The sequence below is a fragment of the Crocodylus siamensis genome, chromosome 8, assembly GCF_052110815.1.
Source record: "Crocodylus siamensis isolate JL-2025a chromosome 8, ASM5211081v1, whole genome shotgun sequence".
Lineage (NCBI taxonomy): Eukaryota > Metazoa > Chordata > Crocodylia > Crocodylidae > Crocodylus > Crocodylus siamensis.
This window is the reverse complement of record NC_143402.1, coordinates 53,046,353-53,107,483: the sequence shown is the minus strand read 5'-3', so window position 1 is coordinate 53,107,483 and position 61,131 is coordinate 53,046,353. Positions and strand designations below refer to the sequence as shown.

Below are 61,131 nucleotides of genomic sequence, written 5' to 3'. Positions count from 1 at the left end.
CCAGGTTGCTAGGGAGGAATCTGTTGTTGCCATGGACACCATGGATGGGCCAGTTGCTATGGTGGGCTCCATGCTTGCTACAAAGAGGCCATTACTGTGGAGACTGGTGGGGCTACATGTTTGCCAGGGAGGAGGATGGGGTTGGCAGGGGGAATTCCATGGTTGCCCCAGAGAAGGTTGATGTTGCTAGGGAGAATTCCAAGGGGTTGCTAGTGTTGTAACACTAGTGGGATGTGGTTGCTATGCAGTGGGGTGGAGACGCATGAAATTCTGCAGTTAACCAGCGTGACGTGATTGTCATGGGATTCCATGGCTGCTGGAGAGGATATGATGCTGCACCTGCTAACCCTCCCTCCAGCTAGCTCTAGGGCTCCTCCCCTTCCTCCCTCTCCCAGCTCCGGACATGGGCATCCAGACCCAGGCATCCATTTAGGGGCAGCTTTTTCCACTCTTCCCACCCAAGGGCCTAAGGAGAACCTAGGGCAGGGCGCACTGGGTGCCTATACTCCTGGGTTTTCTGGGAGAGGAGTTGGAGGCTACAGGGTGTGGGAACAGGGTTCTGGGAGCCTGGAGACCTGGGTTCTATTGTCTGCAGTGCAGCTGCTGAGGGGAAAGGGCCCTGTGTGGGGAACCTTTAAGGGGATGAAATCTGATGCCTCCATTTAGGGGAGAAGCGAGTCAATGACGTCGTAGGCCTCAATGTAATATCACAGGGCCTGGGAATGGGAAACCCCCAACCTGGAATCTTACAGGTGAGTCACCATGGGGCCCTGGTGGGGGCTGTTAGTTGGAAGTGAAGGGCACCACAGGAAGTGGAGGGGAGTGCAGGTCAGGAGTGAGGGTCACAGTGGAGTTATGAGGGGTCTCCAGGTCCAGAGTGAAGGGGCACCACAGAGTTGGGGGGAGGTGTTATAGGTTGGGAGTGAAGGGCACTGCAGGGCTAGAGGTGAAACACAAAGGACAATGGGAGGGGAAGTGGGTCAGAAGTGAGGGGCACTGGGGGGGCTGCAGGTCAAGAGTTAGAGGCTTTAGGGAATGGGGGGCTTCAGGACTGGAGTAAGGGGCACCACAGAGTTGAGAGTGGGGGCTCCACGGGACTATGGGGGCAGGCTTCAGGTCAGGCATGAGGGGCTGCATAGGATTCTGGGTGGGCCTGTGGGTCAGGAGAGAATCATAATTTACCACCCCCCATTCACTTGTTACCTTTTCATGGGGCAGGAGGGGTGAATCTCATGCTGCAAGAGGGCAGGGGGTCCCCTAGGACACCAGAGTCCCCTGAGGGCCTTTGAACATAGATTTGAGCCCCCTTCCACACCCTCCAAAAAGTGCCCATGTCACTAGGTGGCAGGCCCAACACCATTTAACTCCCCTGGCCTGGGGGGGGCAGTGAGGAACTCCCCTGAGCCTTGCCCCCACGCCATCTCAGCCACAGGGACCCTATCCCCCCAGCCAGATTTGGGCCCAGCTGGTCTGGTACTAAGCTGAACTCAAGCCTGGTCCTGGTACCATAACAACTCAAGCCTGATGCCCCTGCCATTGCTCCTGTTTAAGGGAGGTACAGCCCAGTCAGATCAGTTGGTGTCCTCTCAGCTTGGTCTAATCAGACCAATTTGGCTCCCAATCCAGCCCAGTTTGATCAGTTCAGCCCCCAGCAACCCCCACCCCCATCAGATTTGGGTCTGAGTGGGGACACTAGACTAGACTGAACTTTGGCCTGGTCTTGTTGCCATGGAAACTCAAGCCTGTTGCCCCTAATATTGCTCCCATTGTGGAGAGAAAGGGGGAAGCAGGGGGTCACAGTCCAGTCAGACCAGTTTGGCCCCCTCCCAATTTGGCCCAGTCACATCAGTTTGGACCCTAGCCTGGCCCAGTTACATCAGTTACACCCCCCTCGCCACCCACTTGGCGCCTCAGCCTGGCCCAGTCAGACCTGTTCACCCACTCCCCCACCCCCACCCTGGCTGCTGGCACCACAAGGTCAAGTTTCTTTTCCTTGGAAGCCACCAACTTCCTCAATTCTGCACCCTCCCTCCCCCTCCTGCCCCCTTCCCCCTCCCAGCTCTTTCTTTCCTCCTTGGGACCACCATGGGCCTTGCCTTTGCAAGGAAATCATCCCTGCTCCCCTCCCACTCCTGGGCCCTGAAACCAACCCCATACCACCCGCACTCCAGCCTGGGCACAGGGACTAGCAACACTGAAGCTGTGGTGTCCCTCAGTCCCGACATGCAGTCCCTCTCCATGGTGCTTCTCACTCCCAGCCTACAGCCCCTTCCACAGGCCTACAGTGATCCTTACCCTTGACCCACAAGCCATATCCCCTCCCTTTAAAGATGGCCCTCACTCCTGATTGGCTGCCTTCCCCTGTGGTACCCCTCACTCCTGAGGCACAGCCCCCACTCCCAACCTATAGCACCCACCCTGCAATGCCCCTTACTCCCAACCTGCAGCTTCCCCCTGTGGTGCCCCTCACCTGCAGCCCACCCATCACCCCATGGTGCCTCTCACCCCCACCCTCCCTGTCACCCCATGCTGCCCTTCACTGTTGCCCTTCATGCCTGACCAACAGTTTCCCACATCAAGCTGAGTCAGGCTCTTGGCAACATCCTGCATGGGGCGGAGCTGGTGCACATTGCCCTTCTCCCCCTCCCCTGACCAGCTCAGAGGCTGCCTTGAGAGTTGTCTGTGCAGCTGCAGAATTGGCCTGTCATCTGTCCATCTGGGTCCATGGATGGTCCGTGGACCATGTCCCTGCTCCTGACAGCCGTCTGCCTGGCCTGGGGCCTGCTGCCCCCAGCAGGTACCTGCCTGGTTCCTGGGTTCTCTGTTTCTGTGTCTCCTGGATGCCTGGGTTTTGTATGTGTGTCCCTGCAGACACCTGGGTTCTCTGTGTCTCTGTCCACCTAGACTCGGGGTTCTTTGTATCTCTTCACCCTCTGGGTTCTCTGTCTCCATGTCCCCTGAAGTCTGGCTTCTCTGTGTCTATGTCCCCCAGATGCCTGGGTTCTCCTTGCCCCGCTCCCCCCCAGATGCCTGGGTTTCCCATGTGCCTCCCTCCCCCCGCCGGGGAACCTGGGTCCCATGCCTCTGTCTCTTCACACACCCCCCTCGCCCCAATTGTGTTCCCTCAGGTGCACAGGTCGGGTGGTGCTATGTAGACTTTGCAGATGGTGCCTGCCAAAACCTACTGGGCGAGGGAGTGGCTGAGGTCGACTGCTGCCTCAACCCGCACTATGGCTACCGGCCCCAGCCTGATGCACCCTGCCAGGCTTGTGGGTTAGTGACCCCTCCCCTGCTAGGAACCCTCACCCCCAGAGCCCACCTGGGACTCCACAAAGGACCCCCCAACCCCTGAGACCCCCAAGAGTCACCTTGACACCCAAAGAGACCCCTGGTCCTAGGCCCCTCTGAGCAATCCCCCTGACCCCAGAGGCCCCCCACCCCTGGCATTTCCCCTGGGGCCCCCCACAGAACCCATCCTTGAGGGCCACCCCACATAAGTCTCCCAGCTCCAGAGCCCTCAAGACTCCCCCCCCGCCAAGGGAACTTAATCCCCAAGTCCCTCCAAAGTGACACTCCCAGGATCCCCAGGGACCATACAGGACCCCCAGATCCCCCCTTGGGGTCCCCCCTGGACCCCCACAGTATGCTTTCCTGAGGGACCCCCATCCCTATGCCTCCCCCTGAGCCCCATGTCCCTGAGAACCCCCACAGCTCCTCCTATGTCACACCCTGAGGTATCTCCCTCAGGATACCAGAAACACCCCCCACAGAGCCATCCCTGTGGCCCTAGACCCTCCCAGAGCCCCCTCCAGCCTGGGACCCCCTGAGGGACCTCCCCAAGCCCCCCAGGGGCCCTCAATCCCCCATGAGATCCTTCCCCCAAGAGACCCCACCCAGAGCTTGCCCCACTCTGTGCTCCCCCCCTCAAAGGGCCTCCACCCCTGCGAGACCCCAGGGGGAGGCCCCCTGCCCTGAGGACCCTAACCCCCCCTGAGGGGTGTGTGGTGCCTGCAGGCCAGCGGTGTGGGGGGCCTGGTCACCGTGGGGTGCCTGCTCGGTATCATGTGGAGAAGGGGCCCAACGCCGCCAGCGCATGTGCCAGGGCCGGGAGGGCTGTGCCAAAGGGGTGCGGCGCCAGCGTGAGGTCCAGGCCTGCACCCCCAGCCCCTGCTGCCCTGGTGAGTTTCTGCACCCCACATGGTACCCCCTATAGCACCCCCTGCCTACACCCCCTGTAACACTCCCCTACCTTCACACCTATAGCACCACATAGCACCCCTATAGTATCCCCTCTACCTGCACTCACTATAGCACTCCTGCAATACCCCCTACCTGCACCCCTATAGCTTACACCCCCATAACACCCTCTGTAGCACCCCCTGTAACAGTCTCTGTAACCCCCCCTATAGCACCTCTGTACCACACCCTGTAGCACCCCTATAGCACCACACCTACCTGCACACCCTAGGGCACCCCCAGCCCCTGCTGCCCCAGGGATTCTGTGCACCTAGCATGGCACTCCCAACCCTAGCACCCCATATAGCACGTCTTCAGCCACTGCTGCCCCGGTGACTGTATACACCTCATATAGGACCTCCCCATAGCACCCCTACACCCCCCTTGCTGCCCCTAAATCATTGGGGAGGGGGGCAGAGGGAGTGGAAGTGGGTGTCTGGGCAGGGGGGGCTGGGAGGGTCTTAGAGGGCTGAGAGGTCCATGGGGAGTCTCAGGGCTGGGGGCATCTGTGGAGGTGGAGGGGGCCAGTTGGGGGCTGTGTCTCGGGGCTTTGCAGGACTGTAGGAGACCTTGGGCGGGGCGGTCTCGAGGCTGTGGGGGCGCATGGGAGTGGGAGGGGTCCAGGGCAGTCTCAGGGCTAGGATGGGGTGAGGGAGTCTGGGGAGGGTTGTCCCGGGGATTGTCATAACTGTGGGGTAGGGGAGACCATGGCAGGATTGGGGCTGTGGGTGGTTCATGGTGGGGGGAGGGTCTCAGGGCTTGGAGCAGGGGGCATAGGGGATCTGGGAGTATTTTTGAGGGGTATGTGTGGGGGTGGGAGGGAGTGTGGGGGGAGGCCCATGGGAATGGGGAAGGGGCATAGGGGGCCCTGTGGGAGGGTCTCAGGGCTGGGGGAGTGGTTTGTGAGGGTGGTGTCTGGTGCTGGGAGGGGCTGGGGTATCTGCAGGGGTGGGGGGCATTAAGCGGAGTTTGGGGGGTTGGGGTGTCCTTGTGGGGTCTCTGAGGGTGGGAGAGTCTTAAGGCTGTAAGGGTGTGGGAGGTTGAAGGGTTCTGTGAAGGTGGTCACTGGGGGTGGAGGGCCATGGGGAGGGTCCATAGTGTATGGAATAAAGGGGGGGCTGGTGAGGGGGTTTCTGTGGGGTCAGGGTATCTGTGGAGGGTCTGTTGGAAGCTTTTGTGGGGCTCTCAGGGCTGGGAGGGTCTGGATGAACCATGGGGGGTCTATGGGGATAGGGGCTTTGTGGGGGTGGTCTCAGGTCTGTGCACCAGCGCTAACCCCCAGCCATGGGCAGTGGTGGGGGGTTGGTCACCATGGTCGCCATGGGGCCCCTGTTCGGTGACGTGTGAGAGCGGGGAGCAGCGCCGCACCCGGACCTGCACGGAGCCCCCACCGGCCTGTGGTGGTGTCTGCCCCCCTGGGTCATCCAGTGAGAGCCGCCCCTGCCGTGACCCCCGGCCCTGCCCCAGTGAGTGACCTTTGTGGTGGGAGCTGGGGATGGAGGGATAGATGGGGGATTGGAGGGATGGATATACCCATGGATGGATGGATGCAAGATATGTTGGGGGCTAGGACCAGGTATGGGGCATGTGGGGCTGCCCCCTCCCCCCTGACCTCTCTTACCCCCCTAGCACATGGATCATGGGGCCCCTGGGGGCCGTGGGGCCCCTGTTCCACCACATGTGCCCCTGATGGCCCTGGCCCACGGCCCAGTCAGCGCCGCCAGCGCCTGTGCAACACCCCTGCACCCTCCCAGGATCCCCCTGGCCAGCCCTGCCCTGGCCCCAGCTCCCAGGATGAGTCCTGCACGAACCTGCCCTTCTGCCCAGGTATGGTGCCCCCAGCTCAGGGCAGGTACTGAATAGAACACCACTGGGGGAGGCTGGAAGGTGACCAGTTCTGAGGTGGAATGGGGAAATGTAACAATACCCAGGCAGGGCTGAGATGCAGCCAGCTCTGGGGTGGAGCAGTCAGGGAATGGCTGAGTATAATGCTGCATGGGGAGGCCTTGGAGGTGCCCAGCTCTGGGGTACAACAGTCATATATATAACAGCTCCCAGAGAGGCCAAGATGCAGCAGGCTCTGGGTGGGGGCAGCATGTGACACCTATGTCTCCACAGTGGATGGTGCGTGGGGTGCATGGGCGGCAGCTGCCCCATGCCCCGTGACCTGTGGGCTGGGGAAGGCGACACAACGCCGGGCATGTGACAGCCCCGCACCCCAGCACGGAGGGACCCCTTGCTCTGGCCCCAACACACAGACATACATCTGCAACACACGCCAGCCCTGTCCAGGTACCATATGTGAGCTGGTCCATGCGTATGAGCCTGAGAGACCTGGTGTGTGTGTTCCCTGGATGTCTGGGTTCTACATATGTGCGTGTGAGACCCAGACACCTTAGTCCCATGTGAAACCTGGACAACTGGACTGTGTGCATGCCCTGGATGTGAATTTCCTGTGTCTGTCCCTTAAATGCCTGGGGGAAGGGGAGGAACCTAGACACCTGGGTTCTTTATGGGGGGAGGGGTGGCACCAAATTAACTCCTCAGGTGCTGAAGGTGAGGCTCCCCTTACTGAACATCCATTGGGCCCACAGCAGAGGGTTGGGGTATGTGTGTGGGGAAGCCCCCTCTGCACCCATTAACTCCTCACTGCCTGCCCAGAGGGGCATGGGGGATCCCTCCCCCCACCCTGGCCCCCATTAACCCCATGCCACCTGCAGTGAACGGGCACTGGTCGGAATGGTCAGCTTGGACATCATGCTCCCGTCCGGGCTTCACAAGCCGCATCAACTGCGAGGAGATCATAGGGCAGCAAAAGCGCACACGAGCGTGCGAGGGGCGTGCGCACAATGGGCAGCGCTGCCCGGGCTCCACCACCCAGGAGATCCGCTTCTGCTACAATGTGCAGCACTGCCGCTGTGAGCTGGGAGCGGGGACGAGGCCTGGCAGGGGCAGCAGGCCTGAACCCAGGGGAGATGGGCCTGGTGGGGAAGGAGACTTGAAGCCAGCGTGGGGAGTTAGGGGTTGGGGCAACAGATGGGTCTGGGGGCAGCAGGACTGAGGCCGGGATGGATAGGCCCAAAGTGGGGTGGGCTTGGGGACATGGGGCCGGGTACCTAGCCCGCACTGACCCTGCCCTCCTCCCCAGTGCTGGGGGCCTGGTCCGATTGGAGCCCCTGGGGGCTCTGTCTCCCGCCCTGCGGCCCCTCCCCCACCCGCACCCGCCTGCGCCAGTGTCTTCCCATCCTGCCCAAATACCCGTGAGTGTGGGATGAAGCCAGGGGTGAGGCCTGAGGTGGAGGTGGAGCCGGAAGTGGAGCGGGGGTCTAAAAGGGGCGGGGCCTGGTGCCAGGGGTGGGGTCTGAGGTGGAAGGTGAGGTCTGGTGCCTGGGGGCGGGGCCTGACAGAGGGGTGGGCCCCATCCATGGGGGGCGGGGCCTGGCCTAGCACAGCCTGGGCCGGGCTGCAGAGTGTTCTGATCATGGCCCCGTGGCTCTTCGTCCCAGGTTGGTGACGCAGGGAGTGGGCGGGGCCGGCAACGTGAACATCACGTTCTGGGGTCAGGCGTTTGCGGCTTGCGATCCCCTGCAGGGACAGCGCCTGCAGCTGAAGGAGGCGGTGGCCTGCAAGCACGTGCCACCCTGCGACGAGGACGCCGGTGAGCGCCCGGATGCCTGGGTTCCCGGAGGGGCACGGACACCTGGGCTCTCGGAGGGGTTCTTTGGCGGGGTGTGGGGGCCTTTACCTTGGGCGCCAGGGTTCTCTGGAAAGGGGATGGGTCAGGGCGCTTGGGTTCCGCGGGTCTCACCTTCCCACCTTCCCCCGCCAGAGGAAGATGAGGGGATCCTGAAGCCGCGGACGCCCGGCGCCTACCACCCCAATGAGAGGGCCGAGGAGCTGGACTTGGGCGTAGGTAAGGGGCTGTGGGGCCTGATTTGGGGCTGGGGGTAACTGGGCCTTGTTTAACCCTTTCCTGCTCTGTCCTTGCAGTCGAACCATGAAGCCGGCTCTGAAGGCTCCCCCGCCCCAGGATTAGCACCAGAGGAGCCCTCGGCCTTGGGCCCGCTCCTAGCCCCGCCCCCCACCTCGCTGCAGCTCTCAAGCTTCCCCCGCATCACCCCAATAAAGATATCCTCGAACTCTGGTTGCAGTGGGGCTGTGCAGCAGGGAGCCAGGACGCCTGGGTCCTCCAGGTGGGGTGGAGGAGGGACAGACGGCTGGGTTCCCTGGGAATGGGAGTTAGGGACGAGAGCCCGGGTGCCTGGGTTCTCTCCCGGGGAGGGAGGGGAGGGGCTTTGGCGGGGGTGACGTCAATGCAGATCTGCGGCTCCGCCTGGGGACAGCAGGGGGCGCTGTCGGCCCCTAGACGCTCCGTCTGCTGCAGGGCTGCGGCTCGGGCTAGGGAGGGCTGCGGCTCTGGAGAGGGGCACCAAGGCGTGGGGGGAACCGGGTGAGGAGTGAGGGGCACCAAGGCGGAGTGGGGGCGGGGGTTCTTGGCCATGTCTACCCCCCCACCCTTCCTCCCCAGCCTCTTCTCTCCGGACGCCTGGGTCCCTCAGGATTTGGGGCTGCGGTCGGGCCCCCTCTGACACCTAGGGCCCCTTTACCGCTCCCCCATCCCTATTTGCCCCCTCTAGTTGCCCCCCGCCTTTTAATTGCCTCTTAAGGTGTCGCATCCCCAGCACCACGGACAGCGCCTCCCCTCTAGTTCGCACCACCGCGCAAACGCAGAGACATCGAGGCCCACGGAATGGAGCATTCCATTGCCCGCCCCTTTAGCTGCCATGGTACAGCCTCCGCCCGGTCTGAGCAGAGCGGGAAACGGGCGGGACCATGTTGGGTCCGGGGTGGTGGGAGGAGCTTTAGCGAAACCATTGGCGTTGGCGGCGAGGGGAGGCCTATATAAGAGCCGGGCGCAGCCCGCAGCAGCCCAAACCGAGCTGGGAGCGGGGACGAGGTGGGTTGGATCCAGCCAGGACCCCCGCCGGCTGGGGAGGAGGGAAGCATAGGGACTGTTCCTTGTAGAGCCTTCCCTTTCCTAGCCTCTAGAGCCGCCAAGGCTTCCAGCAGGCCCCATAAGACCTAAAAACCTTCCCTATAGCTCCCTAGTTCCTTTATAGGCCCCTAGAACTCTCTAGGGTCCCTGTAACTCCCTAGAGCCTCCTACAGCCCTTAGAGCTTCCAAAAGACCCTATAGAGCCCCTTTAGATCCCTCAGAACCCCTATAAACCACTAGAGATCTCCAGAGCCCCTATAGACCCCTGCAGTTCCATAGCCCCTCTCTAGATCCCTATAGGTTCCTGGACCTCCCTTGACCCCCTTTAGCCCCCGCAGCGCCAGCAGGATGAACTACCTGCGGCGCCGGTTGTCAGACAGCAACTTCATGGCAAACCTGCCCAACGGGTACATGACAGACCTGCAGCGCCCGACGCCGCCCCCACCCCCACCTGGCCCTGCTGTGCCCCCTGCCTCCCCTGGTGACCGGCCGTCCTCGGCCCCTGGGCCAGGTGGGGGAGGGGGTGGGGGCTTCTTCTCCTCACTGTCCAACGCCGTCAAGCAGACAACGGCAGCGGCAGCTGCCACCTTCAGTGAGCAGGTGGGTGGGGGCGGGGCTGGGGGTGGGGCCCGTGGGCGCCTCCTGTTGGTCATCGACGAGCCGGGGACAGACTGGTGAGTGCAGGGCCATGGGGGGTGGGGGCACTGGGGTCTGTCCATCCCTCCCATTCACCTGTTAAGCCACGCATCCATCTGACCATCCACCCCATAGGTCTGTTTATCTCTCCATCCCATCCATGGATTTATCCATCCCTCATTCCTGTCTGTCTGTTCAACTGTCCACACACCCATCCCTCATCCATCTCTCTGTTCCCTCTTCTGTGTGTCTGTCCATTGATCCTTCTGCTAAGTCACTGCTGCTAGTGACTGGGCCGTTCACCCACCTCCATCCATTCCCTCCCCATCACACCATCCTTCCCTCCATCCCCATACAACTCTCCAGCCACCCCCATATGTTCCTGTCCATGCATCCCTCTGTTTCTTTCATCTCTCCATCCATCCCCATATAACTCGCCATCCACTTTTCCACTCATCCGTTTTCAACCATAGCGATCTCTCTCCATCTGCCCATTCATTGGCTTCTTTTCTATCCATCCATCTCCTCCAATCCTACCTTCCCCCATACAACACCCTATCCCTCTCCCCCTCCTTCTCTCCCTCCCTCCATCCATCCATCCACAAGCACTCCTCCTAGCTACTTATCCACCTATTCATCCATTCAGAGATCAATTGCTCTATTTAGCTAGGTATCCATCTATCCACCACAGTCTCTCCATCTGTTCACCCCCATCCCCAGTTCCATCTGTCCCTGCTTCCTGCCTAGTCATGCCCCCCCCAGCCCTCATCCATCCCCCCCATCCATCCCCCATCTCCTCCATGGGGGGAGGCAGCTTTGGGGGGTGTCATGCTTGGAGCAGGGGAGAGGGCACTCAGATGCCTGTGTCCCCACCTGGCTGCAGAGGGTGTGGGGAACAGACTGTTGTGGGAGGGAGTGTGGGGGACCCCTCCCTCCCTCCTAAAATCTGCAGTCCAAGGGGATTATAGTGAGGTCTCAGCAGGGAGTGAGGGGCTGTGATGTCACTCACTGAGGTTCTAGGACACCTGGCTTCTCTGGGAGGCAAGTGGGAGTTGGGAGGTGAGAGCAGGGAGGGGCTAGGGCCTGGGTTTTCTCCTTACCAGCTGTCTGGGGGTGGCATGTTGCTGCTGCCTCTATATTTAGCTGCTCCATCAACAATGCAGGGAGCTGGAACCCCCTCTTCCTGCCCCCCAGCAGAGCCTGGGGAACACTGGGGGCTCTATGGGGAAGGGATGAGGGGGGCATGCTCAGGATGGAGGGCAGAGGGGCCAGGAGCTGGGGGGAACCCAGATATCTGGGCTCCCCCTCTGCAGGCCATACTCCCCCCTCTCCCCCCCCCAAAAAAAAGAACCCAGATGTCTGGCTCCACACTCCACCTGCTCTCACTCCACAGGACCCTCCATGGGGAGAGAACCCAGGTGTCTTGGCCCCCCCCACCTCCCCCCAGCTTTGTCCCAGGGTTGAGGGAGGGGCATGCTGGGGACACCCTTCACCTTCTTCCTTGCTCCCCACCCCAGGGTGAAGCTCTTCAAAGGCCGCAAGATCCATGGGGACATCGAGGTCCGGGTGGAGCAGGTGGGATTGGGGGGACTTTCCAAACCTGGCCCTCCACCCCTGGGAAACCTCCCCCATGCAGTTCAGGGGGGCTGGGGCTGAAATTGGGGCAGCTTGGGACATAGCCTGCCTGCTAGGAGGAAGGAGTGGTGTGGCGGGCCTGGGGGTGACAATTGTGGGGGATGGTTGGGGCAGTGGACAAGGGGAGGGAGCCTGGGGGCCTGAGCCTCGCTGGTTTGCAGGGGCTGGGAGGAGTCTGAGGGATAGCGAGAGGAGGGATGTGGGGGGCGCCTGGCTGGGGTTGGGGGGCCCAGAACTGGGCTGGAGGGGGCCAGGCGGCCCCAGTGTCTGTCTTCCTGCCCCCCTCCCCAGCCTCGTCTGTTTGCTCTCCCCCAGGCAGAGTTCTCAGAGCTCAGCCTTGTGGCTCAGGCCAACGGCGCTTTCTCAGTGGTCATTGAGGGGCTACGTGGTGGGACCAAGGTTGTCAGGTGAGCAGGAGTGTCCACCTCCCCTCCTTGCTGCCCAGAAAACTTAGGCATCCTGGCTCCCACTCCATATATGGGTAGGCCTCATGGTGGGGGTTGAGGGTGGCTCCCTGCTGTCTCCTGGATGCCTTGGTCCTCCAGGATCCCAGTGATGCCCTTGGGAGGGAGGAGTCTCTTGGTCCTTCCTGGTCACCTGGGCTTCCATAATTTTGGTGGTGGGGGTGGGGGACCTCCTCCAGGACTCCTGTGGTCTCATGGGGTGTGGAGGACGCTGTCCTGGATTCCTGGGTTCTCTAGGGTCCCAGAGGTGCCTTGAGGAAGTCCGTCTGCCCCTCGCTGGATGCTTGCGTTCTCATAGACTATATGTGTGGGGGGGGGGGGGGGCCAGGGATTCCCTTCCCCCTCCCGCTCCTAAACTCCTGGGATCTCCTATAGGGTGCAGGGGTAGGGGTAACTCTTGCAGACTCCTGGGTTCCTTATTGGGTGGGAGGATCCTTCTCAGGGACATCTGGATTCTTTATTGTGAGGCCATCGGGGGTGGGGGTGTACAGGGGTGGCAGCAGGGAAACGCATACACTCCTAGTTCCTCTAGGGTCCCAGTGATGCCCCAGTTGGGGGATGGGGGCCCCCCTTTCCCTTCTGGACTCATAGGTTCCCATATGGTGAGGGAGGGTCATTCTCTTGGACTCTTGGGTTCCATACTGGGGCTGGGGGTGCCATTCTCCCAGACTTCTGGGTTCCATACTGGTGGTGGAGGGAGGGGGGTGTTATTCTCCTGGACTCCTGAGTTCCCCTATGAAGGCAGGATGCTATCCCAGACACCTGGGTCCTCCAGGATCCCAGCGATGCCCCAATGTGGGGAGAGAGGAGGGGCTTTTCCCTCCCAGACTTCTGGGGAGGGAAAAGCCCCTCCCATATGGTGAGGGAGTCCTTCTCTTGGACTCCTGCGTTCCCACAGTGGTGATGCAGGGGATGCACACAGTCTTCCAGATTTCTGAATCCTCAAGGTCCCAGCGATGCCCCGAATTGGGGCAGAAGGTCCCCTCTACTCCTCCCAAACATCTGGGTTCCCATACAGTGGCTTGGGGGGGGGTCCTTCTCCCGGACTCCTGGGTTCTATATTGGGGGCAGGGGGTCATTCTCCTGGTTTCTCCTATCAGGGCAGGGCACTGTCCTGGACTCCTGGGTCCTCCAGGGTGCCAATGATGCCTTGATGGGGGACTTGGGGGGAGTCCTGTCCCCCTGTCCTGGGCTTCTGGGTCAGGGAAGGGTATGCCCTTGATTGGGAGCGAGTGGTGGGGGGAGTGTGTTTTTTCCACCCCCCCCCGCCCACCTCCTGCCACCTCTCCTAGATGCCTGGGTTCTCCCACAGGACATTGCGGCCCGACTTCGTGTTGGTGCGACAACATGCCTACAGCACAGCGCGTGGTGGTGACCATCGGGGGCTTGTCATTGGGCTGCAGTATGCTGGGGTCCCAGCCCTCAACTCCCTGCATGCTGTCTACAACTTCTGTGACAAGCCCTGGGTGGTGAGTGAGGAGAACCACTGGGAAGATGGTGAGGGCAGGGCACGGGTCAGGATGGAAGGGCAACATGGGGTCATGGTAGGGGGCTGCGGGTTGGAGTGAGGGGCACCAGGGAGTGATGGGAGAGCTGCAGGTTGGGAGTAAGAGGCACCATGGGGCCATAGGGGAGTTCTTGGGGAATTTCTAATTCCCTAATTCCCCCTCTCCCCCAGTTTGCCCAACTGGTTCGCCTGCGCCGGAAGCTGGGGGCTGATGAGTTCCCACTCATTGATCAGACCTTCTACCCCAACCACAAGCAGATGGTGAGTGCATGAGGGGTTACAAGGGGACTGTGGTCATGGTGGGGAAGGAAGGCTATGCTATACTGATGGGGGGGATGATACTGGCTCTGTCCCAGAGACTGGGTGTGCGAGGGGCCCTGTGTCACATGAGGGGGTGTGCAAGGGGGAGGGGAGTGATATGAGTTACACCTCTCACAAGTGGGTATGAGAGAGGGACTGTATGTGTGTGGGGTGGGGATTCAGTGTGGGCCTGGGCTCACAGCCAGCTGCATTGTACAAGTGCCAGAGCCTCACACAAGGATTCCCCCACACCCCTATCTTCCTTGCATGAGGTTTCCTCCCCTTACACAAGCACTCTCCCGACATTGGCCTTGCAAAAGGAGTCCTTACATCTCCACATGACTCGCATAAGGTCCCCACAGACAAGGGGCAATGGACCTGGGTCTCAGGGTTCATTTATTGGGTGCTTACCCAGTGGTAGGGCAGAGGTTAGGGATCACTGATGGGCAGGCAGGGTGCCATGGGCCTTCAGGAGCTCCCAGGTGCAGAGGGGCAGGCCAGGGGTGGGGCCTGGTGGGGACCGGGAGTGGGGTAGGCAAGCAAAGCGCTGGGCCTGGGTCCCCCACCAGCCGTGCCTGCTCAACCTGTCCGTCCACAGGCACTGGGAGTCGGAGGTCACGGCGCATGGCAGCGCCTGGCAGGGCAGTACCTGTGAGAGAGGCAAGATCAGCACAGGACAAACCCAAGGCCCCGTCCACTGGCCCAGAAGTTGTGCCTCTGTTCTTAAGCCCTCCCCTTCAAGGCTAGAACCTGTCCACCAGCTCAGAAATCCCACATACCTGCCCTGAGTCCTGACCCTAGGCCTAGGACCTGCCAGTCAGCTCTAAGCCGCACCCCAAAATCTTAAACTCCACCCCCAACTCTAAGTCCTGCCGCCAGCCTCAAGCCACACCCACCTTCCCCAAGTCCCACCTCCCAGGGCTAGGACCTGCAGGTCAGCCCCATCCCCCCAGCCTAGTCCCACCTCTAAATCCTAAACCCTGCCCTCACAATCCTAAATCCCGTCCCCAAAGCTTGGACCACCCCCCCATCCCAAGGCAGTGGGGACAGGAAGAACGGGGTGTGGCTAGACGGACACTCCTACCTGCCCCACCCATGAGAGGTCAGGCCCTGCTCTTTAAATGCTCTAAGAGTAAAGGGGGAGGGGCAGGCTTAATCTAGGCTCCACCCACAGCCCACAGGCCCTACCCACTCACCTGGCAGTGGCAGCCTTTCTCATAGGCATGGGTTAGGCCTCGGCGCTGCCCAAGGCTCAGCTTCGCCCATGGCTGGATGAAGGAGCATGATGTCACTGTGGCCTGGCCATCCTCAAAGGATGCTGGAAAGAGAGGTGGGGTTAGGGGTGGGGCCAGGAGGCCCATGGCTCTGCCCCCCCAGGCCACGCCAGTCCAGTTGGCCCCAGCGCCCAAGCCCTGCCCCTGAATGTCAATGCCTCAAGCCTGGCCCGAAGCCACATTGGTGCCTCCTAGCCCCTAAGATCCCGGGGTCCTTCCTGCATTCTATGGTGGTGGAGGAGAGAATGGGGCCTAGATGCCTGCGTCCTTTCTCCACTGTTTTCAGGCAGAGTGCAAATGTGGGTGTGCTGGGGCCCAGACCCTGGATTTTTTTTTCTCTATTGTATGCAGGGGGCAGTGGTGTGTGCTGGGGTCCCAGACACCTGGGTCCTTTCTCTGTAATCTAAGAGAGCGGGGAGCTGAAACACCTGGGTTCCTTTTCGATATGCATGGGAAGTTGGGGTCTGAGGCTGCTAGGGCCCTGGATGCCTGGGTCTTTTCTCCATTATATAGGGAGGGGGCAGTGAGGAGTTCTGGGGTCCCAAATGCCTGGACTCTCTTCTTTCTAGCCTGGAAGCAGGTGGGGAGCCTGGACACCTGGGTCCTTTCTTCATTATGTGGTGGGGAGGAGACAGTAGGTCTCAGATGTTTTGGGTCTTTTCTTCCTTATGTGGTAGAAGCAAAGGGGTACACTGGGGTCTTGGATGCCTGGGTTCTGTCTCCCTTGTGTGGGGGCAGGGGGCAGTGGACACAGGGGCAGGGGGATTGGTTCTTTCTCCGTTCTATGGGCAGGCAGTAGGGTATGTGGGGGGTGCCAGATACCTGGGGGGGGGGTTTCATTATGTGGAGGAGGGAGATGGTGGGGGGGACTCTGGGACCTGATGCCTGGGTTTTTTGCCCATATTCCAGGACAGGGTGGGGAGCCTGGACACCTGGTTTCCTCCCCTCTGTCTGGGGGTACTGGATCCCCAACACCAGGGTCCTTTCTACATTTTATGGGCAGGCAGCGGGGGTTGTGGGGGTCCCAGTTGCCTGGATCCTCACCGGCCACAACATACTCCTCCCCCCGCAAGGGGGCTGCATGCTGGTACCCGCACAGGCTCTCCAGGGTTGGGGTCTCCAGGTAGCGCAGGTCCTGTCCAGATACTGGGCCTTTGAACACCTGGGGAGAGAGGGCGTGAGAGCCTGAATGCCTGGGTTCTCTGGGAGAGGAGTGGGGTTGGGGGTTCCAGCAGGGTGGGGCAGTGGGGGAGGTTCAGGGGGGTCACAGGGGTCATCGGGACCTATTTCAGTAGTACTGTGTGAGTCATTGGGGTAACCATGGGGGTCATAGAGTCCCAGGGGTGACTGGGGGTCACAGTGAGGGGTCAGGGGGGTCACACGGGTCAATATGAGGGTAGCAGTGGTCAGATGGGTCACAGTGGAGTTGTAGGTATAAGCAGGGTTTCAGTGCAGGAGTCACAGTGTTGTGATGTATGTACAGAGGTCTTGGGGTGATGGTGGGATCACAGAGAATGTTATAAGGTCAAGATGGGGTGATCACAGTGGGGTTGCACTGAAGGTCATGGTGAGGTGTGGAAGTCACAGTGGGGTTGCAGTGGGTGTCATGGGGTCACTATGGGTGTCAGCAGGGGTCATGTGGTCACAATGGGGGGTCACGGTGGGGTCACACTGGGTTTTGGGGTCATGATGAGGGTCATGCGGTCACGGTTGCAATGGAGTCACAGTGGGGTCATGGGGGTCAGGTTCACAGCAGGGTCATAGTGGGGGGCCTTGGGGGTCATGGGGTTGTGTTGGTGTCACAGGGTCACAGCAGGGCCCTACCTTGCTGGTCTTGATCTCATAGCGGACATGGGAGGCGCTGGCATTGGAGGATGCCTGTGAGAGCCCTATGAACTGGGCCCGGAGAACTGCAGGAGGGAAAGGGATGTCAGAAACCCCCAGAAACCCTCCTATCCCCTGCATCTGCCAGGGGGAAGGAGCTCCCTACCCAACCTCTTGGTTTTCCTGGGTTTTCGGGTGGAAGGAAAATGTGGACCAGCCTCCTAGATGCCTGGGTTCTCCATCCGCTGTCTGGAGCGATGGGTTGTTAAGAGTTTGGCTAAGGAAATCCACTTAGACTGCTGTGACCACAGGGGCCTTCAAGATGCATAAAGCCATCCTCTCCCAAATGCCTGTTTTCTCATGCCCTGGGGCATGAGGCATCACCATCTCCTCCCCAGACACCTAGGCTCTCCCATGCTTTTTTTTTTTTTGGCATACATATATGTATACATATATGTATACATACTCTACCTCCAACACTCTGGCAAGTGGCCCCTGTGGTTCACTTGGCAGATTAAAGGACACTAAAAACGCATTACACAGTTCACACTGCTGTGTACCCCTGCACCCATCTCCATACCTCCATGTTCTCTCTCATGCTCTCTGGGATGTCCCTAGCCCCTTCCCAGAGGCCTGGATTCTCTCTCACCCTGGTGGTGGCGGGGGGTCCCTGTCACCTTCCTGGATGCATGGGTTCTTGTGATCTGGGCCAGGGCAATCCTCTCGACCTCTTGGGTCTTCAGGGCCCAGAGGGAGGCACAGAGCCTTCCCTTGCCTGAAGCCTGGGTTCTCCTCCTCCCAGGTGGGGGATCCCCCTCCCCTCCCCTCTCCTCCCCGCACGCCTGGGTTCTTCCCCTCTGGGGGGTTCTCCATCCCCCCTGAGCCTGAGTGCACTCACCGAGGTCGGCCTGGCAGTAGGCGCTCTGGGGGTGCTGAGGGGCGCAGCTGCAGGCGGAGGTGGGGCCGCCTTGGGCCAGGAGCAGCGCGAGCCCCGCCAGGAGCGGGACCCACCCGGTGGGGGCGTCGACAGCCATGGGGCAGGCGGGTCGGCAGCGACGGGCGCCGTGAAGCGGGGCTGCAGGTCCGGAGCGACGGGCACCGCGGGGCTCGCTGTGCCGGTCCGGCTGGTCGCTGCCGTATATAAGCCGCACCGCCGCCTTCTCTCCTTCCTGTCCCGCTCCCGCCGGGAGGGGCACGGGGGGTGATGCAAACTCGGAGCTGATGTCAGCGCCTGGTGCGGCGGGGGCTCCAGGTCGGGAGTGAGGGGCACCATGGCGTGACGCGGAGGAGGGGGGATGGGCTGTAGGTCGGGAGGGAGGGGCTGCAAACAGTCCCTTCTGCTCCTCTGCCTAGGGGCAGGAAGTCCATGGGCTGGGGTTTGGGGGAAGGTGCCTGGGCTCCCTCACACCAAAGCTGGGTGCATCCCAGCTCTCCCCAGACTTGTTACACTGGGCTGTTCCACACCAGAGCTGAGTGCTTCTCGCTGTTGCTCTGTGGCCTTAAACTGGCCTATGCCCCCTGCTCCACCCCAGAGCTGGCTGTGGTTCAGGGCCCTGCTACGTGGATAGAAACCAGCTCTAGATTCCTCATGCATTTTCGCTCTGTGTAGCTAGACCCCCCACACCTCACCATGAGCTGGACACCTGTTTTATGCCGGGATCTGGACATGTGGCTGCTCTAAACACATCATGATTAATCTGATAATAGCATGATGTGTAGCAGTGTTATACTCTGCAGTTCCCCCAGCCCAGAGCTGGGCTCAAATGCTGTAGTTCCATGGGACCTTAACCTGGGTGGTTTGCTGCTGTTCTACCACAGAGCTAGGTGGATCTCAGCCCTTCCCTGGCAGTGTTATACTCTTCTGTTCCCTAGCCCTTCATACCAGAGCTGCTGCATCCTGACTTCCCCCTGCAGTGTTATTCCTCACAGCTGGCTACATCTCAGCCCTGTTCTACTTGGCCATGTCTCCCTACCACTCTACAGAGGCAGATATCTCCTGGCTCCTGCGTCATCATTTTCCATAAACATTCATCATTACTACATTCTCTGCCTTTCTCATCTGCCTTCTTTAATCCTGGCTGCCAAGGTGGTGATGTCATCACCCAGGCCACCCTGGCGGGATGCCTGGGTTCTCTGGAAGGGGGATTGGGGCAGGGTAAGAGCTGGGAGCCCGGATTCCCCCAAAGCAGGGTCAGACTTGGTGCGAGGTTGAGTGGGCCTGGATGCCTGCGTCCAATTAGGGTCAGATGAACCCGCTACCCCCGGTCTGGGTGCGTTTCAGCTTCTGGGAAGCGGTGTCTGGGGCAGCGGGGAGGGGAGGCTGCAGGGCAGGCAGCCAGCGCCAAATGGGAACCAGACGCTCAGGCTGGGAAACTCCCCCGGTGGAGCCGGAACCCACGGCTGGGAGGGGAGGGGGGCTGGGGGTCAGGAGTGAGGGGCATCCAGTGAGCAGGGGGGATGGGGGGTGCAGGTAGGGAGTTAGAATACCACTGAGGTGGGTGCGGGTCAGGAGTGAGGGGCACCGCAGGGAGGGGATGGGGGTGGGGGGCAGGGGGTTGGAAGTGGGGCATGGGAGGGCTGCAGGTTGGGAGTGAGGGGTACCGCAGGGCTGGGGGTGGGGGTTGGGAGTGAGGGGGACTGCAGGGTCTTAACACAACCCTGCGCCCCCTTGTGTAAAAGTCACATTCGTGTGAGGCTGGAGCCCATGTGACCCTGGGGGGTGACTCAGGACTCTGGGGGGGTCATCCCAGTCATGAGGACCTGGTGGTGGGGGTAGCTGGGAGCTGGGACACCTGGGTTCTCTGGGAGGGTAACAGGAACTCGCCTGGGGTCAGGGCAGGGTCGTGGCCCAGATGCCTGGGATGTCCCCCCTGTGCCCAAGGGGAAGTGGGCAGGGTATGGGATGCTGCCCCCTCTCCCCTCCCCTCCTGCCAACCACAGGCTCGCGTGCGAGACCAGGGGCACACGTGAGCCTGGGGTGACTCAGGATGCCTGGCTTCTCTGGCCCACACCCACATGAAAGGGGAAGTGGGCTGGTGCTGGGTGGGGGTCAGGGCAGGCAGGATCCTGGATCCTTCCCACAGAGTCATATTTCCTGCGGCTTTGTGGGGATAAGGCTGGGGCACTGGGGTGGGGGAGGGAGAGGGGGAGGGCAAGGTGGAAGGGCTGTGGGTTGGAAGTGAGGGGCACCACAGGGGGATGGGAAGCAGGCTATGGGTCAGGAATGAAGGACGCCATTGGGTAAGGTTGGCAATGAAGGGCACTGTGGGGTGATACGGGGTCGGCTGCAGGTTCGGAGTGAGGCACACCATGGGCAGCAGCTGTGGGTCAGGAGTGATGGGTACTGTGACAGCCCCCCCTCTGTCAGGGGGTGCCACTCGGAAGTGAGGCGCACTGGGCAGGCTTGACCCCCTCCCCTCTCTTCTCCATCCCATAGGTGACCTCTCCGCGGTTCCCAGTGGTGGTGAAGATGGGCCATGCCCACTCTGGGATGGGCAAGGTAAGGGGGGGCGGGATGTTTGTCACGGGTGGGTGGGGCTCAGATGTAGGGAGGAGACATGACTTCATTAGCTGACACATACCCCTCCCAGCCATCCAGGAGGCTCCTCCCTTGGGTGGGCAAGGAAAATAGGAGGGGCCTCTGTGGGAGTGGGCATGGCCAACCAGGTGTGGGCATCCAGCGGTACATCAGCCCAGTGAGGGGTGCTATTGGCCCTTCAGGGAAGCCGCACATGGAGGCATGGAGCCTGTTCAAGCTGATATCCTGTTGCTCACAGTCCATACCTTCCTGCTTCCTGCAGACAGCTTTCCCCCCCATCCAGTTCAGCCCCCAGCCAGCTTCCCCCCAGCCTTGACCTGCAAGCCCCCAGCCCCCTGCAAGCCCCACTTACCTCACAGGCTCCAGGAAGGAAAGTGAGCCTGAGCCAAGCCTTGGATAACTAACAGCCTCAGGCCTCGCCCTTTCCCCCTCTTCCTCCCCCCCAGACAAGGTTTGCCACCCTTTTTGCAATCAGTTCTTGCAGGCTGGAACTCTGCCAGCCTGCAGAGCTCTTTGCAAAATGGGGAAATCCACGGGTTTCTCTGATAGAAGGTAAAATCTGTTTTTCCTCCTGATAAAATAGGGAAATCTGTGGTTTTCTGTTTTTCCGTGGGAAACAGAAAACCCAAATTCCTGCATCCCTGGCTGGGGATGGGTGGGCATGCCCAACCCTTTGTGGACAAGGTCTATGTGGGCCTAGCTTCTTCATGCTTCTGAATGGCTGGAGCAGGCCTGCTCCTCATTGGCTCAACCTAGGTGGGCATGGCCTCTGTGGGTGGGCTCAGCCACTCAGGGGTGTGTCCTGACCTCTGCCCCCTTCCCCCCTGGTGCTGGGCAGGTACGGGCAGCTGACGCGCAGGCACTGGCGGACCTGGCAGGGCTGGTGGCATTGACGAGGTGCTATGCCACAGCTGAGCCCTTCGTGGAGGCCAAATACGACGTGCGGGTACAGAAGATCGGTGCTGCCTACAAGGCCTATATGTGAGCCAGACTCCTGGGTCCCCTGTGTCAGCCCCGCCTCTGGCCCCCACCCCCTGCTGGAGTCGGATGTCTTGGTCCTCTCCATGAGACCCACCCTAGCCCCCAACTCCTGTGTGTGAGCCAGATACTTGAGTCCCTCCCCTAGGACCCCTCCTCTCTAGCCCCCACTGCATTGGAGCTGGACACCTGGGACCCTTCCATCAAACTCCCCCCTCCCGCATATCCCCCCCTGCATATCCCCCATCCCATCAGGAGTTAGAGTGGACACGAGTCCCCCCCCAGCCTATGGCCCCTCCCCCTGCAGCTCCCAAGCGCCCCCAGAGCCACCCAGTCTCCCCCAGTGTCCCCAGTACCACCCCCCAATCCCTTCCTGGCACCACCCGGTGACTCCCAGTCTCCCCAGGCGAACGTCGGTGTCAGGAAACTGGAAGACCAACACGGGCTCGGCCATGCTGGAGCAGATTGCTGTGTCTGACCGGTGAGGAGGCAGGGCTTCTTGGGTGGGCCTGCCCCAGGAATCCCCATTGTTTGGAGGGGTGCGGCCTGTTTCTAGCTGGGCAGAGACAGTTAGTAAACTGCTGAATGGGGGGAGCCTAGTGGTGAGTGGGTGGGGCCTGCTTATATGTGGGCAGGACCTCCCTAGGGTGGATGGGGTTCCTTTCAGCTGTGGGCAGGGACTATCACTGGGTGGGTGGGGCCTCTCGCTGGTGTGGGCAGGTTGTGCTGTTGGATGGGCAGGCCCCTTCATGGTGTGGGTGCTGTCCATCTCTGGGTAGTTGGGGCCTGCTCTTAAGTAGGTGGGGCCTTTCCCTGTGATGTGGGCAGGCCTGGCAGAGGTCTTGAGCCCCCTGGCTGGGTTGGTGGCAGGGGGAGGATCCTGAGGGGGTGGGGCCTGGCTGAGGGGGGTTGAGCCCCCCGGCTGGGTTGGTGGCAGTGGGAGCATCCCAAGGGGATGAGGCCTGGCTGGGGCGGGGGGTGTCCAGCCCCAACCCTGCTAAGCCCCGCCCACAGGTACCGGCACTGGGTGGATGCCTGCTCTGAGCTCTTTGGAGGCCTTGACATCTGTGCTGTGGAGGCTCTGCACGGCAAGGATGGGCGCGACCACATCATTGAGGTGACCCCCCTCCCTGCTTCTTCACTGCTTGGGTCCCCCCCAACCCCACCACCCCTGGGCTCCTCATTCCCTGGACACCTGGGTTCCTCCCCCTAGCAGCTGGATTCCCTCTTTCCTGGGATATCTGAGTCCCTCCACCTGGGTTCCTCCCCCTGGACATGTGAATCCCCTCCTTTTCTGGACACCTGGGTCCCTCCTTGCCCCACCACAGCGGGTCTCATGGCCAGCAGAGGGTAACCACCCACCCTTCCTGCCCCAGACCCCTGTGTCCCTCGGTTCCTCCTCCCCCCCCCCCCACTCCCCTCCAAGACACCTGGGTCCCCTCATGGATGCCTGGATCCCTCGACATCCCTCCCAAATGCCTGAATCCCTTGACTTACCCCCCATCTCCCTCCCCTTCCCTTTTAGGTGGTGGGCTCCTCCATGCCACTCATTGGAGACCAGCAGGACGAGGACCGGCAGCAGATTGTGGAGCTGGTGCTAACCCGCATGGCCCAGGCACTGCCCCGCACCCCCAGCCCCTCTCCTGCCCGTGGTGGGCCCCCCCAGGTACTCTTCTGGGCTCCATCCCCTCGTCTCCCAGCCCCTCGCACACCCATGGAGGCTGCCTGAGGTGACCCCACCTTGCACAGTTCCCCAGATTTAACACAGTTTAACACAGTTTCAGTTGCTTGTGTCCTCAAGGCTTAATCCAGATTAACTCAGCCATGTACATGAGGGTCTCCCAGGCCCCACCCCATCTGGGGAAGCCACCTGAGGTGCCCCGAATCCTGTTCCAGCTTCTTGGATTTAACACACTTTAACTGCAGTTCTTATCAGTAATCAGTTCTTTAGCAGTGGTGGCTGTGTGGTAGAGTTTCTGCCTGCCTTGTCAGACATTTAAGTTCAAGTCCTAGGTGAGTCAAGTGACAGGGGTGAAAATCTTATTGGACTGGAGGGGGTCACTGTGTTTTCTCAGCCTTCCCCAGTAGGCTGGTGGTAAGGGTGATACCCTAGGTGGCAAAGATTGTGGGTTTAAGCCCCAGCCTAGCTAAAGCCCTCTGATTCCTCAGTGAGTCTCTGTGACTTGGTGCACATAAGGAGGCTGTACTGGGTTGTGTGGAGGCAAGTGGGGGAAAGCTGGGATAGAGGCTGGACAGGGAAGGAAAGATGAGGTGTGAACAGGAGGGGCTTTTTTGTGCTGGGCCTCTCAGTCTGGGTGCTGAGGTTCTGGGCCTGGCCTCTCATATTTGGTTTTCCTCAGTAGTCTGGTGGTAACGGTGCTACCCTAAGTGGTAAAAGGTTGTGGGTTCAATCCTCAGCCTAGTTGGAGCTCTCTGGTCCCTTGTTCCTCAGTGAGTCACTGGTGCCTGCAGCTAGGTGCACACAAGGAGGCTGTGCTGGGTTGGTGTGGGAGCAGCGCAAGGAGGGAAAGATGAGGTGTGAATCCCCTGAAAGCAGGGGTTTTTATAGCAGTGGTGGCTGTCTAGTAGAGTTTTTGCCTATTAGGTGGAAGATCTGAGTTCAAGTCCTGACTGGGTCAAGTAGGGGTGAGTGAAGTGGGGGGCAGGGGAAAAGTTCTTGTTAGAGTGGAGGGGGTCATTCTATGTTGACCTTGGTAGCTACCCTAGCAGTGTGGGTGCTCAATCTTGGCCCAAAATATTGAGAGTTCAAGGCTGGGTGTGTACCCAAACCCCTGCTTTGGAAGTCAGACTTGGTGATCTGCTCAGGTCCCTTCTGACCCTATCAACTATGAAGCAATGTTTTCAAGGTGTAATCTGGATGAAGTCTATTGTGTAAATGGGGGTCTTCCATCTTCAGCCCCACCCAGGAAGGTCCTCTGAGGTGCCCCCAGTCTTCCCTGGTCCACTGGAACCAGATTAGGATTAATCTACATTAAATCATCTGGTCTCTGTGTCCAGAAGGCTATATAAACAGGGGGTCCCCCAGTCACCCCTGGGGTCCCTCCATCCATGGAGACCCCCTTAGGTACCCTGACCCCTCTCCCAGCTACCCCAGACCCCTGGGTTAAACACAATTTAGCTGTAACAGTTTTGTCAGCTGTTTGTACACATGGTTTAATATGGATTAATTCTGCTTTATAAATGTTTTTTTTTCTAGGCCTAACGCTACCCAGGGAGGTCCCTTGAGGTGTCCTGACCCCTTTTTCCAAACTCCCTGGATTTAGCACAGTTAAACCTTAACATGGTTTTGTTTAGCCATGTATCTGTAAAACTTAATCTAGAATAAAATAGTTGTGTAAAAGGGGGCTCTCCCAGCGCCAGTCCCATTTGGGCAGGTCCCCTGAAGTGCCCTCAGTCTTCCCTCATTCACTGGATTTAATGCAGATTAATTCAAACATGGTTCATCTGGTCTATGTGTCCAGAAGGCTTAATCCAGATTAACTCTGCTATATAAACAGGGGGTCCCTCAGTCACAACCCCATCCAAAGAGACCCCCTGAGGTGCTCCCAGGCCTCTCCCATCCCCCAAGATTTAACTCAGTTTAATGCAGTTTTACTCATCCATGTGTCTGCAGATTAAGGCAACTGTGTATAAGGGAGAGACCTCCTAGCCCCATTCCCACCCTGCCCAAGGAGGCTCCCTGAGTTGCCTCCAACCTTCCCTTGGCCTCCAGATTTCACTTGGTTTAATCCTAACCTTGTCCAGCCACCCTGCATGCCCAGACTGCTCCTGACCCTAATCTGGATTAAGGCCCCTACTCCTCCCCATGTGTGCAGACAGCCTAACCTTTCACCTGAATTAAGAATTTGGTGTGGTCTTTAATCTGGGTTTGGGCCCTCCCCTCAATTGCTTTTGGGAGCCTGGATTAAGAGCTCAGTGTGACCACACAGTGCTTGATTTTAATCCATATTAACCCCTCCCCCTGCCACAGTGCAAGTTGGACATCCAATGTGGAGCAGGTTCTTAAGGGGCAGGGTCCTGGTGGACAGAGTCGGCAGGGTGGAATCTCGGGGGCTTAGCTTCCCCACACTAACATCCCGGTTGTCTCCACCAGGGCCCCCTTGCCAGTGCCCGGCAGGGCCCCCCGCCACAGCAGCAGCGCCCACCACCACAGGGTGAGTGACCCCTGACCCCCAACCTCTGATCCCTTTCCTCATTGAACCCTTCAGGCCTGCTACCCAGCCTGCCAAGCCTCCCCTGTAACAACTACAGAGTCTGTGACCCCTGCCCTATGACTTCTGCCCCCTGGCAGCAGGTGGCATGAGCCCTGACCAGTGATTTCCCCCACTTTCGCTATGTAACCATGGTATGCTGCAGGGGACATGATCCCTGATGTGTGAACTCTGACCCTGGCTATGACCCCCACCCACCTATGTTGCAGAGGAGCTGACCTCCGAGCCCTAATCCCCCTGCTCTTGACCATGATTCGCCCACAGCCCACCCCCATGCAGCAGGATGTGAGACTTCTGATACCTAGTTCTCTTGTGATTCTCTGTGCTGACCCCGCCACAGCTCCCTCACAGATTGGAGGGAACATGATTTATGACCCCCCCACAGCTTTCCTGTGCTGCAGGAACCATGACCTCTGTCCCCTGATCACCCCTACAGCTCCCCCAGGCAACAGGGAATGTGACCTCTGATCCCCGCACAGCACCCTCCCATCCTGCCGGGCATGTGACCTCTGACCCTTGACCTCTCTCTCTCTCACAGGTGCACCCCCTCAGCCAGCCCTGGCCTCACCAGCCCAGAGACCACCAGTCCAGCCCCGCCCACCCCCACAGGGTCAGCCCCTCCCCGGCCCTGTCCCCACCATTCCTCGCCAGCCCAGCCCCACAGCCCCACCCCCCTCCACTGGCCCTCAGACACCCCGCCCCAGCCCCCTCCCCCCTCCGGGCCAGGCCCAGTCTTCCCGGCCCAGCCCCCTACCTCCCCCTGGCCAGGCCCAGTCCCCCCGCCCCAGCACCCACCCTCTCCCAGGGCAGGGCCTGTCCCCCCGCCCCAGTCCTCTCCCCCCACAGCCCCGCCCCCCTGCTGGCGCGCAGCCCCGCCCCCGTGGTCCCCCCCAGCCCCGCCCTGTTCCACCCCCCACCACTCAGCAACCCAGGCCCAGCATCCCAGGTGGGCAAGGTGGGGGCGGGAGACCCCCTCTGGGGCCCCCCAAGCCCCAGGCAGCCCCGAAGCCTGGCTCGGATCCCCTGGCCCCACAGCCCCAACTCAAGTAAGTTGGCAGATGTCTGGGTTCTATCCTTGGGGTGCGAAGTGTGTGTGGGAGGTGGCTGGCTCTTTGGGAGGGGAGAAGGATGTAAGGGATGAGAGCAGTGGGGGCTTGGAGCTCAGGCAGCTGGGTTTTATCCTCATCATGGGGTCCTAGATGCTTGAGTTCTTACTCCTTGGCTGGGGCCTAGGAACATGGATGCCCAGGTCCTCTCCCCCTGCTGGGAGCTCAGAGGCCTGGGTTTCCCAGCTGCTGCCCACCGCCTTCCTTGTTGCAGAGCCGCCGGTGGTGGACAGCGCTAGGTCGGATGGAGAACCTTCACCAGCCTCTTTGTCACTGGAGAGTGGGACCCCAAAACCTGGGGGAGACCCTGAGACTGCTGGGGGATTCCTCCCCCATTACCGTGGACCAAGACCCCTTGCCCCTCCCCTTGTTTGGCCTGAGGCCTGGGGTGCCCCCCAAGAGTGCTGTGTGGCCCCCAAAATCAGTGGTGGCCCCCAAAAGTCAAGGCAACCCCAAGGCTGCCAAAGGACTGCCCCCATTGCCCAGGACCCCGCCCCCCCAGCCTCCCTCCACTGGTTCCTGTATTCCCCATTGCTTGGCATAGCAAATGGAGGGCCCCAAAGATTGTTGAGGGACCTCAAAATCAACGGAGAGCCTCCAAAAATCAAGGGTATCCTATGACTGCTGGGAAACAACTCCCACGGCCAAAGACCACTCCCAGTCTCTGTATTACTCCCCTTGCCTGTTCTATGGAATGGGGGAACCCCAAGGGCACTGGGGGGATCCCAACTATTACTGGGGGGTCCAAAAACCAAGGGGCCCCCAAGACTGCTCACTTGGGGAAACCCCCCACTTCCCAGTCCCCCCCACCCCTGGAGACCCTCTGCACCCTGCCATGCTTGGCCTGAGGACTGGGGGGATCCCATCACAGGACCCCTGAAATTCAAGGGGACCCCAAGATTGTCAGAGACACCTCCCCCCTTCACCCAGCATTCCCATGCTTGGCCTAGTGAATGGAGGGACCTCAACATTGGGAGGGGAGGCAAAAACAAAGCGGATGCTCCCAGGACTGCTGGGAAAATCCCCCACAGACCCTCCTCCCTGTAACCCTGCTTACTTGGCCTATTGAATGCAGGATTCCCAAACAATCAGGGAAGCCACCCTCAAGCCCCCTGCTTGGCCTAATGATTGGGAAACTCCAAATCTGGCCCCCCCCTTTTTGCTAATTAGATACCACCCCACAGAGCCCTCTCCCAACACCCTGGAGCTCCCCCACCTGCCCCCAGACAAGCCCTGACCCTTGTGCCCAAAGCCCTTCCCTCTTTGAAGCCCTGCCCCTTTTGCACAGATATATGCAAATCTGCTCTGAGACCCACCCTCTTGGCCCTGCGTCCCCTGGAAGAAAGTTGGGGGGTCCCCCTCGTGCCTGTGTTCGTGCTGCTGATGGTGTCTGTGTTGCTAGGCTGACCCAGTAAGCCCCCCACCCCCAAACAGGCCCCTGCCTCCACGCTGTACAGCTCAAAGGTCACCTGTATTTTTTGAATAGCTCCATCTCCTCCACGCTGTCGTGATCACACCCCACATGCCCCTCAGAGAGCCCATGAGAGCGTGAAGCCTCACCCCCTCCCTTGTGCGAGGTTGTGAGACTCCGCCCATTTCCTCTTGTGCGAGTATCAACCCGCCCACTTTCTCGTGCGAGAGGCTCCACCCAGTTCCTCATGCAAGGTTGAGACCCCACCCATTGCTTCATGGGAAGGCACAAGACTCTGCCCCGCTTCCTCGTGTGAGCAGGCATGACCCCCCCGCACTCCCTGTTGTGCCACAGCCCTGCTGGGCCCAGCCCCGCCCCTTCACTCTGGGGGAGGGGCAACCCCAGGCCCTGCCCCTCCTAGCCCTGCCCCCTCTGTTGTGATGCTGTTGCCTGTGGTGTCCGTGTGCCTCGTGGCCAAACCCAGAGAGACATAAACTATATTAAAGAGAGATTTAAACACTGGAGTTATTGGGATGTGTATGTGGCCGATTCTGGGGAGGGTGGGGCTGAGCATAACTGTATGAGGAGGGCTGAGATGTGCCCAATTCTGGGGCGCAGAGGTGTAACCTATGGGGAGAGACAGCAAGGTGTGAGGTAGGGAGTGGCCAAGTGTAACAGTCTGGGGAGAGCTGGGATGCAGCCAGCTCTGGTGGAACTGCTGGGTAATGGCCGAGTACAAATGAGGCTGAGGTTGGTTACTTATTCCCAGTTCCTTACTCCCGCTTTCCTATTCCTTATTCCCAGTCCCTTATTCCTGGTTCCCAGTTCCTTTTAATAAGGAACTGGCTTTCGGGCTGGGATTATGGCTAGAAATTCTGCTTGGGCCACTACACAGCACACCTCTGTGCCACCAGGAGACTCTACTGGATGCATCTCACCAGAGACTTGCCTGGCCCAAAGCATGGTTTGGCTGTGCCAGGCTGCCAACTGAAACCACCCCAGCTGCTCTGCTAAGTATTTGGACCCCAATAAGGAACTGGAATTTGGGCTGGGATTATAGCTAGAAATCCTTCTTAGGCCACCTCATGCCATGCCTCTGTGCCACCAGGGGACTCTCCTGGACATCTATGACCAGAGACTTGCCCAGCCTAAAGTGCAGTTTGGCCGTGCCAGGCTGACAACAGACAGCACTGCAGCCACTGTGCTAAATACATGGACCTGAATAAGGAACTGGATTTTGGTCTGGGATTATAGCTAGAAATCTGTCTGAGGCCACCCCAGAACACATCTCTGTTGCACGGGGGGACTCTCCTGCACATCTCTGACCAGAGACATGCCTGGCCCAAAACTCAGTTTAGCCACGCCAGGTTGCCAACTGACGCCACCCCCCAGGCACTGTGCTAAGTATGTGGAACCAAATAAGGAAATGGGATTTGGACTGGGATTATACCCAGAAATCCTCCTTGGTCCACTCCAGACCATGTCTCTGTGCCACCAGGGGATGCTTGTGGACAACTCTGAACAGAGATGTGCCTGGCCCAGTGCGCGGTATGGCTGTGCCAGGCTGCCAACAGATGGCACCCAAGCCACTGTGCTAAGTATCTGCACCCAAATAAGGAACTGGATTTTGGGCAGGGATTATACCCAGAAATCCCTCTGTGCCACCGGGCGACTCTCCTGGACATCTCTGACCACAGAACTGCATGGCCGAAAGCACGATTTGGCTGTGCCAGGCTGCCAATTGACAGCACCCCAGCCACTGTGCTAAGTATATGGTCTTGAATTAGGAACTGGTTTGTGGGCTGGGATTAGAGATGTAAATGCTTCTTGGGACACCCCATGCCATGACTCCGCAGCACCAGGGCACTCTCCTGGACATCTCTAACCAGAATCTTGCCTGGCCTAAAGCTCAGCTTGGCGGTGCTAGGCTGCCAACTGACAGCCCCCCATTCCCACTGTTCAAAATGCATTGGCTTGAATAAGGAATTGGCTTTTGGGTTGGGATTATACTTAGAAATCCTTTTTGGGTCCACTCCTTGACTTACCTCTCTGCTACTGGGGAACTCTCCTGGACATCTCTGACAAGAGACTTGCCCAGTCCAAAAGGCGGTTTGACCGTGCCAGGATGCTAACTGACAGCACCCCAGCCACTGTGCTAAATATATGGAGCCGAATAAGGAACAGGCTTTTGAGTTAGGGTTACAGCTAGAAATCCTTCTTGGGACACTCCATTGCATATCTCTGTGCCCCTGGAGGATTCTCATGGACATCTCTGACCAGAGACTTGCCCGGCCCAAAACGCAGTTTTGCCATGCCTGGCTGCTATATGATAGCCCCCCAGCCACTGTTTTAAGTATAATGTCTTGGATAAGAAACTGTTTTTGCGGTTGGGATTAGAGATGGAAGTCCTTGTTGGGCCACCCCACACTATGACTCTGTGGCACCAGTGGACTCCTCGGGCATCCCTGACCAGAGTCTTGCCCAGCCCAGAGCGCAGTTTCTTCATGTCATGCTGCTAACTTCAGCCCCCTTATCCATTAATATAATAAAAGGCTTAGTTGGGCTGTCTGTACATCTGTCCATAATGCTTCTAGCCAATTGCTCATGGCCCCTGAGAGGGCAGGTGGCAATTGGCTGGGTGGCACACACTGCGCAGGCCCAAGTTTGCACCACTGCCAGGGAATTTTGGTGGTGGGAATCATGCCCCAGCCATCCAGGCAGCCGGGCTGCCCCCCACCTCCCTGCCTGAGGGCCAGTGGGGTATCATGGTGGCTGCCCGTCCTGGATGCCCCAGAGAATAACCAGCAGGGATAGAGAGACGGGGGACAGGGAGAGAGGAACGGGAAAAGAGGCAGGCAGATGCAGGCCAGGCAAACCCAAAGCAGCTGTGGGGGGTGTCCGAGCCGCCTGCGGAGGGTTAGGGATTGAGAATCTGGTTGGGGGTAGAAAGGTAAGAAAGGTTTATTGACTTAACAAAAAAACACAGTTATGTGTAGTAACAAGACAAACAATGACAATGACAAAGCAATTTGCATCAGCAACTTACTGGCAGTCCCTTTTGATGCCTGATGCACAGCAAGTTTTTTTTTTTTCTCACAAAGCTTAGCGAAGCAGGCATTCCCGATTAGCGCTGTCCACAAGGTACTGGGAAGGACCCTGGAATGCAGTTTGTGCCCGTCGAGCTTTATTTTCCTCAAGAATACAGCTCTGATGTTTCAGCCGAGCCTAAAGGCCCTTAAAGGCAATGAGGTCGTTCTTTCCCTGCGTCGCCAATCCTGTTCTCTTCTGCCACGTCTTGATGTCCTGTCAATGGGGGTCACCTAGCAGGTCCCTCGCTGCCCGGATCCAACGCGGCAGATGTACACGGGGCTCCACCACCCCTGGACCCCGGGTCACGCCACCTTTTTTGAGTGGACTCAGCGGAGTCCTGTGGCCCATCACGTCAATCTGGCTTCCTCCCGGGCCCCGTCTCCTAAACACCTAGGGTCGAGCCACTATGGATACAGGGTTGGCTCAAGGCCCCTATCCCTGGTGCTCTTAAGCCCAGTCTGACTCTGCTTCAGTAGTTTGGGTGGCGATCCCGCCTCAATCACGACCCCACGCCGAGGTCCTCAGCTCCCTTCCAGGTCGGTCGTTCACCTGGGTCCTGCATGTTCCCTGCGGCTGCTCCCCCTCTCCGGCGTCCTGGTCGAGCCTCACTCGCTCTCCGCCAGCGGCTGGGACTTGCCACTGGCTCTCTCTCCCCGGAGCTCCTGGCTCTGGCCCTCTAGTCCCCTTGGGACGCCACCAGGGACCAAGTTCCTCCCACACCGCCTGCTGCCTCTCTTCTCCGGGGCCATCTGCCCCTTCCGCTGCAGCCGCCGCCATTTTTATTTTCGCTGGCTGGCGTCTGGTGCCGACGTCACCGGCCGGCCGCAGCTGCACTTAAAGCCAGCTCATGAGCCGCACGGGCTTCCCAGGGGCGTCGTTCCCTGCTGCAGGTGAGTCGCCGGCGTCACCCTGTTCCCCAGGACACAGTTCTTGAGCTTCTGGAGGTTCACAGGCCCACTGATTAAGGCAACAGCTAACTAATCTTTTTTACACAGCTCTATCTTTCTTTTGAATGGTTTCCAGATATTCCAGCTGATTTATAGCTTCTGAAGGACACTGATAACTTATGACCACTTAGATTTCTTTTACTTTAACTGTTCTTAGACTGACAAATAGCAATACAAGCCTTGCATTTTTTTCGATAAGGTAATTTTAATTGCACCACAGGGCCTTGCTACTTTTAGGCTTTGCTAAATTTACTAAGCCTTACTTTATATAAGGCCTTACTCCATTTTAAACTTTAATTAGGCTTTTAGTAAGAACACATAGCTTAATATTTAAACAAATACGGAAAAACACTTGGTTTAATTTTCATAGAGCCTTCAGCAAGCACCTTTATTACACAGGCATACCTTTCAGCTGTCACAGGGGGAAGGAGGGGAGCGGGGTTGGACCAGAAGTGGTGGTAAAGGGGTTGGAGTGGGACTGGACTGAAGTGGCGGGAGGGAGGAGGGGAGTGGGGTTGGACCCAAAGTGGTGGAAGGGGATGGGGGTGGCTTGGGGTCAGACCTGAAGCAGCCGGAGGTAAGTGAGGGTAGAGCGGGGTGGGGGAAGAGGGGTGCAGGGCCAGTCGCGGGGCTCTGTATCACTGCCCTCCCCGCACCCCTGTCATTCTTGATGGGCAATTTGCTAGCACTAGTTATATTGGCTTGAATAAGGAACTGGGTTTTGGCCTGAGGTTATCATTGCAAATCCTTTTTGGGCCACACCATGCTTCTTGGGCACTGAGGGACTCTCCTGGACACCCTTGACCATGTTTTTCTCTGGTCCAAAGAATGCTTTGGCCATGCCAGGTAAGTCTCTCATCAGAAATGTCCAGGACAGTCCCCCAGTGGCACAGAGACATGATCTGGGGTGGCCCAAGAAGGATTTGTAGCTATAATCAAAGCCCAAGATCCAGTTCCTTATTCGGGTCTATATACTTAGCACGGTGGCTGGGATGCAGTCTGTTGTCATCCTGGCATGGGCAAGCATGGTTTAGGCCTGGCAAGTTACTGGTCAGAGATGTCCAGAAGTGTCCCCTGGTGGCACAGAGATATTGTCTGGGGTGGCCCAAGAAGGTTTTCTAGCTATAATCCCAGCCCAAAATCTAATTCCTTATTCAGATCCAGATACTTAGCACAGTGGCTAGCGTGCTGTTAGTTGGCACCCTGGCATGGCCAAACTGCGTTTTGGACTGGGCAAGTATCTGGTCAGAGATGTCCAGGAGAGTCCCCCGGTGGCACAGAGGTGTGGTCTGGAGTGGCCTAAAAAGGATTTATGGGTATAATCCCTGCCCAAAATCTAATTACTTATTTGGGCCCAGATACTTAGCACAGTGGCTGGAGGGCTGTCAATTGGCAGCCTTGTATGGCCAAACTGCCATTTTGGGCCACGCAAGTCTCTTGTCAGAGATGTCCGGGGACATCCCCCAGTGGCACAGAGGTGTGGTCTGGGGTAGCCCAAGAAGAATTTCTGGGTATAATCCCAGTCCAAATTCTGGTTCCTTATTCAGGTCCACAAGGTTCTTTGAGTGAATCTGATATTTTCTATTAGACCAACTTAAATAGTTGGAGAATAATTTTTAAGCAAGCTTTTGGGTTCAAAAACCCTTCATCAGGCTAAAGAAGTTTCAGCAGTTGGTGTGTGCTTTTCCTGGATGGAATGAAAAGTAAAGAAGCCAGAGGCCAGAGGCTGGTCTGGTATGCATACAAGACAGGTAGTGAAAATGTAGATTGAGGAGTCAATGGGTGAGAGCCAGGCTGGGTGTGGGGGAGAGAAAGGGGATGAATAGTGGAGAGATACCTGGGAAGTCAGCTGTCAGGCGGGTTATAATGTCATAAATCCAATGTCTACATTTAGTCCATAATTTTTAGTATCCAGGAGGTTGATGAAGTAGAGTCCATAGGCTCATCTCTGGGAAGTGTTTTGTAAGTTTCCTTTGAGGATCAGGACTGAGAGGTTGGAGAGAGAGTGGTTTTCTTGTGGGAAATGTGCCCTCACGGGTAATTGGGTATTCCCATCTTTGATAGATTGCCGGTGCGCGTTCTATCAAAGGAAGGCCTGGGAGACACTGGGAGATGCAGCCAGCTGGGACAGGCCAAGTATATGGGGAGATGCAGCCAGCTCTAGGGTGGAACAGCAGAGATTGGCTGAGTATGAGACTGCACAGGTTAGGCCAAGATGCAGTCAGCTCTGGGGTGGCCTGGCTGGGTATAACACCACCTAGGAGGGGCTCATCTGGTACCAAGATGCAGCCAATTCTGGAGTTGAATAGGTGGAAACAGTTGGGTTTAACACCCCAAATGAAAGGCTGAGATGCAGCCAGCTCTGATGCTCAGGGACAGTGGTGGGGGAAGGTCTTGATAAGGGTGGCATATAACCTATGGGATAATGCACCTGGGTCAGGGGAGGGGAATGGCTAAGTATAATAGTGTCTGGGGAGACCTAGGGTGCAGCCATCTTTGGGGCAGTGTGGGGAGCAGCTGAGTATAACATGGCCTAGGGGAAGGCCTAGATGCAGTCAGCTCAGGGATTGGAACTGCCTGAGTATATATATAATGCCACCTAGGCAGAGCTCACTGGGTGCCAACATGCACCCAGCTCTGGGGAGGAACAGGTGGGAACATCTGAATTTAAGACCCTAGGCCGGCAAGGATAAGAGGCAGTTAGCTGGGAACGGCCAAGTATAACCTAGGGGGAGATGCGGCCTGTTTTGAGGGTAGAACAGGGAGATCGGTTGAGCATAACATTGCATGGAGGGGGCCCAGATGCAGCCAGCTCTGAGGTGGCCTGGCTGGGTACAACACCACCTAGGCAAGGCTCACCTGATACTAAGATGTAGCCAGCTCTGAAGTGGGAGGCAGCTGAGTATAACAGGGGAAATGGGCCCAGCTCTTGAGGGGGGTAGAGTAGGGAGGAGGGGCAGGTGATAACATCCCGCAACCCAGCCCCATCCCTGGCTCCGCCCATTTTCTGGTCCCACCCCGAGCTCTTTAAAAACTCACTTCTATGAGCTAAAAGATGGCAAGAAAGTCCACTGCACACTCAGTGGTGTAATGCAGGGGATGCTATGGCAGGAGTGGGAGAGTCCACTGCACAGAGGCTAACAGTGGGAAAATTCATTGCTCATGAAGATGGGCTATTGCTATGGAGGGATGAGAGTCACAGTACACATGGGGAGCAGTTGGCTGCTGGGGGGAGAGGGAAAAGTCCACTGAACATGTGGGGGAGGTGGGAAAGTCCATTGCACACGTGGGGAGCCAGGAGAGTCTGTCACATACAGGGAAAATGCTGAGGGTAGGAGAGTCCATTGCTGACAGTCTGTTGCCAGCACAAGGTGCCCGAGGGAGGCAACAATTGGGTTCGTTGCCCGGTGTGCGTTGCGCCAAATAAACACACTGCGGGGGGAAGCAGACAGAGTTTATTTGAGCTCAAGTAAAAGGCACAGGGAGACTGTATTGTCTCAAGCCCTGCAACAGTGTAATTTTATACCTTGGTCAGTTTTCCACTAGTTGGCCCCCCTCTTCCTCCCCTTTCCCTCCTCCCTTCTCTCTCCGAGCGGTGCCCTTGCATTCCACAGATAACAGTTTTAGCTCGCCTGTTTTCCAGAAGGACAGGAGATTACAGGTGCCAGAGAAAGGGTTACAAAGGGTGGGCAAGGGGGGGTCCTGGCTCGTCTGAGCCCAGAGCAGAAGGACTTCATCGACACTCGTGGTCTTTCATTCCTCTGAGTTACCTAGGGTTATGCCTAGTGACACCAACAAGTCCATTACACTCCTGTGGGGTGCTATGGTGGGGCGGGCAAATCCATTGCACACATGGGGTGGGTGGGAGCAAGACATCTCTACCTGTCAGAAGGCCTCTATCTTGCCCAGGAGTTACCAGGAGGCGGGGCTGCCAAGTGACCTTATGAGAGAGCGGGACAAAGCTCTCCAGCCTGTATGAAATGGGAGAAGGAGTGGTCAAGGGGCAGTGCTTTATACTGGGTGGGGGAAGTGTTAACTCTTGAGCTGGATTTGGCACCTTTGAGCTTCACTACCCACCCCCCGCCCCTCCCCCAACCAGCCCAGGCTCCAATGCCTGGGTTCTCTGGCAGGAAAGTGGGATGGAGAGGCAGGAGCCCAGACCCTGGGCTCTCTGGAAGGAGAGTGGAATTTTGGGGAGGGGGCTGGGTTGGGAGCCCAGATGCCTGAGTCTCCTCTGCAGCTAGAAGGCAGAGGAGCCACTGCAAAGCCTTGACTCAAGGCCCTGCCTGGGCCTAGGCCAGCGGCTCAGAGGGAGAAAGTCCTTCCTGGGCTTTGGCCTCCATTTCTCTTGCTGCCAGTTCAGCCCTTGCTTCTGGGCCTGTCTGTCACCATTCTCCACAGCCCTGCTACTCTCCCCACCTGCAGAGAACACAGGCATCTGGGCTCCCAGCCCCCACCCCCTTCCCAGAGAACCCAGGCATCTGGGCTACCCCCACCCCCCAGTTCTAACCCCACTCTCCACCTCCACTCCTTTCCCAAAGAAGGGACAGAACCTCAGCATCTGGGCTCTCAATGCCCCCAGCCTGGGTCTTGGGTGTTTCCATGGAGCCAGCCATGCCATGGGGACAACTCAAGGAAGGGTTTGAGGCCCTCAAGGCCTGATTGGATCTTGGATGTTTCCACGAAAATGGGCAAGCTGTGGGGACAACTAGACAGTCTTTGGGGCCTACAAGGTGTGACTGGGTCTGGGGTATTTCTACAGAGATGGCAAAGCTGTGGAGAGCATTTCTGGGCAGACTTTGAGGCCTGCTAAGCCTGACTGGGTCTGGGAGATCTCCATGGGAATGGCTAAGACATGGGGACAACTCCCACACAGGCTGGGTCTGCGGATTTCCATGGAGGTTGTGGTGGGCCAGTAGGGGGTACTCCTGCATTGAACCACCCACCTCACTGTATCCAACCACCTTCCAGGCTCTGAGTGCCTCCCTGGGGTGCCTCATGTCTGACCAACCCCCTTCCCAGAGCACACCCACTAGCTTGGGGGTTCCACTGCCACCACCCACAGCTGGGCTTGATTCTGACTCTGTGCACCCTGGGAAACACAGGCCTAGTAGCCCTCGAGGGTACTTGATTCACTTCAAGAACTTGGGATGCTTCCCTCAGTCAGAAGCACAAGTAGTGGTCTCCCTTAGTCAGCTGAACCAAGGGGATCCCAAGGCATAATCTAGACCCACTCCTGATAAGTCTCCAAACTAGGTACAAAGGAGAACTTTATTGGTTACAAGGGGTAGGGTTGGAATAGGGTACAGGGTAGAGCAATATCAGAGAAATCCCACAGAGCAAACTCCCATGGCTGAGTAGCCTTTGATCATACATCTGAGTTACTGCAAGCTATATATCTAGTTAGATCTCAGGTAGCTTACTCACAAGTATCATCCAGAGGTAGGTGGACATTCCCTCTGGAGGCGGGAAGTTCCTTGATCATGAGTTTTGAGAGAGAGAGAGCAAGTTTCAGATGGTCCAGCTCTTCTCTCAGTCTGAGTCTTCCTCATGGCTGCTGCCCCATCCTCCTGGGCAGTCCTTAACTTATATAGCCCTTGTGACCTCATTTACCTGGTCCAATGGAGGCCAGCACCTGTTGGCTGTCAGCCAACCAATTTGAAATGCATCACTAGTTGCTGGACAGACTTGCAGTTCCTAGCTCCCCAGGGAGCAAGCCCCTCTCCTAGGTATGTGATATCAGTCACCTAGGCAGAGGAAGCAGGTTTCCCCCCTCCCTCAGGAATGTGTCCAGCTCAGGTTACCTAAAGAGATAGGGTAAGTTGTGTATCCTCTGTTGGGCCCATCCTAACCAAACTGTCACAGAGCAGAGTTTATGGGGAGAAACAAAGGTGGCCTTCTGCCACAGAGGTAGCCAAGGCATTGGTGGACAACTCCCAGGCAGGCTTTGAGGCCTACTAGGCCAGAGTGAGTGGTAGTTCAGGACTGGCCTTGTTTCTGTGCCAGCTGCACTCCAGGGGTTCCAACCACCCTGGGGCTGTGGGCTCAGCCCTGTTACCAGACCTCCCCCCTCACCTTGCATCACTGCGCCCCCCTGGCCTCATACTTTTCTGCTCATCAAAAACAACCCAGTCCTTGGGCAGGTCAGTTGCTAATGAGACCCTGGAAGATGGAGAGGCCTGGGAGGACAGGGGGGCCCTGGGAATAGGGGCTGTGGTTTAATGGTCCCTGCAAGGTAGACAAGGAGCTAAGCAAGAACATTGTGTCTGAGCAATGAAAGGAACAAAGGGTGGTGGTGGCTGTGGGCAGGTAAGTGGGGGGAGGGGAATACACAGGGCTTCCGCAGAAACTAGGAGTCTGTCCCCATGTACACCTGGTGCTATGGCTTCCTGTTACTCACCACCTGGAGACTAGCCTAGCTGGACCCCTGACCTAGCTTGTGACTCAAATATTAATCCTAAATGTAGCCCTAACACAGGGGTGGGCAAAATATGACCCATGGGCCAGATGCAGCCTGCAAGGCCATTCTATCTGGCCCACGGGGTCCCTAAAAAACCAAAAAATTAATATTTCTCTGCCCTTGCTTCCCGTCAAAAGTGACAGGAACCAAGGGCAGTAGGACCCAGGGGAAACCTGGTGGGCTCCAACAACTGTGGGCCACCCAGCCCCATCCCCCAGCTGGAAGCCCCAGCAGGGGTTTCTGGGCTGGGAGCAAGTGGCTGCCCCAGCTCAGGAAGCTCAGGTAAGTGGACACGAGGAGACCCCGGGCAGGGAAGGAGTGTGGGGGGGGGTGGAAGCAGCTCCTCCCCACCCCACACCCAGTGTCCCACGCTGCAGCTGCTTGCAGTCCGTGTGGGGCTGGCTGTGTCCACTCCAGACAGCCCCATGCGGGCTGCGAGCGCCTGAAGCATGAGTCACTGGGTGTGGGGTGGGGGAGGGGTCGCTTCCCCCCACACTCAGCTTTTCCCTGGGCTCCTTCTCTGCATGGAGAAAAGCGGCCCCTCACCCGCCCCATGGCTGGCACTTCCCACCGCAGGCTCTTGCAGCCCACGTGTGGCTGTCTAGAGTGGGCACAGGCAGCCCCAGGCAGACATGGGGCGGGGAGGGGCTGCTTTTCCCAGCCCACAGCACTCAGCACCACCTTGTAACCTGGCCCCTCTGCCAGGCTGCGTGTGGGGAAAAGCAGCCCCTCACCTGCCCCATGGCCAGTGCCCTGAGCTGCAACCACCTGCAGCCTGTCTTGGGTTGCCTGTGCCTGCTCTGGAGAGCCCCGCGTGGGCAGTGAGTGCCTGCAGCAGGGAGCGCTGGCCATGGGGCAGGCGAGGGGCCACTTTTCCCCACACTCAGAACCAGTTTCTTCCCTGCTGGTAAGCAGGAGGCTGGGGCTGTGTGCTGCCCCCTGCCTGTACTGCAGGGCTGGGGAGCACTGAGTGTGAGTGGCTGGGGAGCCAGTGGGAGCACAGGGCCTGCACCGGTGACATTGGTCCCAAGACATTGGGACATTGGTCCCAAGATGGTGACCAGGGGGCAGAGCACCTGTCAAGTGGCGAGGCTACTCATGTGGCCCTCAACAGCCTGCCAAAACTGGGTAAGCAGCCCTCCGCCAAAAATAATTGCCCACCCCTGCCCTAACCTCTCACTCCCGAGCCAGTCCCAATCGAATCCCTGACCATAATCCTAAAACAATCCTAATCCAAAACCTAACCCTAATCCTAACCCTGAACTAATCCCAACCTGTCATCCTGAACCATCCTCTAATTGCAGGCCAAAATACAGCCTGTGAGCCAGATCTGCCAGCCAGGCCATTCTATCAAGTCTGTGGAACCCCTCCAAAAAACAATTATTACTGGCCTGTGGCTGCCCCTCTGAAAGCCAGCGGGAGAAGTAAGCTTTTAGAGGTCACATGCCATTGGACTAGGAAGGCTCTGTGCTTCCACCTCTGTGGAGCTCCCGGCACTCCAGTTGGAGGCCCCATATGGAGGCACCAAGCAAGATAGTGGGTGACTGGACAGCTCATGAATGGGGAGGGGAGCTCTTGCCTGCAGTGCCAGGAGCCATATATGGTAGAAGGGAGCCTGCCAGGCCTGGATGGGGGAGGGGTTGTGGTTGGGTGTGGATAGGAGTGGGTGCTGATGTTTGGGGCCCCCACCTCCCCCGTGCCTTACACCCCCTGCTGCTGGCGGCAGCAGCAGGCAGTGGGTCCTCATGGCACTTATGACCTGTGGCAGGCAGAGCCCCCCAGCAGTGCATGGCTCTGACTGAATTCTGGGGGCTGCATGTGGTGGCACTGAGCTGGCCTGACCTTTTGGCACACACCTTCAGACCAAACCAGGCTAACTCTATGCTACCACATGGGGCTTCTGGCACTGCAGGCAGGAGCTGCGCATCATTTGGCTGAGCCAGCTCTTTGCCTGCACATGGGCCTTCCAGCACTCCAACGGGAAGCTGCAGGTGGAAGCACAGAACCAGCTCAGCCTGGCCCAGTGGTGCACACTCCTGGCTGCAGTGCCAGTAGACCCATATAGTGGCATAGAGCCCACCCATCCCAATGGTGCATGAGGAGTTGGGGAGCCATGGGGAGTTGTGTGCTATTGGGCCAGGTGGACTCTGTGCTGCTATGCGTGGCTTCTTGCTGGAGTGCTGGAATTTCCATGTGGAAGCATGGAGCCCACCCAGCCCAGCCCAGTCCAGCCCAGCCTGATGGCACACAGCTCCTGCCTGCAGTACTGTGAGCCCCACGTGCTGGCATGGAGTCAGCCTGATCTGTGTTGAAGGTGCATGTGAGTGGGCCATGCCAACTCTGTGCCATTGGGTGTATTTCCTGGGATTCAGCTGGAGCTGCATGCTACTGGGGTGAGGCGCTATGCCTGTGGCGGGCCATGAGCACTCTGAAGGCCCATCACCTGTTGGTGGTGGTGGTAAGGGTTGTGTGACATGGGGGGAGGGAGCATGTGGTGGAGGGACCCACCCCCAAAAAACTCCACATCTACACAAACCCCACTTCCCATCACACACTCCCACACCCACCCACACAAACCTCCACACCCACCCACAAACCTCACACACTCCCACACCCATAACCTCCCCAAAGGTCCTCCCACAAATCCTATACACCCCCACAAACTCCACAGCCCTACACCCTCCCACACCCCTTCACAACCCCCATAAGCCCCCACTCACTCACCCACCCACAAACACACCCCCACACAAACCCCACCCATCAGAGACCCTCCTCACAAAGCCCACATCCAACCACACCCACCCACAACCCCCACACCCACCACAATCCCCATACCCACCCATACACTTCCACACCCACCCACAGACCCCACAGCCACCCACACACACACATAGCTACCACAGCCCTTCACAAATCCTCCCATAAACCCCACACCCTCCACAAACCCCATGCCCACACCCCCATGCATACACACAATATACAAGAATAAGACTTTATTTTGAGCTGTTATTCAGTCACCTCTATATACTTTATGCAAACACACATAAATCAGGACAAATATTTATTTTTTAATAAAATATGTTGTAATAGATGTTTGATTTTAGTTTATGATTTGGGGTTTCTTTCCAGTTCCAAGATGGCAAACCCCCCTCCCAAAAGGAGTACTTCTGGGAGCAAAGGGAGGGACTTCCAGCAACAAAGGGGTTAGGGGTGGTACTTTGGGTCCCAAAATGGTGATCAGGGTGGGGCACTTGTCAAGGGCTACCGTTGTGGCCTTTGATGGCTTACCAAAAGTCGTTAAGTGGCCCTTCAGTCAAAATAATTGCCCACCCCTGCTCTAATCCTTACCCAGAGCCAACCCCTCACCCTATTTTTAACCCAGAACCAATCCCAATTCTAATCCTAATCCTAACCCTAGCCCCAAACCAATACTAATACAGATCAGGCCACAGACCTAGGAGGGAAGAAAGTGTTGAAAAAGTAAACCGATGATTCCAGTGGTGGTGCTACTAAGAGGGCTTTGGTTTCTTTGACCACAGTGCTCACTTCAGAAAGAAAGGACTCCTGGGAAGGGATGGCATCCACCTCAGGTGGAGAGGTAGATCCTTGTTCTTGGCCAGGATGGCTGATCTTCTAGACAGGGCTTTAAACTAAAATCACCAAGGGATGTGTTGCTGGCACAAGGTGCTTGAGGGAGGCAATAATTGGGTTTGTTGCCCGGTGTGCGTCGCGCCAAATAAACACACTGGGGGGAGAAGCAGACAAAGTTTATTTGAGCTCAAGTAAAAGGCGCAGGGAGACTGTATGGTCTCAAATCCTGCGCACTTAGCCCTGCAACAGTGTAATTTTTATACCTTGGTTAGTTTTCCACTAGTTGGCCCCCCTCTTCTTCTCCTTTTCTTTTTCCCTTCTCTTTCTGAGCGGTGCCCTTGCATTCCACAGATAACAGTTTTAGCTCGCCTGTTTTCCAGAAGGACAGGAGATTATAGGCGCCAGAGAAAGGGTTACAAAGGTGTGGGCAAGGGGGGGTTCTGGCTCGTCTGAGCCTAGAGCAGAAGGACTTCATCGACACTTGTGGTCTTTCATTCCTCTGAGTTACCTAGGGTTATGCCTAGTGACACTAACAACTCCCCCCTTTGAGAATACGCAACAAAGTTTTGGCTGAGTTTTCTCATATTTTGAAGATAAAAAGTGATTGAGTCTTTGAGGATTGGGATTTTCAATGCAGGGGTATAGTGAGGTGCTCGGGGAGGGGGATGCACAGACTTTGCGCAGGAGGGCATTACAGCACGCAAATAAGAGGAGGGTAATTAAACACAACACAACATCGGTGACCAGGAGGTGAAGGATGCCCGTTCCTAGGCCTTTGAGGTTGGGCAATTAGCTTTAGAGAGAATCAAAAACAGTGGGTTCATGTTTCTGACTTTTTTACTGCTGAAAAGCCTGTTTAGCTGAGAAAATGTGTTTGTTAATATCTTGGGAATTTTCTGGGATATAAGTACAACATTCGTTCTCAATTAGAGTACATACTTCCCCCGAGATGCTAAAACATAATCTAGAGCCTGACGGTTTTGAAGAGATAATAAACGAAGTTGATAAATCTCGGAGTTAAGGCTCTTTTTAATAACTAAAGTGTCATTGGCAAATTTTGTAAGAAACGCAGAAAGTTGCCGATACAGCTTGGCTAATTGGCCCACTCCATACAACGGGAGAAAGATCATGTTAAATCTGTCTTGTGATGAATCCAGTTCTTGTGTCTGTCGACTTTTGCCGCTGTGTGGGAAACTAGTAGGACAGTGTGAGGTTTTTTCCACTTCTCTTGGAGGGGCTCATCTTTCCAGGTACGAACAAGCACGGAATCCCCTGGCTGTAATGAGTGGACTGGAGCATCTAGCAGAAGAGGCTGCAAGTTTTTAGTGTACCTATGGAGAGAAGAAAGAACAGCAGATAGAGAGCACATATACTGTGACAAAATATTACATCCTATTTCCCACTTCCCTGCTGGAACCGGCGTCCCGTTCATAGGCCATGCCCTTCCAAACATAATTTTAAAGGGGCTAAGCCCTAATCTTCCCTTGGGGAGGGCACGGATACGAAGCAGAGCAAGGGGCAAAGCATTGGGCCATCGCAGAGAGGCCTCTTGGCAGTTCTTTGATAGATGACGCTTGAGGGTTTGATTTGTACGAGTACTGGGGATCCAGGAGCTCCCCCACTGATGGAATGAGGGCATGCATGTGGGTGTCAGCAGGTCTCGGTGTCTTCAGGGTGGCAGCATTTTTAGCTTTTTTGTCCGCTTGGGCATTACCCCTGGCTACGTCTTGATTTTTTTTCTGATGCGCCTTACAGTGCATTACTGCCACTGCTGAGGGAAGTTGAACAGCTTCCAGGAGTCAGAGAATTTGGGGTTTATACTTCACTGGGGAGCCTTGGGCTGTCAGCAGTCCCCTTTGTTTCTATAGGCCAGCATGGGCATGCAGTACTCTAAAAGCATACTTAGAGTCGGTATAGATGTTGACTCGTTTCTCTTTTGACAGTTCTAGCGCCCGGGTCAGGGCCACTAGTTCAGCAAGTTGAGCAGATGTTTTGGCGGGCAAACTCTTGGCCTTAACAACATCATAGAGGGTCGCAATAGTATAATTTGCCTTCTTTTGCCCTTCTACAACAATGCTACTGCCATTAGTGTACTACTCACAATTAGCATTCAGAAGTGGCTGATCCTGTAGGTCTGCACGGCTGGAGTACTGTGCATCTATGATGTCTAAACAATCATGCTCTTGTTTTTCCGTTTCAGGCAAGAGAGTAACTGGGTTGAGGGAGGGGCAGGGCTGCAGAGTCACTTTAGGGTTCTCCAAAAGCTTAGCTTGGCACGGAGCCACTCGATATTTTTAAAGTTTAGTAAAGTTTAGGAGGCTTACAGTGGCGTTAAGGCAAGAGTTTAAATTTATGGCAGTAATTAATAAATTATTCACATATTGTAATAAGAGAACTTTATGCTCATTATTTCACTTTTCCAAGTCTTTAGCTAAGGACTGGCTGAAAAGGATAGGAGAGTTTTTAAATTCCTGGGCTAATACTGTTCAACAAAGTTGTTTTTTAATCTTTTTTTGTCCTCCCATTCAAAAGAGAATATCTTCTGAGAGGGGGGGTTAACTGGAATCGTAAAGAAAGCATCTTTCAAATTAAGAACTGAGAAATGAGTATACTGCCCCCCTATGGAGGCCAGCAAGGTATACGGGTTTGGGACGAGGGGATGAATAGTTTTAATCTGTTTATTAACTGCCTGTAGGTCTTGCACCAGTTGATATGTGCCATCAGGCTTTAGTACAGGCAAGATAGGAGTGTTTCAGGCTGACTGACACTCTCGCAGTATGCCGTACTTTAGGAAACAGTCTATAGTCTCTTGCAGTCCCTCTCTGGCTTCCTTTTTGATTGGGTACTGCTTGATTCGTACTGGACTTTTTTCTGGCAGTAGTTGGATATTAAAGGGGGTTTGATGTGTAGCCTTTCCGGGGAACCCCCTTGCCCACACCAAAGGGTATACCCGGTCTTCCTACTGGTTCCACTCCGGGGGCGGGGGGGGCGTTCATAGCCGAGGGTTTAATCGCGAGGGTCATTATCCATACATTTTCAGGGGGCAATGCAAGGGTTATTTCATCCTGGGTAAAATGTAGTGATCCACCTAATCGACAAAGCAAGTCTTGTCCTAGCAGGGGTGTTGGGCAATTTGGAAGGTAGACTAATTTGTGAGAAAGAGCCTGGTCTCCCAGAGCACATTCTGCAGGAGCATACACTGGGCACTGAGTCTTTTTTCCTGTGGCACTTACTACGGTGAGAGAGTTTGCTGCAGGAAGTTGAAGAGGTTGATTTACAGCGGTCCGTGCTGCCTTGGAGTCTACTAAAAAAATCAATTTTTGAATTCCCCACCCGCATTTTTACTCGGAGTTTTGGGGGTGGGGTGGTTTGTTTTTTTTGACACCCCTACTCCTGTCCTTCCACTGCCATTACAGGAGTACAGTTTCTCCCTTTCTCTGGGCATTTATTCTTCTAGTGTCCCTCTTGCCGGCATAAGGCACACTGGTTTCGTTTTAGGTGTCTTTCTTGTGGGCTAGGGTGCTTGTGCCCACGACCCCTTATACCTCTGCCTTTCCCACCTTCTTGTGGCCTTTCTCTGACTCCACCCTGTACTGCTGCTACTAGTATTTTAAGTTGTCTCTTTTTCTCTTTTTTTTTTTTGAGGGTATACGCCCTGTTTGCAGTTTTCAGGATTTGTGCTACAGATATACTCATTAAGTTTTCCTTCTTTTTTTTTTTTAAGAGGTAAGACGGGTATGATCTACAGGGTTGTTAGGGTCCCATCTAGGGGAACCCTTATCTGCTAGACCAGGAACATTGACAGGATTTTTTTCATGCCTCCACTGTGCTTCCTCCCTTGCTTTGGAAATAACTTGATTTCGCTCTACTTCAGATAATAAGGTTTGCATAAGGATATTATAATCATCCCAATCAGGCTTGTGACTAGCTAAACATCCCTCGAAGACAGAGATAAACTTATTCGGGTTAGCTGAAAATTTTCCAGCCTGTGCCTTAAAAGCCGCCAGGTCCACCGGGTTAAAAGGTACCTGGGTGTATACTTGCATGGTCTGGGCTGCACGCCCATCTGCCCCAGGCCAGGCTATTACAGTTTCAGTAAGTAAAGGGTAAAATCTCACTGAGGGAGGGATCTCTGGAACCAGGGACATCTGATCTTTATATGGTGGAGGTGTTAAAGCCGAAGGGGACGCCGACTCTGGCATTACAGTGGTTGGGGGGGAATGCTGAGACTCAACACTGACAACTATCGATTTTGTCGGAGTCAAATTACACTTTTGCAAAATATCTGTTTTATTTCGTAAAGTCATAAACAATTGTGCATACAAATGTTTATTTCACTTACCCGTTCGCTGACAAAACAGGAGTAATTGGAGGATTGTATTGTAGTTAATTGACCCTTCCGGAGGCCACCTTTCCTGATCCTCCAGTTGATATTGAGGCTATTTTACTGTACAGAACCTTTTAAAATTATTTTTAGTCATTAAATCTGACTTAAACAGTTTCCAATTAGTCAGAATGCATTCTAAGGGTGTACACCGTGCCCTGCCAACTGTACTCTGTCCCTGCCCCATACTCCAGGGAGACACTGGGCGTCCCCAGGTCCTACAGGGAGACACTGGGTGTCCCCAGGTCTTAACAGGCAATACTCAGACTGCTGAGCTTATTTTACTTTGTTTGAGGGACCAGTTCCACACTGTCGCCCATGATCGCTTTTCCACTATTAGAGCGCGTTGCACCATTTGTGCCCTCCGGGATCAATCAAACCACGTCTCCACTGAGGCCCCCAATGAAACCACCGGTGCGCGCTGGACATCGGTTGTTGCCGCAAGTTGTCGACTCCAGGAGGGATCCGGGCAAGGCAAAATGTTAGCTTCGAGCCCCACGTTGGGTGCCAAAAATTGTTGCCGGCACAAGGTGCCCGAGGGAGGCAACAATTGGGTTCGTTGCCCGGTGTGCGTCACGTCAAATAAACACACTGGGGGAGAAGCAGACAGAGTTTGTTTGAGCTCAAGTAAAAGGCGCAGGGAGACTGTATGGTCTCAAATCCTGCGCACTTAGCCTTGCAACAGTGTAATTTTTATACCTTGGTTAGTTTTCCACTAGTTGGCCCCCCTCTTCTTCTCCTTTTCTTTTTCCCTTCTCTTTCTGAGCGGTGCCCTTGCATTCCACAGATAACAGTTTTAGCTCGCCTGTTTTCCAGAAGGACAGGAGATTATAGGCGCCAGAGAAAGGGTTACAAAGGTGTGGGCAAGGGGGGGTTCTGGCTCGTCTGAGCCCAGAGCAGAAGGACTTCATCGACACTCGTGTTCTTTCATTCCTCTGAGTTACCCAGGGTTATGCCTAGTGACACTAACAGATGGGAAAACTCTGACTGCAGCATGCCCAGGGACTGGCACACAATAAAGCTCCAATGCTGGGGACGCTAGGATAACCACTTGTGAAAAAGCTGAGGGAATGGTTTTCCTATAATATGTCAGGAAATTGAGGGTGTCAGTTGGAGGACTCAGGTGCCTATACACCAGGGGTGGGCAAAATACAGCCCGCAGGCTGGATCCAGCCCACCAAGCACTTCCCTCCCACCCGCAAAGCCCCTTCAATACCCATGTAATGGTGATTGCCTCTCTAAAAGCCTCTGGTGATATGAGCCACTGGCTGCAGCACCTCAGGCTGTTTCCTTGGGTTCTGGTTGTGAGGCAACCAACTCTGACCTCAGCCTGCCCCAGCTGGCCTCGCCCTGCCCTGCCCCTAGCTCAGGTCACATTTGCAGCTTGACAGGGGCGGGGGGTGGGGGCTGAGCCAGAACCTGTGGCGCCAGTGAGGGGAAAAAGTATCTGGGCCCAGTTCTGGTTTGCTGCGCAGGACTGGAAAGGGCCCTGCCCTGCAGGTAAGCCCAGGAAAGCAGCTGCTGGGCAGGTTTTCCTCATGCTGTGCCATCCCGTGCTGTGGCACTCAGGCCATGCAGGGTCAGGCTGGGCTGGCAATGGGGAGAGGAAGCAGCAGCTGGGCTACAGCTCCGGCCCAGTCAGCACCAGGGAGGAGAGGTGGCTACGGAGCCGTGTGCCACTCGGGACAGGATGAGCCCAGCTGGAGTGGCAGGGGCTCAGCTGCACTTTCTCCCTGCCTGCGCTGGTCAGTCCTGAGTGGCACATGGCTCCACCGCTGCTTCTGCTGGCTGGTGCAGACCCGGCTGGGCTTGCCCCGTCCCCAGCAGCACGTGGGAAGCTGGCTTCAGTCATGCTACTCTGGATGGGACAGGCCTGGCCAGGTCTGCACTGGCCAGCAGAAGCAGTATTGGAGCCATGTGCTGCTCGGGATGGGACAGGACAAGCCCGGCCAGAGAGGCAGGGGCTCAGCTGCACTTTCCCCCTGCCTGCACCAGTCAGTCCTGAGCGGTACACAGGTCTGCCGCCACTTCTGCTGGCTGGTGCATGCCACTTTTCCTAGCTGGTGCAGACCTGGCTGGGTCCACCCCATCTGGAGCAGTATACAGCTGAAGCCAGCTTCCCATGTGCTGCTGGGGACAGGAGAGCCCAGCTGGGTCGGCACTGGCCAGCAGAAGCAGTGGCAAAGGCTCCTGCCTTTTGGGACCAGTGGCACAGGTAGGGGGAAAGTGCAGCAGCACCTGGGGAAGCCACCACTGTAATCTAATTGCCCACCCCTGCTCTAATAGGGGATGGGATGGGATGGGATGGGCTGGCCCCACCGGGGAGGGAAAGCCGTGACTGAGCCCCCTGTGGCTTGGGACAGGAGGGGTCCTACAGCACTGGAGGGTGCTGTGCTGGTGAGGGGACCTGGGCCTGGGCTGGCTTCTACTGTGCCACGGTGGGGGGGGCCACGGGCTGGGATGGGTCAGGACCAGGTCATGCTGGCACCAGTGATGGGTGGGGGGGGTTGACCATCTTTTGATGCCTGAGGCCTGATGGGGTGGGCTGGGTTCTTGCTTGTGGGAGGGGTCTGGTGTCCAGTACTGGTCAGGGGAAGGGAAGCTGGGCTACATTCTGCTGCCCTGAAACCCCACTGCTGGGGCAGGATGTTAAAGGGGTCACGACTCCTTGCTACCTGGTAAATTGTGCCTGTGCCTCGTGACCCATAGGGCTGGACTTTTGGGGTCCCAGGAGCTGGCCATGTACTGTGAGGGTGGGCCCTGGTGTTGGGCAGTGTTTCCCAGTCAAGAGGTACACCTTCTGATGTCAGGGATAATGTGATGAGAGCAGGGGATTCTGGGACAGATACAGCGAGCGGGGCAGTTTGGTGTTGGGTGGCTGAGCCTTATGACACAGACCATATGGCAGGGTGTAACTTTCAGTTCCAAGGCCACCACTCCAAAAGGAATAATTCCAGGGGCAAGGGGAGGGACTTCCAGCGGCAAAGGTCAGGGGTCAGGTCTTCCGGTCCCAAGATGGCAACCAGGGGGTGGGAAACTGAAGGGACGGGGCTACCCATGTGGCCCTCTACAGCTCACCAAAACTTATCAAGTGGCCCTCCGCCCAAAATAATTTCCCTCCCTTGCTATACACTAATGCCAGGAGCATGAGGAACAAGCAGGAGGAGCTAGCCCTCCTACTCTCCAGTGAGCATTATGACCTTGGGATGTGGGATCACGGAGACCTGGTGGGACTCCTTACATGATTGGAACATAGCCATAGAGGGCTACACCTTGCACAGAAGGGACCAAGTAGGGAAGAAAGGTGGAGGTGTAGCTCTCTATGTGAGGGAGCAGTACACCTCCTTGGAGGCTGATATCAGCGCCAAAGAAGAAAGGCTTGAAACCCTCTGGGTCAAACTACAGTGGCAGGGAGGGCAGTGAGAGAGACCTAACTGTAGGTGTATACTACAGGCCACCAAACCAGGGGGAGGAGCTCAATCTGGAGTTCTCCCAAGAACTGGCGGGGCCGCGCATGCATGGGACGTCATGGGCAATTTCAGTTACCCAGACATTGCTTGGGAAGAACACTCAGCTATGTCACATTGGTCACTATTGTCACATTCTTGACCTGCATCAAAGAGCTCTATCTGACTCAGGAGGTGCAAGGGCCAACCAGAGGTAATGCTCTCCTAGACTTGGTCTTGGCCAAAGGAGATGATCCAGTGAGCGACTTGAATATAGAGGGTAGCCTGGGCAACAGTGACCATGAAATCATCATGTTCACTTGTCAGTCACAAGGCTGGCAAGTCAACTAGCAGGGCTGAAGTCTTGGACTTCAAAAAAGCAAATTTCAACAGGCTCAGGGCAATAGTAGGGGAAGCAATGCAGGGCCAGGGACTGAAGGTGAATTAAATGCTTGAAGAGTAGTTGTTTCCCAAGGACACAATCTTCAAAGCACAAAAGAAGACCATTCCTGTGCACAGGAGAAGTATGACAAGTATAACATTGTTTTCAGGTAAAGCAGGGTGAGATTCAAGTAAATTAGTGGGCTTCTGTGGGCTGATGGAAAAGAAACCCATTCATTGCATTTGAAAATGAAAAATGATGCTAGGAGGAAATTCACTGTGTTTCACACATTTCTCATGAATCAACTTAACCTTTTAACTAGTTGAAAGTGGAAATATTTAACTTTTAACTTAAATCAAGTTAATTTTAAAGGCTGCTAACTTTTAACTTTAGCTAGTTACATTTTTCATAAACTTTTCCCATGACTATAGATTTCCAAAAGACCTTTGATCTGGTGTCCCATGATGTTCTTATGGGAAAATAAGAGGATTGTGGGCTTAACCGCTAGATGGTTAGGTGGGTAGAAAACTGGCTGCTAGGTAAGACCCAGAGAGTTCTTATGAATGGATCTGTTTCATCCTGGTGAAAAGTGTCCATGCTTGGTCCAGTGCTTTTCAATGTCTTTATCCATGATTTGGTTGTGGGGGTGAAGAGCTCACTGGCCAAGTTTGCAGACGACACCAAGCCATGGGGGAGCATGATCACACTCAGAGATAGACTGCAGATACAGGTGGACCTGGACAGGCTCGAGAGTTGGGTGGGTCAGAACCAGATGAAGTTCAACACTGAGAAGTGTAAAGTGCTCCATCTGAGGATGAACAATTCCCAACACACAGGCTCGGTGGCACCAATTTGACTAGCACCATGACACTAAGATGTGGGGGGATGTGGGCATGCTAGAAGGGAGGAATAGGCTGCAATCAGACCTAGACAGGTTACAAGTGTAGGCGGATAAGAATAGGATGGGATTCAACACTGACAAGTGCAAAGCGATGCACCTGAGGAAGAACAACCGGCACCATACCTACAGGCTGGGGACTCCCCTCTTGTCAGTGCAGAGGCAGAAAAGGATCTTGGAGTCATCATTGACTCCAAGATGAACATGGGCCGGCAGTGTGGGGGTGCAGTCAGGAAGGCAACCACACCTTGTCACGCATCCACAGATGCATCTCAGGCAGGTCCAAAGAGGTGATACTCCCTTCTATGCGGCACTGGTCAGGCCACAGTCGGAGTACTGTGTCCAGTTCTGGGGGCTGCATTTCAGGAGGGATATGGACAACATGGAGAGGGTCCAGAGGAGGGCCACTCATGATCAGGGGGCAGCAGGGCAGACCCTACGAGGAGAGGCTGTGGGACCTGAACCTGTTCAGCCTCCACAACTGAAGGCTGAGGGGGGATCTAGTGACCTGTTACAATCTAGTCAGAGGGGACCACCAGACACTGGGGAAGTCCCTGTTCCCCCAAGCACTACCAGGAGTGACCAGGAATAGCAGTCACAAGCTGGAAGAGGGTAGATTTAGGCTAGATATCAGGAGGTGCTACTTCACAGTCAGTGTGGCTACGATCTGGAACCAATTTCCAAGAGAAGTGGTGCTTGCTCCCAACCTGGGGGTCTTTAAGAGGAGGCTAGATGTACACTTTGCTGGAGTCATTTGACCCCGGTACTGTTTCCTGCCATGGCAGGGGGTGGGACTTGATGATCTGCTCAGGTCCCTTCCGACCCTAGAAACTATGAAACTATGACTGAAAGGGACCTAGGGATAATAATAAACCATAGCATGAACATAAGCTGTCAGCGCAATGCTGTAGCCAGCAGGGCAAACAATACTCTAGCATGCATCAACTGATGCATCTCACGTAAAACCAAAGAAGTGGTTCTTCCACTTTCCTCAACACTGGGGAGTTCTGGGTTCAACAAGGACATGGAAAAGCTTGAGAAAGTCCAGAGAAGAACCACCCATATGATCAGGGATTTGCAAGGCAAGCCATATGAAGAAAGGCTGAGGGACTTGGGCCTCTTCAGCCTAAAAAAGAGAAGGCTGAGAGGGGATGTGGTAGCACCTTACTGCTACATGAGAGAAATACATGAAGGGCTCAGTGAACAACTGTTCACCAGGGCACCCTTGGGGAAATCCAGGAGTAATGGCCACAAACTCCTGGAAGACCACTTCAGGCTCAACTCTAGGAAAAACTTCTTCACAGTCAGGGTGTCCAGACTATGGAATAAACTTCCTCCAGAGGTGGTGCAATCACCTACCCTGGAAATCTTCAAGAGGAGACTGGACAGGCACCTCAGTGGGGTCACCTGACCTCAATTGTCTTTCCTGCCTGGTGCAGAGGGGCTGGACATGATGATGTTGTGAGGTCCCTTCCAGCCCCTTACAATCTATGAATCCTAATCTAATTCTGAACCAATCCCAATCTAAACCTTAACCCTAATACTGACCTTGAACCAATCCTAATTGGCCCTAATCTTAACCCTGAAACAGTTCCTGTTCAAAACCTGACCTTAATTCTAGCCCTTAACTAATTTCAATGCAAACTCTAAACCCAACCCTAATTCAGAGCCAGCCCTAACCAAAGATCCAACCCTAATCTTAACTCTGAACCAGTTACAATCCTAATCATAATCCTAACCCCAAAACAATCCCACTGATAATGGAGACCTGGTGGGACTCCACCTATGACTGGACCACGGGTATAGATGGCTATACCTTGTACAGGAGAGATTGAGTAGATAAAAAGCGTGGGGGTGTAGCTCTCTTTGTTAAGGAAAGCTAGCATCCCTGCAAGCTGATGTTGGCAACCAGGGTGGACAACTGGAGACCCTCTGGGTTAAAATCCATGGGGAACACAGCACAGGGGACACAATGGTGGGAGTCTACTACAGACCTCCCACCCAAAGTCAAGGGCTGGACCAAGAGTTAGCCCAGGAACTGGCTGAGGCCACATGCTCCAGGGCCATGGCTGTCATGGGTGACTTCAATTACCTAGACATCTTGTGGGAGGATCACTCAGCAAAATCCGAGTGGTCGCAAAGCTTCCTATCATGCATGGATGACCTCTACCTGACTCAAGAAGTGTAAGGGCCAATGAGAAGTAAAGCACTGCTCGATCTGGTACTGGCTACTGGTGATGACCTAATCGGTGACCTAGTGATCGATGGGAAGCTGGGTGACAGTGACCCAGGCTGGTCACCTTCACCATCAGCCGTAAAGCTGGCAAGTCAGTCAGCAACACGGAAGTCCTTGACTTCAGGAAAGCTGACTTTGACAAACTCAGGAGGCTTGTAAGTGAGGCCCTAAGGGACCATGACCCTGGGGGGAGGGGAGTTCAGGATGAGTGGTTGCTCCTCAAGGGAGCAAGCTAATTCTATTCAATCTCAGAGAAAAGGCAGCAAGAGGGCACAGCAGCCCCCCTGGCTCTCCAGGGATCTAGCAGACTTCCTGAGGCTAAAAAGAAAGGCCTACAAAGGATGGAGAATGGGATTCACCTCCAAGGAGGAATATTCTGCACTGGTCCAGTCCTGCAGGGAGCAAACCAGGAAAGCCAAGGCTGCAACTGAACTCCAACTAGCTTCGAGCATCAAAGACAATAAAAAGTCCTTTTTCAGATATGTGGGGAGCCAGAGGAAAAGCAAGGGCAACGTTGGACCCCTGGTGAACCAGATGGATCATCTGACAACTGACACCCAGGTAAAAGCCAACCTATTAAATGGGTACTTTGCATCGGTCTTTCATCAGTCCCATGGGATGCCTATGCCCGCTACGGGACAGGGAGGTCCAGGAGAGGGTGATCCCTTGCCCTTCATTAATGCCGAACTCGTGAAGGAACACCTTGAGAGGCTGGATACCTTCAAGTCAGCTGGCCCTGACAATCTACACTCCAGGGTACTCAAGGAGTTGGCGAGCATCATAGCCCAGCCTCTGGCACGGATCTTTGAAAGATCCTGGCGCTCTGGTGTAGTGCCTGCAGACTGGAAGAAGGCCAATATGGTGCCTGTCTTCAAGAAAGGGAGGAAAGTGGATCCAGCTAACTATAGGCCCATCAGCCTGACTTCTATCCCAGGCAAGATTTTAGAAAAGTTTATTAAAGAGGCCATCCTTAATGGACTGGCTGACGCCAACATCCTGAGGGATAGCCAGCATGGGTTTGTTGCGGGTAGGTCTTGCTTGACCAATCTCATTACCTTCTACAACCAGGTAACCTATCACCTGGACAAGGGAAAGAGATTGATGTCATATATCTTGACTTCAAAAAAGCCTTCGATCTGGTATCCCATGATCATCTCTTAGCGAAACTGGCCAATTGCGGCTTTGGGTCCATCGCAATCTGCTGGATGGGAAATTGGCTCCGTGGTCAGACCCAGAGGGTAGTAATTGATGGTAGTCACTCATCATGGTGCCCTGTGACCAGTGGGTTCCCCCCAGGCTCTGTCCTTGGACCCATATTGTTCAGCATCTTCATTAATGATGTGGACATTGGAGTCAGAAGCGGACTGGCCAAGTTCGCCGATGACATGAAGCTTTGGGGCAAAGCATCTACACCTGAGGACAGGAGGGTGATCCAGGCTGACCTGGACAGGCTCAGCAAATGGGCAGACGAGAACCTCATGGTGTTTAACACTGAAAAATGCAAGGTTCTCCACCTTGGGAGGAAAAACCTGCAGCATTCTTACAGGCTCGGCAGTGCTATGCTGGCTAGTACTACAGAAGAAAAAGACTTGGGGGTCATCATTGATCACAAGATGAACATGAGCCTGCAGTGTGATGCTACAGTTAGTAAAGTGACCAAAACGCTGTCTTGCATCAATAGATGCTTCTCAAGCAAATCCCGGGACGTCAGTCTCCCATTGTACTTGGCCTTGGTGAGGCCACAGCTGGAGCGCTGCGTCCAGTTTTGGGCACCACAATTCAAAAGGATGTGGAGAAGCTTGAGAGAGTCCAGAGAAGAGCCACGTGCATGATCAGAGGTCAGGAAAACAGACCTTATGACAGGCTGAGAGCCATGGGACTCTTTAGCCTGGAAAAGCGTAGGCTCAGGGGTGATCTGATGGCCACCTATAAGTTTATCGGGGTGACCACCAGTTTCTGGGGGAACATTTGTTCACCAGAGCCCCCCAAAGGATGAGGAGGTCCAACGGTTATAAACTATTACAAGACCGTTTCAGGCTGGACATAAGGAAGAATTTCTTTACTGTCCGAGCCCCCAAGGTCTGGAACAGCCTGCCATCGGAGGTGGTTCAAACACCTAAATTGAACACATTCAAGAGTAAATTGGATACTTATCTTGCTGGGATCCTATGATCCCTGCTGAATTCCTCCTCCTGGGACAGAGGGCTGGACTTGATGATCTTCCGAGGTCTCTTCCAGTCCTAAAGTCTATGAAATCTAATGTCTATGAGAACCCTAACCCTAATCCCTTTAACCTAACCCTAAAGCTAACCCTTAACCAATCTCCATGCAAATCCTTACCCATCACGCCTGACCCAATCCCCTAATGCAGAGGTTCCTAAACTTTTTCTTATTGCATACCCCCTTCTGATTTACCAGCTGTCTGTACATCCCCACAGCATATGTTTTATAATTTAACCTCTTAACTGCCAATGATTCTAATACAATAAAAGGCTTAATCTGTCTGTCTGTCTGTCTGTCTTTCTGTCTGCCTGCTTTTGCCCAACTGCACATGTGCTGGTTGGCTGTGTGTACCAGGTGACTGGAGGCAGGGCCAGCTGAGTAAAAATGGGAGCCCCTCCTCTCTGCTGCCTCTTCCTGCAGCCTCCAGTGTGGCAGCTTCCTCCACCCCACCTCCACACATGGCAAAAAAATAAATTGTCATGAACACTTTACAAGTGGCAGGGCCCCCTCAGGAAAAGTGGGAACCCCTCTATCAGCCCCCACCTCCTCCTACAGCCTCCAGTGCAGCAGCTCCCTCTGCCCTACCTCCACAGAGGCAAAAAAAAAAAAAAATTGGATACAGCACTATAAAAGCAGCAGGGCCAGCTGAGGAAAAGCAGAAGTCTCTCCATTGTAGTGGGGTCAGACCCAAAATAGGGGAGGGGAGGAGGGGGAGCAGGGTCAGATCCAAACCAGGGGGAAGGGGGTGAGCAGGGTTGGACCCAAAGGGGGGCAGGGTCAAAACAAAACTGGGGGAAGGAGGGGGTGGGGTCAGACCCAAAATGGGAGGGGGGAAGGGGAGCAAGGATAGACTTGAAGTGGGGTGGGAAGGGGGGCAGAGTCAGACCCAAATGTGGGGGAGGAGGGAGCAGGGTTGGACTTGAAGCAGGGGGGAGCAGTGTCAGACCAGAAGCAGGGGGGAGGGGAGGTGGGGTCAGATCTGAACTGGATGCAGGGAACAGGGTAAGACCAAACGGGGGGAGGGGGGAGTGGGTTGGACCTGAAGTGGCGGGGAGGGAGGAGTGTGGTCAGACTGGTGGGGCAAAGGAGGGCAGGGTCAGATGTGAAGCGAGGGGGAGGGAGGTAACAGGGTTGGACCTGAACCAGGACTGGAGGGAGGGGGTGGGGTCAAACCAGAAGTGGGGGGGAACGGAGTCAGACCCAAACTGGGCAGGGGCAGGGTCTTACCCAAAGTGATGGGAGGGTGGTGGAGTGGGATTGGACCCAAAGCAGGGTGGAGAGGGGGAATGGGGTCAGACCCGAAGTGACAGGGGGAAGGGGGGGAAGGGGGCAGGGTCAGACCTGAAGCGGCGGGGCATGGAGCAGAGTCGGACCTGAAGCAGGGGGGAAGGGGTAGAGTGGGGATGGACCTGAACCAGGGAGGGTGGCATTTGACCCAAAGTGGGAAGGGAGCAGGGTTGGACCTGAACTGGGGGGGAGCAGGGAAGGCCGGGAGCAGGGTCAGACCTGAAGAGCAGGGAGGGAGGGAGCAAGTTCAGACCCAAACCGGGTGGAGTGGGGGTGGGGTCAGACCAAAACTGGGGGAGAGGGGGACAGTTTCAGACCCCAACCAGGGGGGTGGGGTTGGACCAGAATCGGAGGGGAGGGGAAAAACAGGGTCAGACCTGAACCCGGGTGTAGTGGGGGTGGAGGCAAACCTGAAGGGGGGAGGGAGAGAACGGATCTTAAGTGGTGGGGGCAGGGTCAGACCTGAAACAGGGGAGGAGGGGTGGACCCGAAGTGGGGGAGAGGGGGGCAGGGCTGGACCCAAAGCGGGGGGGGGGGAGTGGGGTCAGACCTGAAGCAGGGGGGGAGTGGGGTCGTACCCAAACTGGGGTGGGAGGTGGAGAGTGGGGTTGGACCTGAACTTGGCGGAAGGGAGGGTGGGGTCAGACCCGAAGTGGGAGGAAGGGGGGAACAGGGTCAGACCTGAAGTGAAGCAGGGAAGGGGGGAGTGGGGGTGGGGTTGGACCTGAAGCATAGAGGGGAGGGGCATGGAGCACAGTCAGACCCGAACTGTGGGGGAGAGGGGTGGGGCAGGGTCAGGCCCAAACTGGGGAGGAGGGGTTGGACCCAAAGCAAGGGGTTGTTGGGTCAGACCTGAACACGGGGGGGAAGAGGGGGAAGCAGAGTGTGACTGGAAGCAGGGGGGATGATGGAGGCGGAATGAGGTTGGACCCAAGTGTGATGGGGGGAGAAGGGGGCAGGGTCAGATCTGAAGCAGGGGTGGAGGAGGGTGGAGCAGGGTCAGACCCAAAGTGGGGGTAAGGAGGGTGAAGTGGAATCATACCCAAACCAGGGGGGAAGGAGGTGGGGTTGAGCCTGAACTGGAGGGTGGGGTAAGCACAGTGTGGGGTCACATGTGAAGCAGGGGGCGTGGGGTGGAGTGGAGTCAGATCCAAACTGGAGGAACAGTGTTGGACCCAAAGTAAGGTGGGGAGATGGGGTGGTGTCAGACCTGAACTGGGGAGTAAGGGAGGAACCAGAGTTGGACCCAAAGCAGGGGGGAGGGAAGAAATGGGGTTGGATCTGAAGCTAGGGTAAGGGGGGGCAGAGTTGTACCCAAAGTGCGGGGGAGGTGGGTTGAGCGGGGTCAGACCTGAAGTGGGGGGAGGGGGTGGAGTGGGGTCAGACCCAAACCAGGGGGAGGAGTGGTGGGATGAGACCCAAAGTGGGAAGGAAGGGAGGAGAGGGAAGGGGTCAGACCTGAGCCAGGGGATGGGGTTGGACCCAAAGTGGTGAGGGGCAGGTTTGGACCTGAAGCTGGGGGAGGGGTAGAGCACAGTTGTACCTGAACCAGGAGGGAAGTGGGGGAAATGGGGTCTCACCTGAACTGGGTGGGGGAGGAGGATGGGTTCAGACCTGAAGAGGCAGGGAGTGGGGTCTGACCCAAACTGTGGGGGGGAGGGCCGGAGCAGGGTCACACCCAAAGTGAGGGAAGAGGGTGGAGCAGGGTTGGACCTGAACCGGGGGGGTGGGAAATGGGGTCAGACCCAATGTGGGATAGGAATGGAGGGAAGCGGGGACAGGTTTGACCCAAAGTGGGGCCAGTAGAGCAGGGTCAGACCCAAAGCCGAGGTGGGGGAGCAGGGCCGGGCAAGGAGCAGTGGTGGGAGGGGTAAGGAGGGCATGAGGCCAGACACGGGGCTCCATCCCTGCTGGGCCCAGTCCCTGGTCATTCTTGATGGGCAATATGTTAGTTAATATAATGAAAATTACATCTATAATTACACAATGTATCTTGCATACTGCCTGGTGATGTTTTGGGGTATGCATACTGCATTTTGAGAACCCCTGCCATAATGCTTACTTCAACCCAACCCAAACCAACCCAACCTCATTCTAACACCTAGCTGTAATACTAACCCCAAACCAATCCCAGCCCAAATTCTAACCCTAATCCTTGCCCCAAGCAAATCTGAGTACAAATGCTAATCCCAGATCAATCCCAGTCTAAACCCTAATTGTAACCTGAGCAATCTCAATGCAAAATTTATTCCAAATACTAACCCTGAATCAATCCCACTCTTAAGCCTAACTCTGAATAAATCCCAATCAAACCCAACCCTACCCTCAATTTAACCCTCAAACCAATACCATTTTCCTCTGGTTCAAGAGAAAGCCGAAGCTTTACTCCTGTTCTCAAAGGTACATGATTCACCTTAGGATCAAAGCAATACCAGATAGCTTTATTGGTACATGCATTAATTGACTCAATCATATAGTGGTCTGCACTATACTTCTCTCTTCACTGTATTTCTGGTTATATATAACCACGCTGGATGGTCCTGAGTTAGGCAGCCATGCTGGTCCATCCTCCACTGGCTTGGACTCCTGGCATCCTTGTTCTCTTCTCGCCCTGTGGTTCTGGTTTGATCTGGGCAGAGCTCGCAGATGTTTCATAGTTTCATAGTTTCATAGTAGCTAGAGTCGGAAGGGACCTAGGTAGATCATCTAGTCCGACCCCCTGCCTTGGCAGGAAAGAGCACCGGGGTCAGATGACCCCGGCAAGGTGCTCATCTAACTTCCTTTTAAAAATCCCCAGGCTAGGAGCCTGCACCACTTCCCCTGGAAGCCGGTTCCAGGCCCTAGCCGCCCTGACTGTGAAGTAGCGCCTCCTAATATCTAATCTAAACTTACCCTCCGCCAGCTTGTGACCGTTATTCCTGGTCACTCCTGGGAGCGCACGGGGGAACAGGGACTCCCCCAATACCTGCTGATCCCCCCGACCAGTTTGTAGCAGGCCACAAGGTCCCCCCTTAACCTTCTCTTGTGGAGGCTAAACAGGTTCAGGTCCCGTAGCCTCTCCTCATAAGGCCTGCCCTGCTGACCCCTGATCATACGAGTGGCCCTCCTCTGAACTCTTTCCATATCGTCCACGTCCCTCTTGAAGTGTGGCGCCCAGAACTGGATGCAGTACTCCAGCTGCGGCCTGACCAGTGCCACATAGAGGGGGAGGATCACCTCCCTGGACCTGCTCGAGATGCATCTGTGGATGCATGACAGGGTACGGTTGGCCTTCTTGACTGCCTCCCCGCACTGCCGGCCCATGTTCATCGTGGAGTCAATGACGACTCCAAGATCCTTTTCCGTCTCCGTGCTGGCAAGAGGGGAGTTCCCCAACCTGTAAGTGTGGTGCCGGTTCTTCCTCCCCATGTGCAACACCTTGCATTTGTCAGTGTTAAACCCCATCCTATTCTCATCCGCCCACCGTTGCAACCTGTCAAGGTCAGCTTGTAGCCTATTGCACCCTTCTAGTGCACCCACATCCCCCCACATCTTAGTGTCATCAGCAAACTTGAACAGGGTGCTTTCTACCCCGTCATCCAAGTCACTGATGAAGATGTTGAACAGCGCGGGCCCGAGGACCGAGCCCTGCGGAACCTCACTGCCCACGTCCTTCCAGGTCAAGAAGAACCCATCCACTACCACCCTCTGGGTGCGGCCCTCCAACCAGTTGGCGACCCATTTGACCGTGTGGGCATCGACACCACAGTCTCCCAGCTTTTTGATGAGGACAGGGTGAGAGACAGTGTCGAAAGCCTTCCGGAAGTCCAGAAAGACTACATCCACAGCAACCCCTGCATCTAATGATTTGGTGACCTGATCGTAAAAGGCCACCAGGTTGGTCTGACAAGACCTGCCACTGATGAACCCATGTTGGTTGCCCCTGAGCATGCATTCCCCCGCAAGGCCCTCCTGGATGTGTGCCAGGATAATTTTTTCAAAGAGCTTACCCGGGATTGAGGTAAGACTAACTGGCCTGTAATTTCCCGGGTCCTCTTTTTTTCCCTTTTG

The 61,131-nt window shown here is 56.2% G+C and overlaps 3 protein-coding genes across 3 annotated transcripts; 2 read left to right on the top strand and 1 right to left on the bottom strand.

Moving 5' to 3' along the window:
- Positions 1-396: 396 nt before the first annotated feature.
- Positions 397-8,369, top strand: CFP (complement factor properdin). Its single transcript, XM_090061055.1, has 12 exons — positions 397-752; positions 2,657-2,797; positions 3,129-3,273; positions 4,015-4,178; positions 5,529-5,702; positions 5,866-6,063; positions 6,355-6,528; positions 6,957-7,154; positions 7,385-7,496; positions 7,743-7,894; positions 8,066-8,149; positions 8,227-8,369. Exons 2-12 carry the CDS (start codon positions 2,725-2,727, stop codon positions 8,235-8,237), a joined length of 1,485 nt encoding a protein of 494 aa, XP_089917181.1. The 5' UTR covers positions 397-752; positions 2,657-2,724; the 3' UTR covers positions 8,238-8,369.
- Positions 8,370-9,069: 700 nt separating this feature from the next.
- On the top strand, positions 9,070-26,451 carry SYN1 (synapsin I; the record flags this gene model as incomplete). The annotated part of the gene is made up of 12 exons (XM_090061552.1): positions 9,070-9,906; positions 11,386-11,443; positions 11,819-11,910; positions 13,280-13,436; positions 13,646-13,735; positions 20,309-20,371; positions 21,249-21,391; positions 21,795-21,869; positions 22,403-22,505; positions 22,914-23,054; positions 25,503-25,563; positions 26,159-26,451. Coding segments are annotated over exons 1-12 (1,602 nt in total), but the record flags the coding sequence as incomplete, so codon positions are not given.
- On the bottom strand, positions 14,153-18,162 carry TIMP1 (TIMP metallopeptidase inhibitor 1). The gene is made up of 5 exons (XM_090060372.1): positions 17,771-18,162; positions 16,873-16,958; positions 16,093-16,210; positions 14,971-15,092; positions 14,153-14,423 (listed from the first exon to the last, which is right to left on the bottom strand). The coding sequence occupies exons 1-5, from the start codon at positions 17,904-17,906 to the stop codon at positions 14,211-14,213; spliced, it is 675 nt and encodes a 224-aa protein (XP_089916498.1). The 5' UTR covers positions 17,907-18,162; the 3' UTR covers positions 14,153-14,210.
- Positions 26,452-61,131: the final 34,680 nt, after the last annotated feature.

Excerpts from the sequence above, each read along its gene's own strand:
- CFP (XM_090061055.1), top strand. The coding sequence starts at position 2,725 with ATGGATGGTCCGTGGACCATGTCCCTGCTCCTGACAGCCGTCTGCCTG. Across the intron at positions 4,179-5,528 it reads CCCCAGCCCCTGCTGCCCTG|TGGTGGGGGGTTGGTCACCA; the intron begins GTGAGTTTCTGC and ends AGCCATGGGCAG. Across the intron at positions 7,155-7,384 it reads CAATGTGCAGCACTGCCGCT|TGCTGGGGGCCTGGTCCGAT; the intron begins GTGAGCTGGGAG and ends CCTCCTCCCCAG.
- TIMP1 (XM_090060372.1), bottom strand. The coding sequence starts at position 17,906 with ATGGCTGTCGACGCCCCCACCGGGTGGGTCCCGCTCCTGGCGGGGCTC. Across the intron at positions 16,211-16,872 it reads ATGAGATCAAGACCAGCAAG|GTGTTCAAAGGCCCAGTATC; the intron begins GTAGGGCCCTGC and ends CTCTCTCCCCAG. Across the intron at positions 15,093-16,092 it reads GGAGGAGTATGTTGTGGCCG|CATCCTTTGAGGATGGCCAG; the intron begins GTGAGGATCCAG and ends CTCTCTTTCCAG.